This window comes from Haemaphysalis longicornis, unplaced genomic scaffold (genome assembly GCF_048455015.1).
Source record: "Haemaphysalis longicornis isolate Haplotype H1 unplaced genomic scaffold, Haemaphysalis longicornis Haplotype H1 scaffold_5, whole genome shotgun sequence".
Lineage (NCBI taxonomy): Eukaryota > Metazoa > Arthropoda > Arachnida > Ixodida > Ixodidae > Haemaphysalis > Haemaphysalis longicornis.
The window spans coordinates 76,833,001-76,904,788 of NW_027526385.1; the positions used below are offsets into that span (position 1 = coordinate 76,833,001).

The following is a 71,788-nucleotide window of genomic DNA, read 5'->3' on the forward strand; positions in this document are numbered from 1 at the left end:
TCCTCTTGCTTTTTCCGAGTTACTTTCTTCTCTATCCTGTGTATTTGCATACAGTTTGCAGTGAGTTGTGTTTTTGCTTTTGCATTTGTTTTGCATTGTTTTTGAAAATGGCTTCACATTTTTTTTCGTGCAATCTGCCCTTTAATGTGGTTATTTTCTTCCATTACGTCTACAAAAACCCACTCCCTTCTGTGACGCCCCCGGGCATAGAATGTACCGAAATAAATAAATAAATAAATAAATAAATAAATAAATAAATAAATAAATAAATAAATAAAGCACAGTAATGTTTCTTGGCGGCGGTCAGTCGTAAGATCGATAAACGTCATAAACATCTGGCGAGAAAGAGGCTGTACACAGACTCCACACAGGCAGTCCGGGAACTCCGACGCGTCGCCAAGTCGCTCGACTTGACCTGCGATGTGCATCGCATTGTGAACTCTTTTCCGTGTCCCATGCGAGTTCTGTGGAATAGACGTTCAACACCTGCCCACACTGACGCTGACGCGGCCTGCCATCCCCAGAGGGTAACTGGGCCGCTACCCCTGCTCCAGTTGTCGCAGAGTGACACCCTCATCATTCACAAGGAGTCTCTCCGGCGCTCCACGCGTGCCCTTCTTCCCCCGCGTGGGTCGGACCTTCCTGGCGGTTTAACCCGCCGCGAGGAGGTGGCGCTTCGGAGAATCCGCGTGGGCGCAGCTTTGACCCCGGCGATAAAGGCCTCATGGAGGACGCAAGTTCCCCCAGAAACATGCCCCTTCTGTAAAAGCCCTGCCACTGAAGCGACCCTGGACCACCTCCTTGGTTCATGCTCGGGCCTCCAGGCAGCACGAGTTCGTCACATGAGGGCCCTTGGGTACCACCCAGGACGACCACCTGACCTTCGCCGCTGGACGCACGGTCCCCAATACCGGCCCCTCCTCGACTTCATTGTGGAGACGGGACTGCTGGACTACATCTAGTTTATGCCAAAGGGCGTACTTGCGTAAATAAAAAAAAAAAAAAAGAAAGAGGCTGGTGACACCGACGACGACGACGACGACGATGATGATGACGATGATGATGACACGCCACTGCTCACCTTCTATCTTTGATATCTAGCTTTGTTGTTAAGCGTTTCCTATAAAATTGGTATCATTGCTATCGTTAAATATAAATATTTTAATGAATCAAACTTGTAGTTTGCCTTCACGGCTCTTTAGTGGTTGAGGCGAAATTGACTCGACAACGTGAGCCCGCCTGTGGGTGTCCTAGGCTCCTAGCTAAGTGCAACACCATAGCCCTTCACCATGAGGAACCTACAAACTATGGGCACAAGATTAACGAACACAAAAAAAATTGAGACGCACACATTCCCACGGAAGTCTAGATCTGCAATTACGTTACGTAAGAAATACAATCACGAACGCGTCACATGCGAAAAAAATCCCGGGAGATGTCCACTAACGTGAAACCTGGGGAGGAGCGAAGCATGCACTGTATAAGTGTATTCTTGGCGCCTTGCAGTTTTTGCCCACGGAGAGGAAACATTTGGGGAGTAGAGGTATACAGTTTTGCTGTAAAAATCCCGTGTCTTTGAAGCACGAAGCGCTCCAGCACGAGGCGTAAATGAGTGTCCCAGTGTTTTTTTAGTACGCGTTACGTTCTAGCGCGAGGCGTAAACGAGTTTCCCGGTGTTTTAATACCGTGACTATATGAGACGATGATTACGACGGCGACAGGAGACACCAACAGCCGCAGCCTCTAAGGGGCTTCGCTCCTAAAACAATGCCAAACTTCTACATGGAACTGCCCCCTCATTTGCCGAACAAAGAAGGGCATATACTCATCCCTCGCCACACGGGAGGCGGCCGGGGCCAGACACGCCTTACAGGACCAATTAGAACTATTGCGGAATCATCAGTATTCTCCAATTCATGTCTGTTTCAAAGCGCCCGTTTCGAGAAAGCACTGATTGGCTGAAACCAGACGACCAGGTGTGACGCTGCAAGTGAAACTACGTCACGACTGAAACGGACGCGAAATGGACATTTTCGAAGCAGACATAACTCAGAATTCCGCCCCTGGTCCGTAGAGCCAAGGCCGAAGCTATAGGATTGATAATTCCACCCCTCTATCCCTCTCCGCTCTTTCACAATAAATTTTATGTTGATGATGATGATGATGACGACGACGATGACGATAACCCTACAGACTACAGAAAACCTCGAATAGACCTGGTTCAACTCGCGCCGGTATTCAGAAAGAAGAAAGCGACGCAGCCAGAAAATTATCATGAAGATGGTAATGAGGGGACACAATTTCACCTTTGGACATGTGTCTGATGTCTGTGCTGTCTCTACTGCGACAGGCTCTGTACCCTCAACATCAGCGGCAAATGGGTCGTCCGCGGAAGCATGCCTCAGAGGAAGACGCAAAAAAACCCAAAAATTCGTGGGCGAAGATGGATGACCAGTGAAGCTTTTTTGCACACGACACAGAAGTAAGGTCAAGTGTAGGAAGCAATTTTATCCTTCTGACGTGTTAGCAGTAATCGTCCTTTAAAAAAAGCCAGTTAAACCTAGATGTAAAGAAGTTGACAAAAGTTCGCAAGTTTTCGTTACATGAAGGTTTTCGTTACATGTAGGTTTAGATGCAATGTTACACGTTTAGCTTCGTTAGACGCAACGTTTAGCTTCGTTACATGCAACGAAGATAAAATGCTAGACACTGGTGAAGGTGAACTTTCATGGATTTATTTTACAGTGAAAAACTGCGTGAGTTGCGCCTGCTGCTTTCGCTCGAGCTTAGGCACTACACGGCGTCCCAAAGAAACAAGGTTACTTACCCCCGTATAAACGAACGTACCTTAATTAAGTATCAATTTTGCTCTTTGACAGTTTTCAGTGCCTTAACGTGTTTCAAGAACCAAATGTGTGTGCCTTTTTGCGAACTTGATGCTCTTTACCGCACTCAAAGTTGTTGGGAGGGTGATAGCTGGGATGCTCCACCAGGCGACGACATTCTTCTTTCTCGCCGGAGGGCGCGCCATTTAAAATTGTGCACAATTCTGTGTCTTCAGAAAGTTGTGTCTTTTCGGAAAGAGCTCATGAGCTCGTCTTGAAAAGACACAACTTTTTGTGTTCTCACATCAGAAATCGTCACTGACGAACCGATACCACAGATAGCAGTGGAGACGCGCGACCACACGCCAGCAGGACGGCCTAGCACCGAACCGAAACCGCACTCACACGTTATTCTTTTACCTGCGAAGCTACACAAGCAAAACCAGAAGTTTATGATACGTTAACCACAGGGTGGCGCTAGGCACTCTGTTCATCATCATCATCATCATCATCAAGACGAACCCGCCGCGGTGGCTCAGTGGCTAAGGCGTTGCGCTGCTGAGCACGAGGTCGCGGGTTCGATTCCCGGCCGGGGCGGTCGCTTTTCTGATGGAGGCGAAAAACAAAAACGCCCGTGTGTTCGAGATTTCGGCGCACGTTAAAGATCCCCAGGCGGTCAAAATTAATCCGGAGCCCTCCACTACGGCGCGCCTCATCGCCTGCGTTGCGTCGGTGCGTTAAACCCTACAATCAATCAATCAATCAATCATCAAGACGAATTTAGGTTTTACGTGAGTCGCTTTCGTTGCTGCTGGCTCCATACAGTAGTGCTAGTATTTGATAAATTAGTCAATTTTTCCGGCCGATTTTTCAGTAAAAGTGCCAAAAACAACGGCTGATCAGCTTGCCGACTTCTTTGTCAAGGTTACCCGGCGCAACGTTTTGTTACATAGAGGCCGCAAAAGACATGATCTAGGATAAAAAAAAACTTCGTTAAATCCAGGAATTCGTTACAAAGAGGTTCGTTACATCCACTTTTACTGTACACGCACACGCACACGGAGACGCACTAACCCCTACACATAAACATACACATGTACATTTACATACATGTACATACATACACGCTCGCACTCATTTCGACTACACTGATCTTGAAATGAATGGTGCCAATTGACAGCTACTCCACCCAAAATTTATATCCAATAGTTAAGACGTATAATCTGGAGGAGCAAATCAAAGCTTTTAACGGCGTTCGACTTCGGTGGCGACCGCGTGCTACCACACGCCCACACACGTGCGCACGCACACATGCACAAATCCACGCCCTCGCACAGAGAGAGGGAGAGAGAGGGGCTATGTTGTGTTTTCCTTCTCGCCGTACCCGTTTTAATGCGTTTTTTTTTAGTAATGAACCAACAAGCCCACACCCGAATTCTACTTCGTTTTAACAGTGAAGCTGTTTAGCAAACCGTAATTTTTCGTGTCCGCAGTTAAAAATACCAAGAAATTGCCGAGCGCGCACAATTGAACGCGGGCGTCGCGGCGACCGCCCGGCAGTTAACGATACCTAGAAAATACATAGCGCTCGTGTGTGTGTAGCTCGCGGCGACCGCCCAGCGTCCCCTGCGCACCTTCTCAAGCGAAGCATACACCCTTAGGGCGAAAAAAATAACTCCAGTGTTCACCGTAATAAAGGCAACACTTGCTCGGGAGTCGGAACGAGAAAGACGTCATAGTGTACGGCCCTCCAAGGTGATTCACAAGAATTATCACTTACACAAAATGAAAGAAGCTCACACTTATAGCAACAATGATGGAGTAAAGGTCGTTGCGACAAAGAAGAAGAAGCAAATAGGCTGCAATCGTGGACTTAAACCACCGTGACGGTCGTGAAATTTGAGTGTAGCGTCGCTATCTTCAGGTCTTACGCGCTAGTAGGAGCTTCCTTCTTTTTGTGACTGTTTCGGTCACGTCACCGGCGCCTTTCCTCCGATGGTACAGACAAAGACTTCGACTTAATAGATTACCGGTGGTGTGCAACGGCTATTCCCAGCAGGAGGCAGAAAGCGGCAGGGACAGTAGCTTTAATTTTGCCACCTGGCTAAACAAGCACTGGGCCTTCAATTTCTCGTCCGCTGTACTTGACGGCCATCTCCGAGACAGGACACCATGCTATGTGGTCCCCGAGTGCGGGTGCCGGATCACTTCCACGTGACCATTAGTGGCTCTTGCCCCGCCACCGCACCCAAGCAGAGCGTCGAGGCTGCCCGCTGTTCAGGGGCCGTCCTTGTACTTGTAGCCACCGCCTGCATGCACGTCAGACAATTTAGTTTCCATTGATGGGGCAATGCGTGCCCTTACACTATTGAGATGGAAACGTTGGCTAAGCACAATCTTTCGCAACCTTTTCAACCTTAAATGGACCCTGCAACACTTTTTTAACACGAAAGTGTTTTATTCCGGGGTACACAAACATTTGAGTGACGTCATATCCGTCACGGAAGTGACGCCAGTACAGCGAAGCAAGCTGCCTGTAAAGGGTGCACCCCTGCACATGGGGTCTTCTTGCGGGGAAGCAAGCTGTACGTTATACTTAGGATTCGTTTTCGGGTTTAATATTTTAACACGAAAATGTTTTATGCCGGGGTAAACCAAGATTTCACTGACGTCGTATTCGTCACGGGAATGACACCAGTACACCTCTGCCAAAGCTACCCGCCAGCAGGACGTCGCCCTCCAAGCACACCCAGGAGACAGCCGCCGACCCGCAAATCATGCTCAGCTGCAGATTTCGCTGCACATTTCACTTCCGTGTTTTACCGATTTCTATGAAAGAGGAATCAACCATAATTTTTTCAACTTTTTCCTAAATCTTAAATGCTCTCAGAACGTAGTCAACAAACACATCCAGTACTTTGAATAGGGGGTCCGAAACTATACCTCAGCCAGAAAGCACTGCTCTATGACCCCCAGATGACTTGGAAACATGCTCAAAAGGTTTCCACCCTCATTCCCAGTCTTGGCGTTCGGTGAGTGCTCGAATGACGTCATTACAGCCTTGAAGCGACTATCGGCCGCCTTTCCTTCAGTGGCGCAATGAACGCACTCGATCGCTACTTTGAAACGACAGCCACAAAAGTAAAGCAGAAACGGAAGGCGTATCCGCTGCGGCGAGCAAATCACGCAATGCCGCCTCGTGCTGGCGATAAATAAAGCTTTCATAGTGCTTCTACGTGAAGGAAAGAGGGAAAGCGCATATCGGAAGTGTTGCAGGGTCCCTTGAAAAAACCATGAGGACAAAAGTTTGCTTCATCAAGAAAACGGCTGCTTTGTCTCGTTAACAATATGGCCAGTTTCATGGAACAATTCAGAAAATAATCAAGATATTCAGGAAAACGAACGATGCAGTGGCCAGTCACAAGCCACTTTTTTGCTGGGTCTTTATGACGTCACAAGACCTTTCTTGTGCTATCAGCGGCAGCCGACACCAGCTACCACCAAGAAACATGACTGTGCAAGTGTAATGGCGCTTTTAGTTCCGTTTTGTCAGAATCTTAACGCGCCATTATAGGTAACACTGATAAATCTGTTTCTACTGTTCCTTATTTCATTGCTAACGCCGTGTAGCGCGAAATTTTAAAGCTCTTTTAAAACGAAAGTGTTTTATGCCGGGTACAGCAAGACGTCACCGACGTCATATCCGTCACGGAAATGACATCCCCAGAAAAATTCACGCATCTCCACGAAGCGAATCATGACGAATGGGCGAAGCACTGGGATCGTTCTTACCGTAAATCACCCGTGGCCTTGCTCACTAGCGGATGTAAATGAGTGACAACGCGTGTGTGCAGTATATACAATTCCAATCCAATCCAATCTGATACCATTCAATCCAATCCAATCCAATTTAATCCAATCCAATCCAATGCTACTCGCGCATGCGCAACACTGTGTACACGGACGCCAAGGCACGGACAAAGCGAGGTCCTAAGGTGCTTCGCACCTAAATGTTTCACTGAAGCGGCGGCGCTAGGTTTCGAGCCCACGATCACTCCGGCCGCAATGGGAGGTGTGAGACACTTTGCCAACTGGGCTATGACTCACGCCTGCTCAGCTATACAAACGCGCCTTAAATCCTTCCCTATGACATTCTCCATTCAGATGGTGCTGCCGTCTAGGAGAGGTGAAGGGAACTTGTGTGTTGTGACGCTAATGAGGGCCGATAGTTGGCGCTACTGCTGCAAGTGTGATGGCCACGCGTAAGAAAACGTGCATTAAGGCAGAAAGGCAAACGACAAGCCACCTTAGCCACGACGGTGACTGGCGAATGTCGCGCTCATGACTGCTTTGGTGCGAACAGACACACGCCAGCGGGAAGCGGAACACGTTCACGCATTCACTGTCCAAGCTACACGAACTCTGCCTCTCGCGTTCCACAAGCTGAGCTTGTCGCAACGCAAGCGTCTGCCGTACACGCCACAGAGCAGGACCGAAGTGGTCACACCTTTGCCGAAGCGACCCTCCAGCTCGCCAAGCACACCCAAAAGAATACTGCTGACCAGCAAATCATGCTCCTTTCGCAGTAGCGGGTGGTTAATTCACCAGACGATTCACTGAAAACCCGTTCGGTTTCGTTCATATGGTTTGCGAACGCCTGGGGTTTCAATTGGATTTACGTAATGCTCCGGCGCGTGTAATCCAGTGTTTAATGTTGATACGTCTAACGGGGCCCTACCGAGGAAATGTAAATAGTGATGTGCAAGTTCATGTCAATGCACAATAAACATTCAGCTGCTCCTTTGTAGGCGCATCTCACTTTTGTGTTTTACCGATTCCTGTGAAAGAAGGATCAACAAAAACAATTTTTTTTCAGTCTTCTCGCGTTTCTTCGCTGAACCCACATCTACCGTGGTTGTAACGGAGCTGAGTGAGTTACCGAACGCTAGTCTTTTCATATTAAGCACGGTTGTATTTTGTCTTTACGACACCTTTAAGACACCCTTTTGGATGATCCAAGCCAAGTGAAACTGGAATATTGCCCAGATAAATGGTATGTTCACTTGGCAACATTTTCACAGGCTTCGGCACACCTTCTCCTCCTTACGACGGTTTTCATCCGCTTTTCTTTGTTTCTTATCGCGCACTTAGCAGCGGTTTCCTGCGCTTACGTACTGTGTACTAGGAAAGAAAATGGAGAAATAAACGCACCCACGGGGGCACCGAACCTACAGCCCTCGGGTCGCGCGTCTGCCACCTCACTTCATTTGCTTCCACTTTCCGGCGCAATAATGTTAAAGTAACGTAGTAACGTAACGTAACGTTCTAGCGGGCCTGGTTACCACCTCCAAGCGTAGGACGCAGTTTTCTTTAAATGCCTAATAAGCATTTTTATAGCTTGTATTCGCTGGCGAGGCGCCAAGCAGGCAGCCATGTCAGATACTTGTCCGTGCTAAGCACATTATTTGTGTTGAACGTTACAAACTCTACCCCACCGAGCGCAAAGTAATGCCTCAAGTCCAACGCGAGTGCGATTAATAACATCTCTGTTGGCACCACCGTTGAGAATCGGGTTGAAACGGAGCAGACGACGCACGTCGGTGTTTTTTCTTTCTTCGGCGTGCGGGCGCAGTGGCACAATCCGCGCCGTGTCCGTGGCGCATCAGCCATGTCTGTGGCCGTTTCCAGTGTTTCCAAGCGAAGAAATTGACAGCTAAACTTTTTAATGAATACCACCTATACAAACTGAAAGAGGAATCCCGTCTGTCTGTCCGTAACGCTTGATGTGTCACATAAAGCCCGAGGGTCCTCATACTTTCTTATATGATACCCGTTGCATTGCCCTCCAAAACGCCTTCGCAGCCATCATCATCATCATAATCATCATCAGCCTACTCAGGTTTCCTGCAGGACGAAGGCCTCTCCCATTGACCTCCAACCGCTCCTGTACTGCGCACCTCAGGTGCACAGTTTACCCCCGAATCTCCTAATTTCATCCCTCCAACAGATTAATGGCCTCACCCTTTTTGTAGACCCGTCTCTTGGTGTTAACTTTGTTACCGTATTTGTCCACCGGTTGTCGGTTCGCCTCACTACATGACCAGCCCATGTCCATTTCTTTTGCTTTATTTCAACTATGATATCTTCTAGTCTATTTGGTACCCTGACCCAGGTAGCTTGTTTCCTGTCCTGAAGTGTTACGCCTAATATTATTGGTTCCATGGCCCTTTGAGCCGACCTAATTTTGCTTTCTAGTTCTTTAGTAAGGCGTCAAGTTTCAGCTCCATACGCCATAACCGGCAGTATGCAGTGGCTGTAGATTGTTTAGTACCAGAGGCTGCTTCCTCGCAAGAGGCTGCTTCCCCGCAAGAAGATCCTGTGTGCAGGGGTGCACCCTTTACAGGCCGCTTGCTTCGTTGTACTGGCGTCATATCCGTGACGGATATGACTTCAGTGAAATCTTGGTGTATCCGGGAATAAAATACTTTCGTGTTAAAAGAAATGACTCATTTTATACCAAACCACAGTATTCTTGGGAGAGGCGAAAATAAACAGAACAGCAGTTTTATGCGGAAAATAAACAGAACAGCAGTTTTATGCGGAACCTAAATCAAACCTAAATGGAACCAGATGAAGGGAGTATTGGTGGGTGATTCAACTTACAGAACAGATCGGGTCCCCCGCATCCTAAGGGGTCGCAGGGGAACTCTTTGGCCCCAGACGTGGTGCCCGCTTCCGGGTAGGTGTACATTATCCAGCAGCGGCCCAGGCAGCGGCTGCACTCGGCTCCCAGCACGTTACTGGCGCAGTGCGGGCTCTGGGGAGATAAAAGGGTGGGTATGGTGGTGTGGACGTACAGGAATTAAAGGGGCCCTGCAACACTTCCGATAAACGTTTTCACTCTTTCCTTCGCATCTGGAAGCACTGCGAAAGCTATATTTATCGCCAGCACGAAGCGGCACTGCTTGATTTGCTCGTGACATCAGATGCGCCTTGCGTTTCTGCTTCGCTGTTGAGGGGATTTCTTTTTAAAGCGGATATCGAATCCGTTCATTGCTGCATGTTGTGTCACACCGCTTGCCATAAAGAATGGCGCGGTGACTGGAGCGAGACGCGACGGGCGCCGGCACGGTCCGCGGCACGAGCAGGGAGTACGAGTCTCGACCCGCTGAAGCCCAAGCACCGACTGAGCCCCCGAGCGGCTGTTTATTCACGATGACAAACGGAGACACGCGTACACGCGGGAATGGTTAGCTCCAAGCACGTGGGTCGCGTCATCAACTACATGTATAGAACACTCTCAACCCAGAGGCCACTCCATGCAGAGGCGCACCCAGTGCGCGTGAACTACGAAGGATGGCGCCACTGATGCACCACACTGCAACTGAAGGAGTGCGGGCCAGTAGCCACTACACCGCTGTAATGACGTAATTCCGTAGGTCGAAGAACGCCATTACCGGGAAAGAGAGAAACATCTTGTGAGCAGGTTTCCAAGTTTCCATAGACACTGAGCAGTAATTTCTGGCTGAGGTCCTTTGCGACCCCCAATCTGCGTACAGGATGTGTTTGTTGACTACGTTCTGCAAGTATTGAAGATTTCGAAAGATGTTGAAAAAGGTGTTGCAAGGTCTCTTTAATGAGGACCTTCGTCATCGCGGCTCATCATTGGCTCACCTCTCGCAAGCAGCTGGACGGGTCGCAGTACTTCCAGGCGCCATTCTCGAACGGGGCGAGCCGCTCCGCCAGCTTCTGAAGCCGGCCGCAGGCTCCCGCTGCAGCGTGGGACACGGGGTACGTAAAATATGCTGCACACTGAGCACCCGATATGTACAGTCTGTTGCCAAAATTTTCTAGGCCACGCCAGAAATGCAAAGGCCACGAAAAATTCAAAGCACAAGCTTATAAGCTTGAGCTTTGGATCGCGAGGTATGCCTCGCGAGCGAGACTAAAAGGTTTTATGCTAGAAAGCTGGATAAAAGATCTTTATTTCCCACTGTCATAAAATAATTTGGTGAGAGTGAAACGTTAAGCTTCTGCTTTGCGTTATTTGCGGTCCAGGCACATCTGACATGGCTTAGAAAATTTTGACAATAACAGTACATTACAGCGAGATTAATTAGTACATATCCTGATGGCACCATCACCACAAATTTCATGAGCGAAAAGCGGTAAAACCGTATTTACTGTGCCCTGCTGGGCACAAGGACGCGGGTTTGATTCCCGTCAGCGGCGGCCGATTTTCTGAGGGAGGCGAAAAGCGAAAACTCCCGTGTGTTCGAGATATCGGCAGGAGGTGGTCAAAATTAATCTGGAGCCCTCCCCTAAGGCGCGCCTCATATCGTCTGAGAAGCGTCGGCGCATTAAAATCCGCAGCCAATCCACTGGCACCGAAGACTTACAAATAGCCAACGGGTTGGCGGTTAGAGTAACGACAAAAGGTGCCGCTGCATGCACAGTGGACTTAAGATATCTTAAGTTCACATGTAAGGTAAGTGGAGATAAGCTCACAGCATGAAGGCTGTGAACTTATCTCCAGCTCTCATTTCGAACAGCAGCGAGAAAGCTGAGAACAGTGTACCAGAAAGGGCGGTGGTGTCGTCATGCGCAAGCCATGTAAAATCTCATCAAGCTCCTTTTTCTGATACCACAAGGATAGGGTCGCAACAGGTGCGACATCTATACATACTCTATAACAGCGCGCGAAAAGCACCTCTTTCGGTACGTCTACACGTCACATCATGGTACTTTCGGGATGATGCACGCACGCGTGAACTGATTGGAACGTTCCCGTTCGCCCATTGAAGACACTTTGCTAACGTGATTTGATTACGACGTATTACGCACCGATGCCACACAGGAGACTTGGCGCGCCATAGTTGAGGACTCCTGGTTAATCTGGAAAACCTGGGGATCTTTAACGTGCGCCGAAATCTCGAACACACGGGCGTTTTCGCTTTTCGCCTCAATCATAAAAGCGGCATTCGCGTCCGGGAATCGAACCCGCGTCCTAGCACAATGTCTTAGCCACTGAGCCACCACAGCAGGTACCCGGCTAACATACCCTTATAAGTCTGGCCGTTGAAGGTTTCCGGGTCGGTATCGGCCGCCGCCTTTGGAGGGGGGTCTTGGACGCTCGCTTTCTCCGCGGGCCCGCAGACGAGCTTGGTGCGGTTGTGGGCGTGCAGGTATTGGCACCGGTAGCGGACCACGCGGCGAGCAGCCTCTGCCTGCCCCTGCCCAGGCAGCAGCAGCAGGAGGGACAGGAGTGCTGCCAGCTGCAGCGGGCACTGCATGGCTACTGCCTCTGCGAATGCGCGAGGCACGGTCGTGCGATGCCCACTAAGGGGGATTGGCCAAGAAAACCACGTACGCCTCAACGTTGGGTCTCTGGGATTTGTCATTTCTGACGACCCAGAAGGAGCTCCAAAGCAAAAAAGAAACCAGCGGCAAGAACACGCAGGACAAGAGAAGGAGGGACACAACCACAACGCTGGACTACCAACTGATTTAATCGGGAAAAAGCGATACACTTATATGCAAAACCACGCGCACGCGCACACCTTGACAGCATGAACTCTAACAGATAAAGAATTTCACTTCCTAGCTGTATAAAGCTGTCTCTTCATGCTGTCAAGGTGTGCGCGTGCGCGTGGTTTTGCATATAAGTGTATCGTTTTTTCCCGATTAAATCAGTTGGTAGTCCAGCGTTGTGGTTGTGTCCCTCCTTCTCTTGTCCTGCGTGTTCTTGCCGCTGGTTTCTTTTTTGCTACATTATGAACCAACAAGCCCAGCATTTCACTCTCTTGAGCTCCAAAGCTTCGCAGTATTTTTAGAGCGAAAGCTACTACGGCTATATCTTTCAAGGTCATTCATCATGCCTGAATGACCTTCAGCTGCCAGCACTCAAGCTGCGCATTTCTTCCTTATCGCGTCGCTCGTTTGGAGCCTCCGCTACGGTACCACGTGACTAGGGGAAGGTAAAATGGCTGCTGCGCCTGCGCTTGAACGCTCAGCGCCGGTTTGGCGCTTTGCACATGCGCTTCAGCGCAAGCGAAAGGATGAATCTTGTCATCCAGTTGGTACAGCTAGATGGCAGGCTGAGAAATCTCAAGCAAAGGCAAGCTTTCTGGAAACACTATGTGCACATTCTTTGCTTCAGCTCGTAATAACTAGGTGTAGTAGGGTTAAAGGAGCCATGAAGACAAAATAAAAGTTCGTTTTATTCGAAATATTAGGTGTTTCATAGTACCCCAACCGCTTTCCCGGAAGCAAATGGTGCTTTATTCAATTAGAAATAAGGCAATTAAGCCAAATTTTAAACCTCCCGCTTGTAGCGACACCATCGTCATCGTAATCATCAGCGTCACAATCATCATCACGGTGCCCGGCCAGCGGCATCAGTTCCACGCGCTACAGATCGAACGTCGAGTCAGCAGCTGGGCGGCCGCACGTCCGCACCGCTCCCTTTCCTGGCCGGGCCAACGCGACCTGAATAAATGTAAGAGCCCACCAACCGAGTCAGCCTCCTACAAGTGGTGACCCGGACGTTCCCTACACGTTCGATCTGTAGCGCGTGGAACTGATGACGCTGGCCGGTCACCGTGATGATGATTGTGACACTGATGATACGATGACGATGGTGTCACTACACGCTAAATTGCACATTTCGTGACGTGAACAATGGCGTCATATGAGCCGGTACATGAAACAGATACTTAGTATGTCGACTCCATATAGCACTCACACGCAGGAATCAAGCAAGAATCGGAACTCGTGCCGAAACTGAGACGGCGGCCATTTTAAAAATACTAGTAACACCTAGTACACCCGCAGCCCTAGTCATAGAATCACCTGAGCCGGATAACAAAGCTCTCACCGAGGAGCTGGGGCTTGCATTTAACAACCTCACACCACTTGAACTCTCAATGCTTCTACGTGCACGAGCGGCAGGAGTTGTGGGATACACGGATGGACCGGAAAGCGACCATTCCGCGATACCCACAAAGGACGAACGCCCAGCCGTCGTCACCGCTGCCTCGTCGCGACGGACGAATAGACTAGACTGGTACGTATGTGCGGTATTTTTATTACGGCTAATAAAAGTTCAATTTCACTAGCAGTATAGCTAGCAGTATTTGACGATTTGACGATTTGACGGTGATTTGACGAAGTCGGCGACGAGCGGCGTCATGTCCCAGGAGTGCGCTAACGTAAGGGTCCCTGCCGTAATCACTTCGTCGGAAATGAAGCGAGCACACTCGTACTTCCTTTAGCTCCCTTTCTCCTCCGTTTGCAAAGTTCACAAAACGTAGCCACTTGCTTCGCCGAGGTTCGTCGTTGGGCAGCGCACGAAAGGAGATCTCCTCACCGGCTGGGATGTCGCCCTCCCTCGACGATTTGCCCGTACTACATGGACATTTCAGGACGCAGCAACGAAATGTCATTGTAAAGTACTCGAACAAACTGAAGTTTTCAGTGGTTGTAAACTGAAAACGAGCTCGTAACGACAGCAGAAAGCCAACACGAACACCATTCCGAAACTTCTGCGACGAGTGGCACTATCTCGTCGCTGCTTGTTGTTCCTTATTCCGCTTGTTTCTATTTTTATCTTTGCTGGTTGGCGATATGACGCTAACTTCCTGTCAAGGGATTAAGATATTAAGCAAGGTCGCGGCTGCGGTTCGTTGGCCCCGAAAAGCCTCGAACCCGAAAATTCATCTGCGCGACGGCGAGATGTCCAGCTCGGCCGGCGGTAGTTTCGTACGCATTGGCGTACATGTTTGCGTGTTCGTTCAGAACTTCAACCGCTTACTCCACCGTTCTCAGTGTCATAAAAGGAATGTGCAGTATGTTTCACGGGCATATGGCTCACTATGCAAACTGGTAAGCCCTGCCAAACTTGCGTTTGCTTTCGCCGGCCTCCGCCAATCGCAGAGCATTTTAGTATGACATCATAGGTTATGTTGCGGGAAATGAGCTGGTGGGTCGCATGGTCATTCCCTTTTCTCCTAATTATGTAGATTATTTGAGCGAAGTTTGCGTTAAGAGTAGTGTCAGTATGGTTCTAACGAGGCAATCTTTCGAATGAACCAAACTTGTGTTTTCTCTTCATGGCTCTTCTAAACCTGAGCCTTTTTTCCAGAATTTCTATTGCTAGAGCAGTCCTTGACCGCCCGTAACCGCTCATAACGGCCCTCGACAAGCAAATGAAAGAGATCGAGAGAAAGTGTTTATTAAAATGAAAATATTTACAAGACGGAGTCTTGCCTCTCGACAGAGGGCACAGGTCTCACCGGGGGAAAAAGAGATTTGAAAAAGAAGAAAAAAAAAACAAGCAGTGAAAGGGCAATGGGAAATTGAATATAATAACAGGCTATAAAAGGCTATGTACAGACTATATACATACACACTCAGGTTACATACAGACTATTTGCATACACACGCACTCACACATACACACCCACGCACACAAGAGGGTTAACAGCGGGGGGATAGCCGGTGGGGTCTGGCTTCGACAGTTTATGGGCGGGTGTTGAGGCCTGACTCGCCGAAGTACCAGGGGAGCAGCCTGGAGGCCTCTCGGAGCAGCATGAAGGGTACCCTGGACGCAGGATGTCCTCTGCAGTGCTTGAGCGTAGCCCCAGCCGCCAGTACCCAGACACTAGTTTGTTCCGGGCACCAGCGTACGCAGGGCAGGAGCAGAGGACATGACCCAAACTTTCGGGGCCGGGGCTGTGGGCACAGGTGGGTGTGGCCTTGCGACCCTGCCTGTGGAGGCGTGCTGCTGTGTTGTAGCAGCCGGTGCGGAGCCGGAGGAGGAGGGACCGCTCTGTTTGGGATATCCCTCTGGTGGGAAGGGGCCGCGGGGCCTCACCGGTGGCCACTCGTTTGCAGGGGTGGCGGGCGGCCACCTCTCGCCTGGTGACGTCCCTGGCAACATCATAGCGCACCAGGGACGCGGAAACTGGGGCAATTGGGGAGTGGTGGGCTGCTTTGGCTAAATCGTCTGCAGCCTCGTTCCCCGACCAACGTGGGCAGGAAGCCACTGCAGTCGGGGGTTGCAGCCTTGTCCCTGCAGGTCGCGCAGCTTGGTAACCAGGGACATCTCGAGGTGGCCACCTCGCCCCCGTGGTGCAGATGCCTCCCTCAGGCGAAGTAGCGCCGGCCGGGAGTCGCAGAAGATGGTGGCCGCTGGTGGTGGATCTTCCCGCAGCATGTCCGCGGCCAAGTGTATAGGCCTGCCAGCCCGCATTGCCTATGGGCTCCTTTGGCCAGGGAAGTGCAGGCAGCAGCACCTCGGCCCTCACTTGGAAGGACCGAGCCATCTGTGTATACCAGTAGTTGTCCCGGCGGTTCCAGGTCTATGAGGGTAGCAGCTTCTTGGCGAATCCCGACCTCTGGCAGTCTCACCCGGGACTTAACTCCTAGCAGCGTGATTGTGATGTCTAGGGGTACGGCTGCCGGTGGCGGGGGAGGGGGGGGGGGGAAGAAGGCACGCCCTCTGAGGGACTTCAGCATAGTCCTCAAATAGAGCGGCCATGCTGGCCATGCGGGATTGGCCTCTCGAGCGAAGCCTGGCCAGGAGGTTGTCACCTCCAGGTGCTCGGTGCAGGCGCTCCACATGTCACAGCGCTGTCTGCGTGGAGAGCAGCTGGATGGGCCAGCTTCCGGTTTCCGCCAGGGTGCTAGCCACTGGGGAGTCTCTTGGGCGGCCGACGCAGCGCCGAAGGGCCTTTCGATGAGCCAGCTCCAGTATCTTCCATTGGGCGTCCCTGATGTTCACCACGGGGAGTGCGTAATGAACACGCGAGACAGCGCAGGCTCTGTAGATCCGGAGCGTCCACTGGTGCGAGCACCCTCTACCCTGTGCCACGAGCTGGTGGATACCCTAGAACTCCAGCGATCCCCCCCTCCAACCCGCGCCGCCGAAAGAGATCGCTGGAGCACAATGAGGAGGGGGTTGGAGGCGAGGGGGCCGCCTTTCACCTCAAATTATTCGATACAAGGGAAGAGGATTAAAGACGAAAATAATTGTGCCTGCCTACAAATAATGAGCACCGATAATTGTTCTTTTGCGTGGATGAGCTACGCACCAATCACACGCCGCTTCGATGATATTCTAACCAAGAAGGTCAGCCATTTTGCGATTTCAGCTGGGAAAATAAAACACAACAACCGGAAAGGCATGCGGAGTACGGCGTCATCTCAAAGCTCTTTTTTTATTAACGGCGGAGCTGTTTAAGATTGAGTTCCAGCCATGCCGGGCTTCGCTCAAAAATTAGCGCGGTAGAATGGAGAGGAGGAAAGTGCCAGGCTAGGAAGTGTGAGGGGAAGTGACGAGGAAATGATTAGCCGACGAGAGAGAGAGAGAGAGAATAACTTTAATGAAAACCAGCGATGTTAACCGAGCCGTCGGGCTGGCTTGCTACGCTAGATGAGAGAAGAAAAACAAAACGAAAAAAAAGAGAGAAAAAAAAATGTGAAAACGAAATGATGTCATTTGATGCGGCCAAAATTTTCAATCACAAAACTCTGTCCAGTTCTGTGCTCCGAAGAAACTCCAAAAGAGCTTTGATTGCACGCGCAGCCTGACTGGGACCCGACCATGGACCTAAAACAGCCCTCAGCTCAAGTCCCGCACCAAGCTGCCTGCACAAAGATAATATGAGTTTCTGTCGGTGCACGGTGTACTTTGGACACACGCATTTAACATGACGGATGTCTTCTCGTGAGTCACATTTGGAGCAAAGAGGTGAAGATGCCTGCTGGATTTTGTACAGGTAATGTCCCGTGTAGGCCACAGTCAAGCGCAGACTATGCAGAATGGCTTCCCCGTGCTTGCTAAGTCCAGGTGGCATTCTGAAGGTGCACTTGGGATCAATCTCATGAAGAGGTGCGTATTGCTGCCTTGCATCAGTCCAGATAGACATCTGCGCAGTCCATGCGGTTGATGAGGCGAGTATTGCCGCATCCTTTCTCGTGAGTGGGATCGGCACAGCTTCAGTGCAGAGACTGTGGGCAGATGAGGCGGCTTTGTCAGCTGCGTCGTTGCCGGCAACTCCGCAGTGGGCAGGAAGCCATTGCAGATCTACGCTGTGTCCCCTTTGTATGGCTTGTAAGTGCAAGAGATTGATTTCCCAAGCCAGCTGTTCTTTTGGAAGCGACTTCAAGCTTTCGAGTGCTGACCTGGAGTCTGTAAATACAGCCCATTGATTGGCCGGCTGCTTTAGAATATACTGAAAAGCAGCGCGCAGCCCAGCCAGCTCGGTGGCTGTCGTCGAGGACTTGTGGCTCAATAGGGCGCAGATGGTAGTGAGCGACGAAGGAATGGAGATCCCTATCGCCGACGATGTAGCCGTCACTGAGCCATCAGTGTACACATGAGTGTGGCCTTTGTATTGGTTGTTAATATTGTCACGAAGACAAGGACGACGCAGTTGTCTTGCAGGAGAAACAAGTTTATTGGAGCGAACTTGTGCTCCCCTAACAACTAAAAAGAATACAGAGGCGGCGAAGCAGCGGTCAACAAAGTGACTTGCGTCAGCGAGCGTCGCAGAATCGAATGCCCCGGCGTCCGTACTGCAGGCTTTTATCTTTCGGCGCGCGTGGTTCTCGAAACGTCGATCCACATCGAGAACATAGTAGATCCAAGAAGATTATTCTGGGCTGTTCACGTTAGATCGGAATGCTCTCCCTATCACAACAGATAACACATGCGGCACAGAAAGAAAGAATGGAACACGCGCTTCCCTTGGCGCATAGATAACACAGACCGACGCAGCCGGGCGGTAAAAGCAAAACACAAATAAACAAACCCAATGTATGGTTCGCGGCATTACCCCCCCTCTAAGAGTGCATCGACCCGATGCTAACATAAGCGACAGTCCGAACAAATGAAAATAAAAGTTCGTCACCGTTCGTAGAAAGGTTTTAAGCGAACCACGTGGACGACTTCGGGTCGCGTGCGTCGTCGTGATGTGCCGGAATCACCACTGGGGATCACTTCGTAGGTTAATTGCCCAACACGTCTTAGAATCTGGTAGGGTCCGAAATACCGTCGCAGAAGTTTTTCACTGAGTCCGCGTCGTCGGATGGGAGTCCAGACCCACACACGATCCCCTGGTTGGTACTCGGCGTCTCGGCGTCGGAGGTTGTAGCGGCCCTCATCCACCAGCTGCTGGTCCGTTATACGAACTCGAGCGAGCTGGCGGGCCTCCTCCGCACGTTGAAGATATCCGTGGACGTCGGCGTTGAGGTCGTCGTCTTCTACGTGCGGAAGCATGGCGTCGAGCATCGTAGTCGGCCTTCTACCGTAGACAAGCTCGAACGGCGTCAGCTGCGTCGTCTCCTGGATAGCCGTGTTGTACGCAAACGTGACATACGGGAGCACTTCGTCCCAAGTCTTATGTTCAACGTCAACGTACATTGACAGCATATCTGCGATTGTCTTGTTCAGACGTTCTGTTAGTCCGTTCGTTTGGGGGTGGTACGCCGTCGTTCTTCGGTGATCCGTGTTGCTGTAGCGTAATACTCCTTGCATCAGCTCCGCAGTAAATGCCGTTCCGCGGTCTGTGATTAGGACTTCCGGGGCTCCATGTCGCAGCACAACTTGGCTTATAAAGAACTTCGCCACTTCTTGTGCAGTCCCCCTCGGAAGAGCGGCGGTCTCTGCGTAGCGCGTCATGTAGTCTGTCGCTACGACAATCCACTTGTTCTGTGATCGTGACGTAGGGAACGGGCCTAAAAGGTCCATTCCAATCTGTTGAAATGGTCTCGATGGGACGGCGATCGGTTGCAGAAGTCCGGCGCGTCTTGTCGGCGGCGTTTTTCGTCGCTGGCAGTCACGGCAGCTCCGGACGTAGTGGGTGACGTCAGAGGTAAGGCCGGGCCAGTAGTACCTCGCCTTGATTTTTCCAATAGTGCGGGCTGTGCCCAGATGTCCGGAAGACGCGTCGTCGTGGCACGCTTCCAAAATTTCGTCACGAATGTCCGCGGGGATGACGAGAATGTAATTCGCTCTTGTTCCGGGGCTGAAATTCTTCTTCCAAGAACGGAGTTTCTCAGGCTGAATGCTGGTAAGCTGCGTTTGAAGGTCCTAGGAACGGCAACGTTGCATCCCTCGAGGTACTCGATTATGACGCGTAAGTCGGGGTCGGCACGCTGCTGGGCGGCTAGGTTCTCCGTCACGATCCCGAAGAACGCGCTGTCTTCATCAGAGTCTTGTGGTGGTGGGTCGACGGGGGCGCGGGACAGGCAGTCGGCGTCGGAGTGTTTCCTGCCGGATTTATAAACGACTGTAACGTCGAACTCCTGCAGGCGCAAGCTCCACCGCCCAAGACGGCCAGAGGGGTCCTTCAAATTGGCGAGCCAACACAGCGCATGGTGGTCTGTTACAACCTTGAATGGCCTTCCATACACGTATGGGCGAAATTTTGAAATCGCCCATATATTAGCCAGGCACTCTTTCTCAGAGGCAGAATAGTTTTTCTCCTCCTTCGACAGACCTCGGCTAGCATAGGCGATTACCCTTTCGCAGCCGCTTTGCTTTTGGACAAGGACGGCACCCAAGCCTATATCACTGGCGTCCGTGTGCATTTCCGTTTCGGCATTTTCGTCGAAATGAGCGAGCACGGGCGGGCTTTGCAGGCGTTTTTGCAGCTCGCCGAATGCTTTTTTTTGGTCGTTTTCCCAGCTGAAAGGGGTGCTATCTTTCGTCAAGCGCGTGAGTGGCTCTGCAATTCGTGCGAAGTTTGCGACGAAGCGCCGGTAGTATGCGCACAGCCCGAGAAATCTTCGCACGCCCTTCTTGTCTTTCGGCCTTGGGAAGTTCGCAATGGCTGAAGTTTTTGCCGGGTCAGGTAGGACTCCCGCGGCGTTGACGACGTGGCCCAAGAACTTGAGTTCCCCGTATGCGAAACGGCACTTTTCAGGCTTCAGCGTCAACCCCGACGTACGAATGGCCTCGAGTACAGACTCCAACCTTGCAAGGTGTTCGTCGAAAGTCCGGGCGAATACCACTACGTCGTCGAGGTATACGAGGCAGGTGTGCCACTTAAGGCCAGCTAGCACAGTGTCCATGACTCTTTGAAACGTCGCTGGTGCTGTGCACAGCCCAAACGGCATCACCTTGAACTCGTATAGGCCGTCTGGGGTTATAAATGCAGTCTTCTCTCGGTCTCTCTCGTCCACTTCAATTTGCCAGTAGCCGGTCTTCAGGTCCATCGATGAGAAGTACTTCGCGTGGCAGAGGTGGTCGAGGGCGTCGTCGATTCGGGGGAGGGGGTACACGTCCTTTTTCGTGATTTTGTTCAGTCGCCGGTAGTCAACGCAAAACCTTAATGTGCCGTCTTTTTTTCTTTACGAGTACGACGGGCGCAGCCCAGGGGCTTTTCGATGGCTGTATAATGTCGTCGCTGAGCATGTCGTCGACTTGAGTCCGGATGGCTTCCCGTTCATGTGAAGAGACGCGGTACGGTGACTGTCGGGTAGGTCGGGCTCCGTCTTCGATTATTATTCGGTGCTTCGCTAGAGGGGTCTGACGTAGTTTTGCGCTCGACGAAAAGCATTCGCTATAGCGACGCAGCAAAGCCAATAATTTTTTCCGTTGTTCTTGCGGTAGCGCCGGATTCACGTCGAATGGCTGCGGGAGCTTGAAGGTTTCTACGGGTGTGCGGTCAAATTCGGCGACCGCGATCACATCACTTGCTTCTTGCGTTTCTTCGAGGAACGCAATTGCAGCTCCCTTGTTTAAATGCTGGTACTCTTCGGTGAAATTAGTGACCAAAACGTGAGATTGGCGTTGCTTAAAGTGCGCAATGCCTCTTGCGACGGAGACACCGCGGTCGAGAAGTAACCTTCGATCACTCTCTACGATAGCGTCGATGTCAGAAGCAGCATCCTCACAGTAGACGGCGATCATCAAGCTTGCGCGGGGTGGCAGGGTGATGTGATCGTCGGCGATCCTGACAGCAGCACGGTGATCGGGGTTCGGCTGCGGCGTCGTGGAGTGATCGGAGGAAAATGTTATCGACTTGGTCTGCAGGTCAATTATTGCGCCGTTGTCCGTCAAAAAGTCCATTCCGAGAATCACGTCGCGGGAGCAGTTAGGCAGAACGACGAACGCCACAGGGTACGTTGTGCCGTCTATGGTGACGCGCGATGTGCACGTTCCACTTGGCGTCACGAGGTGGCCTCCTGCTGTGCGTATGTGCGGACCGTCCCATCTGGTCATAACTTTCTTCAGTTTAGACGCAAATGGTCCGCTCATTACCGAATAGTCAGCTCCCGTGTCTACGAGGGCGACTACGTCAAAACCGTCGATGGACACCTTGACGTCAGATGCAGTCTTCCTCGAGTTCCGGGTTCGTCGGGGCGTCGTATCTCTGCTTGTACGTGTTGATGGTCGGGCACTGTGCATCGTCGTTGTCGTCGTCTTCTCAACGGACGTCTCGGTCAGGTCGGGTACGCGTCGCGCCGTGTAGCTGTCGTCGTGTTCGGGAGTCTCGTCAGGGTTAGGTCGGGTCGTCGGGATGAGGGCATGTCGTGAATCACTGTCTTCAGCGCGTCCTTGCGTCGTTGGAGGGTTTCTAGTTTTTCGCCGTAGAGCAACTTCACCTCCAGAAGTTGCCGCTTTTAGTTTCCCCCGCGTGGGCTGGGGGACCTTCCACGTGCGTAATCAGCATTGCTACGGCGGTTAGGCGACTGGTATGGGTAGGGCGATGGCGATCGGTATGAGCGGGCTGGTCCTCGGTTGGTGTGGGACAGGTATTCGTCGATCTCAGTAGGGCGCTGGCCGGGTCGGGGGCGTGGGGCATCGACGGAGAAACCACGCAGTCCGAGTCTCCTGTACGGGCAGCGACGATAGATGTGATCGGCCTCCCCGCAATGGTAGCAAAGCGGACGATGATCTGGCGTTCGCCAAACGTCAGTCTTCCTCGGCGTCTGGGTTTGGGCTGTGTACGGCGGTACGGTCGACGGCGGCGAGAGTGGGGACGGCGGCGAGAGTGGACGGCGGTACGGTGGAGCTTCTTGTAGACGGGTTGGAGCAGGGCGGGGTCGACGAACAGCCGCGGAATAGGTCATCGCCTGTGCCTCGCGGGGCGCCTCGGATGGCATAGAAGTGGCCAAAGCGTGTTGAACCTCTTCGCGGATGACGTCAGTCAGGGAAGCCTCTTGAGGTTGCGGCGTCGTCGGAAAAAGCTTCCGAAGCCCCTCCCTGACCACTGCTCGGATGGTCTCACGCAGTGTGTCGGAGCTTGTAGCCCCGGCACCGATCGTCTCGGAAACCATCACGTTGACCGGGCGATCGTACTGCCTCGTTCGAACTTCCAGCGTCTTCTCCATCGCGGCCGCCTCAGACGCGAATTCGGCCACCGTCTTGGGAGGATTGCGGACAAGGCAAGCAAAAAGCTCCTGCTTTACCCCTCGCATGAGAAACCTTAGTTTCTTTTCTTCTGTCATCTCCGGATCCGCACGTCGAAACAACCTCTTCATCTCCTCAACAAAGATCGCTACCCCTTCGTTGGGGTGCTGCGTTCGAGTTTCGAGTAAAAGCGCTGCGCGTTCTTTTCTGACCACGGTAGTGAAGGTCTTAGTGAACTCGCTTTTGAACTGAGCCCAGTTATCAAGGAGCTCTCGTGGTTCTCGAACCAAGTGCGAGCCGAATCGTCCAAGTAAAAGAAAACGTGCCGGAACGTTTCTGCGTCGTCCCACCTGTTGAATTTCCGGACGCGCTCCAGTTTCTCCAACCATTCTTCTGGGTCTTCTGCGGGGGCTCCTCGGAACGATGGCGGTTCCCGGGGCTGCTGCAGGACGATTGGCGACGTTGTTTCTTGCACCATGGTGTTGGTTGCAGCGTTCCTTTTCTTGGGCCCTTCTGGCATCAAACCGAACTCGGGTGCTCTTGCAGGCGGGGGCTGGCTCTTGTTGGACTGGCTTGGCGGCTTTTCGAGGTTGTAGTGGGCATGAAGGGTGCGTACCCACCAGATGTCACGAAGACAAGGACGACGCAGTTGTCTTGCAGGAGAAACAAGTTTATTGGAGCGAACTTGTGCTCCCCTAACAACTAAAAAGAATACAGAGGCGGCGAAGCAGCGTTCAACAAAGTGACTTGCGTCAGCGAGCGTCGCAGAATCGAATGCCCCGGCGTCCGTACTGCAGGCTTTTATCTTTCGGCGCGCGTGGTTCTCGAAACGTCGATCCACATCGAGAACATAGTAGATCCAAGAAGATTATTCTGGGCTGTTCACGTTAGATCGGAATGCTCTCCCTATCACAACAGATAACACATGCGGCACAGAAAGAAAGAATGGAACACAAATAAACAAACCCAATGTATGGTTCGCGGCAATATGCTCCAAGGCAAAGAACTTTAGAGCCGGGGCTGGTATATCCGCCTTCCGCTTAAATCCAGGTACCGTGGTGACAATTTTCATAGGAGGGAATAGCCACGGAGGGTGAGGAGAAGAGGCTGAAGGCTGACACTGGGAGGGTATAGCGTGCTGCACTTCAGAGGCCCAGGCGGCAGCAAGAGGATGCCCATGTTGCCTTGCCACAACGCGCAGGCGCGTGCGAAGTTGCTCCATTGCCTGCAAAGCAGTGGGCGGAAGCCGTCTGCTCTCTGTCATGGTTCCCATTGTGGAGGTGGTCTTCGGGACACCAAGACATATCCTCAGTATTCGAGCATGCAACCCCTCTAGTATTTTATAATTCCCTTTGGAAAGAGAAGTCAGAGCTGGGAGGCTATAGCGAAGTAAGCCTTCGCAGAGGGCGTCTTATAGCCGTAAAAGAGAGCTGACGCTACATCCATCAGTGCTGTTGGAAAGCATGCCGAAGATGTGCGCGAATGACGTTAACTGCTCTTTTAGGCTTCGGATGTGAGCCGTCCATGTCAGATGGCGGTCGAAGGTATACCCAAAAACCTGTGATGGGTGACATACGGTATCGGTACGCCTGCGGCCGTTAACTGGTAGTTTGAGACGTTCCGCTTTGTTAAGGCCATGGCAGCGCACTTTACCGGTGATATTGCGAGGCCACGTGTCGCGACAAAGTTCTCAATTGAACTTACTGCACGCTGAAGTCTCGATTGGAGCACACGCCTGTTGCGGCCCGAGCACCAGATACAGATATCATCAGCGTACATAGAGATTTCAACGGATTTCGTCAGGCATCTCTCAAGGCCAATCATTGAAATATTGAAAAGAGTCGGGCTCAATACCCCACCCTGAGGGACACCACGGGTCACGTTATGGAGGGATGTCTCACCATCCGCTACAGACATGTAGGTGGTCCTATCAGAGAGGTAATCAGACATCCAGTCGTACATTCGTCCCGCGATGCCTACAGACCTCATTGCTGTCCGGACAGCTTCATGGAGAGCACAGTCGTATGCCGATTTAATGTCAATGAAGACTGCAATGGTAATTTGCCGTGCGAGCTTTGCGTGCTTCACATGTGTTGCAAGGGCAATTACGTTGTAAATGCTGCTCCGGCCCTTGCGGAAGCCCGACATCTGCGACGGATAAATGCTTCTGTCATTCAGATCCCACTCTAGGCGAAGCAGCACCATCTTCTCCATGAGCTTCCCAATGCAGCTTAGAAGCGCAATAGGCCGATACGAATCAATATCCGTGGGGTCTTTCGCAGGTTTCAGAACTGGCACGATACGAGCTCGCTTCCACCCAGGCTCAAGACGGCCGGTCTCCCAGGAGCGGTTGAATATTGACAAAAGCCACCGCTTCGCATTGCCGCCTAGATGACATAAAACCGCATAGTTTATCCCGTCTGGGCCCGGAGAAGAGGCTTTGTTGACTGAGCACAGAGCAGCTTCAAGTTCTGCCATAGAGAATGGTTCGTCCGTGTAGGGTGTGTTTGGTGATGGGTTCGCAGCCCTGGAAATAGTCGTTGGTGAAGATCCCGGTGCGGCAGTAATTTTAGTGCAGAAGGCTTCAGCAACATCTAAGTCGCTTACCTTCATTCGCAGAGAAATTGAGTTAAAAGGGTGCAACTGAGTTCGCGGTGCACGAAGACCACGCACTAAACTCCATATCCTTGTCAGCGGCTTCCGAGGGTCTAGCTTCGAACAAAAAGGACGCCCATTCACGTTTGGCAAGCTTCTTGAGATATCTCTGATTGAGCTTTTGCGTGCGTCTAGCTGCTCGTATATCTTCTACCGCGGAAGTCTTCCGTGCGCGCCTTTCTGCCCTTCTACGAATTGCCCTGAGATTTTTATACTCGACGTCAGCCACTGTATACTCCTTTGGCAGGCTCGCGGTTTTGCTGCACAACCTCCGCGTATTTGCGATGCTGTTGATAGCGTCGTCGTATGACGAGAAATCACCAGCGCTTGTCTCGACGTCTGTGGAGAAGTTACCCCAGTTGACAAAATGAACAGCACATTTACGACGACCAGAAGGCAATCCGTCGACAATAATATAAGTTGGTACATGGTCGCTTCCATGAGACTCTATGTCTGCATACCAGCTTGTGGTCGTTGACAATGCTGAGGAAACCATTGTGACGTCGATAGCACTTGACGTCCGTCCACGATAAAACGTTGGTTGCCCAGTGTTAATAACACACAAAATGAAGCGGTCTGCAATGTCCAACAGGCGATGTCCTTTGACCGTGGTTTTCTTACTTCTCCATGACGGATGGTGAGCATTGAAGTCCCCCGTGAGGATGTGTGGAGGTGGTGTACGACGAATTATGTCCTCCAGGCGCTGAGGGTTCAGCGATACGTGGGGCGGAATATACGCAGTGATGACAGTAAAGGAAACGCCTGCGTGTCGCACGGTAATAACTGCTAATTTGTTCAACGCGTTAGGCGGCAGATTGTGTTGCATGAATGTGAGGTCGTTTCTCACGCATAGCAGGACTCTCGTCTTTGCCAAACCAGTTGATGAGCGCAGGACTGCGTACCCGGATAGCCGTATATCTGTAGAAAGGCGGGACTCCGAAATGGCAACAATAGGGAACTGGTGTTTTTGCACAAATCTGCGGAAGTCTGGAAGCCGCTGACCAAGTCCACATGCGTTCCATTGAAAAATTGTTGCTTTTTGCCGAATTTGCTGCACAGAGGGGGACCGTGTAGTGATGGGTGCCGCTACCGTCATTGTGCTAGGAGAGGTGAAACGAAGTCGAGGAGCGTCACGACAGCTTTGGCAACTGGGGATGCAAGAGAGCCGAGAAAGAGGCGCACAGCTTCCACGATGGAGTAGATTGCAGAACAGAGGCCTGCCGAGTTACAAGTTCGGTCTGCGACTCGCGTTGTCCTTTGAGGGAAGCATGGGAAGGAGCTCTAGAAGACCGCGCAGCAGGGATTGGAGGGACAACTGGTGTTGACGCCGGCGCCCTCGTAGTCATGGACATTGGTGCTGCTCTCGGAGCTGGTGAAAGGGCCTCTACTGACACCAGAGGGGTGTAGCTGTAGGAGCAGGTGCCACCGCGGTAGCTGCAGTTTCAGCTTTTGACGGTGCGCAGGTGTGGGGAGTGTGCGTAGCGGCGCAGATGTTCGGGTGGGTAGGCGCGCGTCGGGGATTGGCTGTGCCTAGTGATGACGTAAGCTCCGATGTTTCCTGTCCTCGCATCTCAATTGCGAAGGTGGCAGAATTTTTGTGTAAACGTTTTTGCTTTGTATCCTAATTCTAATTTGTTTTGCTGTTGTTTTTACTTTTTCTAATTTTGCGCTTTCCCTTTCCTTTTTAGAGGATCAGGCCACCATCCTCCAATTCCCGTGAAATTACATCCTGCGCACAGCACTGAAACAGAACTATTGTTTCCTAAACAGAACAGAATTGACACTTCCTGACCTCGCGCCATTTACTGTCTTGCTTTAAACGCTAGCAAAATTCTGACGTTCCTTCCTCCGATTGCGAAGTACGACCTACGCGGCTTTGAGGTAGTCTTTGGGGCCAGTTTCACCGGGTGGGTACGAGCCCGGGCAGTTTACACGTATTTCGAAGCCGTAACTTCTTTATGTCAAAGTGTTCTGAATCATTTCTGCAATTATTTTCCCTAAGTAACGGTGGTTCGGCTTGCTTTAGGTTGCTTCAGGTGCAGTGGGAAGCTTATCGCAGTAATTAATAGATGTTAGATGTTTCAGCGTCTTTGCGATATACTGTTGAAAAATGGCCGTCGAAAGGATTGGTCGACTCGGCCCGGAAGAAAGCGAGCCTCGCAATGGAGGCAAAAATGATAATGGAGCGATGACGTGCTTGGAATGATACTTTAGCGGTCCTCGACCGCATTAATCGTCAAAAAATCATGTACCCTTCTGTCTAACGACGACGATGGTTGAACACAAAGCTTTCTCGGAAGGAATTCCTTGGTTGTCGTCTGACTTTCACTCGCAGATGGTTTCGACGTTGACTTGTCGAGCTTTCACTTTGAATCCCCGAACTTTGGACTTTTGATCGTAGCGGCCTAGGCTTTGACCTTTCACCATTTGATTCCGCACAAAGAAAGTTTTGCGTTCAACCTTCGGCGTCGTTAGACGGAGGAGTGCATGATTTTTCTGCGTAATTTCGCACGGTCATGCACCCCTCTTCAAATCCAAACTGGTTTGTTTGTGTCGGAGTGGCGCAACCGGATAGATGTCAGCTTCATATCACGAGGGAGCCATATTCGATTCCGATCACTGGAAGCGTTTACTTTCTTTGACTTCCCCGGCGATCATCATCATCGCCAGATAAAGTTTGCTTTCCTGAAGTTCGATTTCAATGCGACGTAGGCCGTCAATGAGACGTAAAAAGTTTCGCCTTAAAACTTGCATGGCCATGACTAATCCGGCTGAGCAAAGGTATACAGTCGAACACAAGTATATCAAACACGGATATATAGAATTATTGTCTATATCGAACATCCTGGACATCCCCTTCGAAATCCCATGCGAACGTATAGTGCTGTTGTGCGCGTGTATCGAACTCCGACCATTGACACATTCGATATACCGAACGCCTCCCCGGAAGTTCCCCTGAAGGTGCGCTTCGAAGGACAGCATGCGCTCGGTTTCTGACATTTTTTCTGCTCGCTTGAACAGTCACCAGTGGTGGTTAGCGCAGGGGGGCCTATGTGGTTTGGTGCATCTTTGTTTGGTCGGCGGCACACGCTTCGGAGAATTTGGGAGAATTTGGGTTTGCCCAGTCTCAAATCACAACAGGAATACCGCAAAAACCTAGCAAGAATTCCTGTCGCAATAAAAAAACTTTATTGCGACAACAGAAGTCCTGTTACGACAAAGCCATCTGTTGTTACGACACAAATTTCTGTCGTAACGACAAGGTCAATTTTTCATTCCTGTAGTCACAACAGAACTGCCACTTATGCTACTACTCGCAATGGTAAATAATATTCAAAACATGTGCAACTTCTGATGGCGCATTCGGATCATGACAAAATGTGAATTCGGCACGACGGAACATCAGAATGAGGACAGGAATACGACGCATGACAGAACATCGGAATCCCGACACGACAAGAATACGACAAAACGACGGTACGACACGTGAAAATACGACAAAACTACATTTGTATTGTCGTCTTTATCGACTGGGTAGCGGCGAAAGCGGACATTTTTTGACGGGTACAGGCCGGTGAAACGATGTCGGCCGTATTTCTCGCAGCATTTTTGGCGCGATACCGCGCAACAACCCTAACGTAAAGGCGAAGGCAGCGCGGCCGTTCCGGAGTATGCCGTGTGCAAAGCGGCTTTTTTAAAGACGATAGTTTTCCTTGGGCTACTTAAGCCCAGAAATTTTGGTATGTTTGTCTGTCTGTCCGTCTGTCTGTCTGTAACTCGATTCAGCCACCCGGCCAAAGTAAAATGCTTACTGCGCAATAGTCTTATGTACTCACAGCCAAATGTAAATGTCTAAGCCCGGTTTATATGTTCATACCTGTCAACTTTGTTGAACAAGAACAAGACATTACGCAAATATAAGACAGGAAATTAGTACACAAGGGATATTTACAGTGTTCCTTTATGAAAAAATTCCTGGATGCTTGGTTTTTCCATAGCAAATGATATTCTACATCTACTGCAGAACAACGCGTACCGCCTGCTGTTGCCCGCGCCACCTCCTGGCCGCATATAAAAAATAACGCGGCAACACCAAAGAAAGGTTCCACTAGCTAGGTTTCACGTTCTTCTTGGAACGCACGTGGAGCACGGCAACGCGGTTCTATTTCAAATATTACTCCGCCATTTTCCGCCGAACTATATCTGTGGCGAAGGAGGAGTTCCATAAAAGTCGCTTTTCCGCGCTTTTAGAAAAGAAAAACCGGCCTGCGTTGTTTGAATTCCTGCGCAACCGTAAAAGTACTGGTAATCCAAGTACAGTTGTTTCAGTTGTAGAGAAGCCGGAGGAAATTTTAGATTACCTCGAACAGATCTCTAGGGAATTACAAAAAAGGTTTACTGCAACCCTTCCTTCTATTATACTTGAAATAGACCCAGGTTCAGACTTTTCCGCGGTAATAATGGAAGAGGTGGCCGATGTCATCATGCGTCTCCCGGACTCCTCTCCAGGGCCCGATGGTATCTCTACCGCCTGCATAAAGCTCCTCTTTCAGGAATCACCTGAAGATCTGTTAAATATCGTAAATACTTCCTTAGAAAAATCATGGATCCCCGAAGATTCCAAAATTGCGGAAATTGTTACTCTGCTAAAAAGCCCGTCTAGGAACTATCCCGGACAAAATTCGTCCAATCGCTCTGACTAGCAACTTGGTCAAGTTGGTGGAGAGAATTTTACATGGCCGTTTACTCCGCTTCCTCTCTAAAGAAAACATCCTTAGTCCTCATCAAATCGGCTTCCGCCCGGGCTGCTCTATTTGGTCAGCTTACGTTGACTTGGAGAGCAGAATACAATTTTCCCGCAGATGTAAGTAGGTTTGCGCGCTGGTCACACTGGACGTGGCCAAAGCATATGACAGCGTGGAGTATAACATCCTGATTGCCAAACTCAAGGATTGTGGTCTTCCCAAATACATCATTTCCTGGATACAACAATTTTTAATCAGTCGTCAATTTTTTTGTTCCCAAAATGGTTTTAATTCATCGACTCGACAGCAAACAAGGGGTGTTCCGCAAGGATCCGTTCTTTCTCCTGTCCTTTTTAATATATTGCTGAGTTATATTCCAATCAATCGGACAGTTTGCTCTTATGTATATGCTGATGACATAGCCTTCTTTTCTGCTGCGCGGAATATTCACGATCTATATGAACAATTACAGCATTTCTGGGTTCTATCGAGAGGTGGATTACAGGTTTGAATTTGTCCATTAACGTCGCTAAATGCGCGGTCCTGGTGTTCCCTTTATCCACTCATGTTAACCTTTATTTGAGTTATCGGGAGAAGAACATTCCTCAGGTGACTGCTCTGAAGTACTTGGGTATTATCTGTTACAGTACGCTTGATTGGCGCCCGCACATAAACCACATTTCGACAAAATGGAAAAGAGCTCTAGCATTGTTGCGTAGAGTTAGCAACAGAAAAATTGGCATGCGGAGGGAAACCCTACTCTTTATATATGGTGGTTATGTACGGCCCATTTTAGAATTTGGGTGTGTCCTCTTTTCGGGTGCAGCAGCGTACAAACTCCGTCCTCGTATTTTTTTGGAGCGACGAGCACTGAGATTGTGCCTCGGCCTACCGCGATATGTCGCAAACAACATTCTGTATTTAGAAGCCCGCTCGCCGTGTCTAGAGTTTCGATTTAAACTTTTAACAGTGCAGACTATGATGGGAATCTTCGAGTCTCCTCTGAGCAAACCTTTGTCATTGATGGTGGCTCAGCCAGCATTGTTTTTTAACTATCCATGGCCTCGATACAATCGTCCTCAATGTGTGTATGCCCAAAGCTTGCTTTCACCGCTCAACACCAGTCTTCCGGAAATTCTTCCGATGTTACCTGAAGTCGTACCTGCTCCTATATCCCTCAATAACGTATTCCCCCATAACGCCAAACTGATATCCACACGGATAATAATGGGTTTGCTGGATGAGCATCTGGGAACTTGCGCTCACATGTGGTACCGTAAACACCCGCGTATAATACGAGGTTTTTTCCAAATTTTACTATGTAAAATTTGTGCCTCGTATTATATGTAGATCCCAAAGTTTTCAGCCGAAAATTTGCACTTTTGGTTTCGGTTTCAGCGGAGGGTGCGGCATCTTGCGGTGCTGTTAGCTGGCTGCTGTTTCTCTCAGGCGGTGCCATTTTGATTGTTTTGACCACGCCAAGGATTGGCACGTTCACCGCAAGTATATCACGATGTTGGGTGCACGAAGGCAGTATTCGGCTGCAATTAAAAGAAAAGTTATTTTATGAGCCGAGACCATCAGGAATTGCGCCGCAGGACGGCAGTTCGGTGACACCGAAGGCAGCATTCGCGGGTGGAAAAAGCAACTGGTGCTTGACTGGATAAAATCTGTGTGGGGTCGGCGGCCTGGAGCACTGTTGGGGGTTCCCGTCAGTGGTAGTGTTGGACGCCTTTCGCTGCCACCTGGCTCATTCCGTGAAGAAGTTGCGCGCACCCCGCACCGAACTCATTATCATTCCAGGAGGCATGACATCCCAGCTGCAACCGCTAGACGTTTGCATCAACAAGCCTTTCAAAGACTGCATCAGGTCCTGCTACCAACAGTGGATGAAGTCAGGCAGGAGACGCGTAAGTGACAGCTACCGGATGGCTGACGCGGGCTTCTCCAGCGGTGCTTTGTGGCTGGATCGCGGATGCGTGGGCCAGCATCCTAGAGGAGCTCGTCAGTCGCTCTTTTAAAAAAATGCGGCATCTCGAACACCCTTGATGGCACTGAGGACCACTTTCTGTGGGAAGGCATTTCCAACAAGGCGACTTCAGGAGACAGCGGCAGCGAACCTCACGATGACTGAACGGACGTCGGGAGACAGTGCCAGCGAAAACTGACAATGACTGAACGGTAACTGCAGTACAAATAAATGTTTTCTGTGCTCTTTACCTCGCATTATATGCGGATAAAATTTTTTTTCTGATTTTGATGTCCCCGAATTACACTTCGTATTCTACGCGGGTCCGTATTATACGCAGGTTTTTACGGTAGTTGCAACGGATGCATCGCAACGTGCGGAGAGGGCGGGCGTGGGAATTTTCAGCCCACAACTTAATTGGTCATTTTCTTATCTTTTACCTGATTTTACTCCTATATTCGAAGCTGAGTTTTTTGCAATAGTTATGGCCTTAAAAAAAATTACCTCCTCAATATTTAGATGTTGCTATTATTTCTTATTCCCTGTCGGTTTGTACCGTGCTAACATCTCCAAAAAATTCATCACTTATCCGTACCTTCAGCCGCCTTGTGCATCCCCATTTACGCGACATCCGGCTCATCTGGGTCCCAGGGCACAGGGGCCTATGGCTCTATGAAACGGCTGACTCTTTGGCCGGTTCAGCTTTAAATGGCCCTACGGAGGACCCCAGCCCTACCGCATTTCTCCTGGCGCGAGCAAGGTTCCGCAGATATCTACGGCTAGGGATGACACAGGAAGGTACTATCACAGGCTTGGATGACTATGCCCATCTTGCTCACACTTGGAATGCGATATTTTGCGAGTCCCGCCAGTGTGAGGTCACTTTAACGAGCATCAGATGCAGAATACCGCAGCTTAATTTTTATTTGCATCGCGCTGGTCTCACTTCCTCCGGTCTTTGTGCTGCTTGCGGTGAAATTGAAACAATTGAACACTTTTTTCTGTACTGCCGCGGTTTTTATTTCATTCGGAAACGATATCTAGCCGCACCAATTCAACGTATTGGCCTTCCTCTGTCGATGCCGGTGCTTCTTTCGTTCGGGGCCACATCCCTGGGGTTTTGTCATAGAGGGATTATGGCGGCCATTCACGCGTACATATCAGAGGCCAGACGCATGTCCTGCTAACCCGGTCAAAATTTTAGATGCGACGCTCAGAGCATCTCTTGTCGGCGGCCCTGTCCTTCCTGCGTGCGTCCGTTGTTGTCCGCGGCGTGCATCCGTTGTCCGCAGCCACTCTCCCGCTCTCCTCTCCGGTAGCGAACACTCTCTCGCGAGGGGCATTGGATTGGATTCGATTGGATTCGATTGGATTCTATTGACTTGGCTTGGATTGGATTGGATTGGATTGGATTTGGATTGGATTTGGATTGGATTAAAGTGGATTGTGTTGGATTGCGTTGCGTCATAGCCGCGGCAGACGCACTGGCGCCGGCGCGTGCCCAGGTGAGAGCGTGTGCGGCCCAGCGCGCTCTCACTCCGCCGGTGGGCGGCGCTGCGCGCGGTGCTGCGCATGTGCAGTACTCTCTCTCTCCGCGGTTTCCTCTCCTTCGGGCGCGCTGCGGATATATAGTGCCTAGAATATAACCGGTGTGCCGCTCTCCGGCGGCCTTTCCGTCGACGGTTGCTCTCCGCTTGCGCCTGAACCCCCTCAGCGTCGCATCACACCAGGGTTCCCGCTAGGGGAGGTGGGCGTAATTTTAAGTGCGAATGCACTTCTTAAGCGAGCCTGAAGCGTCCGCCGCCGTCCGCATCCCGCCGCCGTCCGCATAGCAACAGCTGCGGGTGCGCGCGCTCCTCGTCTTCCTTTGCAACGGGGGGAGATGGGCGCGCGCTGCCTGGCCGCTGACATGGCACATACCCACGTGAGGGATTGGCCAGGAATCTCCTCGTCTTCCTTGGCAACGGGGGGAGATGGGCGCGCGCTGCCTGGCCGCTGACATGGCACATACCCACGTGGGGGATTGGCCAGGAATCGGGCGTGAGAAGGGCTAATGCACCCGCTTAAAGGAGTACTGACACGAAATTTCAAAGCTGAGATCAGCTCTAGCAATCAAGTACAACGACAACACAAATAGGTGTCTGTGCATGGCACATACCCACGTGGGGGATTGGCCAGGAATCGGGCGTGAGACGGGCTAATGCACCCGCTTAAAGGAGTACTGACACGAAATTTCAAAGCTGAGATCCGCTCTAGCAATCAAGTACAACGACAACACAAATAGGTGTCTGTGAATAAATGCATCTTTCTTTCTTTGTAGTTGTGTGTGTGTGTGTGATCTCTATTTCGCGAACATTACCGAACCGCGCAAATTCAACTCGTGCATTCGCACTTTCACATTCTTCCTCTCGGGGAAATGCGGGTAAATTTTTTTAGCTTTTTCTCCCAAAAAATGGCATCATTCACTCATTCTTCTTTAGATATATTATATAATTTCGTAACCGTTTCCCCAATTCCTACAGGCTGATTATATAGGGCCATGAGGTGGGCGTTTTAGCTCCAAAGAGCCACCGCGTTTCTTGGCCAATCCCCCACGTGGGTATGCGCCACTAGAAGAGGACCAACAACAACAACTACAAACTTTGAAGTCGGCCGCCTCGATTCACGGGCGTCGCCGCCGTACTGCAGCGCTGGGAGGAACCCCGCCTGTAGTAGTGGAACGCGGTAAATTCAAATCGCCTTGAGCAAACCTTTAGTGTGTTTACCTTGAAATGAGCGCGGCTGAACAGGAACAGCATGAGATGTGAGCGAGAAAGCGAAGGGGGGCATTTCCTTGGCAAATGTTTACAAAGACTATCGTCTTTTGACGACATTTGCAACGAAAGGAGCAGATACGCGGCCAATTTTTTTGCGCGGCTCCAGATGAGACGCGTTCTGATGCCGAAGACGACGGCGCTGACTGCCTTGAGAGTGAATTTAGAGAGCTGTGAGCTGTTTCATGCACCATTCCGAATTATACAACGGAACAAGAGTTCGTAAGTGCTGACGACAACGTGCAGGCTGTGTTGGACATCACCGATGCCGAAGAAGCGAACCATACCAGCGGCTCTGACAACGTTCCCAACCGCCAACTGCAGCCGAGCTTGCGTCAATCTCCCGATATACCACTGTTGTGGCACAGTGTACAACGCCTTTTTTTCTCATTTGGACGGCGTTTGTGAGCTTGAAGACAAATAGGTGAACTTTATGACGTAGAAAAGTAAGGAAGGGATTCTCACAGACTTTTTTTATGCTAAATAAAGTTCCGCTGCATTTTCTGTGCTTTGAGGAGCAAACCAGTAAGCCACCGCTTGTGAAGACTTTGAAAAGCTCTCAGCGATGTGCGGAGTTTTCAGATAAGCTTCAGATATACTTTTTATATTTCGAATTATTTATATATCGAACTATGCCGCAATCCCCTTGAATTTCTATATATTTGTGTTCTACTGTATTGGCAGACTTGACGCTTTCCTTAGATAATTAGGTGGTATGCACCAACGAATCGTTATCGAGCGAAGAATGGCCACGCAGTCGAATCAGTCGCAACGGAATACGCGGAAATGCCGCGACAGTCGACGCTGTCGATTCCCATGGCTTAGCGTGATCACTCGAGATATTTATAACACCACAGAAAAGCCTTTAACGTTTTAAAAGCTCTTGTCTACGCATTATCGCTTCGCAATGCTGTTTCTCGCACAGACTACGGGACCTTGACAGTTTCGAGTTTCAGCGACGTGCTTAACGTTGTGAAATCGAAACCGAAACCTACGCTGAAATCCACGCGTGGAAAACATGCGCCATATGTAATATATAATTTTATATTTAGTTCGAGCCCCGCATTCAGATGCTTTGAGTGATTGTTTGTCTAGTTGGCAACCAGCGCATTTTTGTTTTGCAATGCTTGGAGCTGGAGCATGTTTACAGTGCACTGACACCCGCATTAATATCGACATCACTTAAAAAGTCTGACCTCGTGGCCCTTCGTGGCAGAGCGATCTAGAACATTCTAGCTCGCTCTGTACTCGCGTGGCAGGTGAACGACATGGCAGGCGTTCTACCGCTCGAAGATGAGTCCCTGTGGATCGACGATGGAGCTTCAGGAGACGACGGGTCGAAGATGTCCACGCAGGAAATTATCGAAAGGACGATGATGCTGGATGAACAGATCAAGTTCATGCAAAGCGAGATCATGCACGTCAGGCACGACATCCAAGCGAAGAAGGACCAGATTAAGGAGAACGACGACAAGATAAAGGTCAACAAATCACTCCCGCACCTGGTGTCGAGTGTCGTCGAGCTGCTCGACGTTGACCCCGAGGAACTTGGCGAAGAAGATGGTGCCAACGTGGACCTCGATTCCCAGCGGAAGGGAAAAAGCGCTGTCATCAAGACATCAACGCGCCAGACATACTTTCTGCCCCTCATCGGAGTCGTTGATGCCGAAAAGCTACGCCCCGGCGACCTGGTCGCCGTCAACAAGGACTCGTACATCGTCCTGGAGACCTTGCCTAAGATCTACGATGCTCGCGTCAGTGCCATGGAGGTAGATGAGCGCCCAACCGAGGAGTACAGTGACATCGGTGGTCTGGACAAGCAGATCCAGGAGCTGATCGAGGCCGTGGTGCTGCCCTTGACGCACAAGGAAAAGTTCACCAACATCGGAATAAGTCCCCCTAAGGGAGTCCTGCTCTACGGGCCGCCCGGTACCGGCAAGACCCTCCTGGCGCGGGCCTGCGCCGCCCAGACCAAGGCCACGTTCCTGAAACTCGCGGGCCCCCAGCTGGTGCAGATGTTCATCGGGGAGGGAGCGAAGCTTGTGCGAGACGCCTTCTCGCTAGCCAAGGAGAAGGCGCCGGCCATCATTTTCATCGACGAGCTGGATGCCATCGGGACCAAGCGTTTCGACTCCGAGAGGGCTGGCGACAGGGAGGTGCAACGCACCATGCTGGAGCTTCTGAGCCAGCTCGACGGCTTCAGCTCGAGCGCGGACATTAAGGTGATCGCGGCCACCAACCGCGTGGACGTCCTCGACCCGGCCCTGCTGAGGTCCGGCCGTCTGGACAGAAAGATAGAGTTCCCAGCTCCCGATGAAGAAGCCCGGGCCCGCATCATGCAAATTCACTCCCGCAAGATGAACTACAACAAGGATGTGAACTTCGAGGAGCTGGCGCGTTGCACCGACGGCTTCAATGGGGCGCAGTGCAAGGCGGTCTGCGTGGAGGCCGGGATGATCGCCCTGAGACGTGAGGGTAGCATCATTACCCATGAAGACTACATCGAGGCCGTCATGGAGGTACAGGCCAGGAAGAAAGCGAGCTTGAGCTACTATGTGTGACAGCACTTCTTTTGTAACTTTTCTTTCTAAAGTTTTAAACCTTTCCCTTTAAAACCTTTCAGAAGTTTTTTTTTTCTTCTCAGTAAAGGTCCTTGTCCGGTGCAGGGTTTTCGTCTTGTAGTTCTTTAAGCTCTGACTAGTCTTGTCGTTTTGAGTACCTCACTCGCTACTTTCCTGACATGCTGCTTGTTTACCCCTAACAGACGTACTACCAGGTTAACACTTAGGCCATGCGCAAGAGATCTCTAGGTCGCAAAGTTTTGAGTGTAATTTGGGCTGCTTGTTTGTATCATATACGTTTCCACTTCCCGTACGTAATGTTCATTCATTCATTCAGCTTTATTCACTTTTGTTTTACATAGTTTTTTTCTCTGGTCTGCCTAAGCACCGAATGCTTGTTGGCTTTCCAGGCAGTTGGTGTAAACATACACAAAAGAGAATAAGCACACTCTCAAATTTGAACATGACAAATACTTCTCAGTCAAAAATCACATAGCAGAATTATGCATTGAAACACAATATAAACAGCAAAAACGTACTTGTGGACAGCACAAATGTATTCCACTCTTCACCAATATGAGTTTCCTGAGACACAATATTGGCGAATTTTCTTAAACATTTTCCTCCGTGTTTTTAAATTATACAAATCGTTTCGGAGAGCATTGAAAAATTCTGGCACGTAATGTTTCCGCATTTTTTTCCCATAGTTTGTGAACACTCGCGGCTTCACGAACCTTTCTGTTTTTCTTAGCGTTCTACTTTTCCTAACCGGCACTTTGAACTGGTTGCAGAAGTAATATCGAGTTAGTACCTCATACCGAAAAAGCTGGTGCACCTGAAGTATACCTAAATAAGAATACTTGTCCTCTATTTTTGCATCTTGTAACTTTGTTCCATAGGCAATACTGTTTGCTAGTCTGTTAATTACTCGGTTTATACATTGTTGTTTATGATCTGAGCAGGAACCATACAGGGTAATTCCATAATTCAAAATTCCTTCCGCCAGTGATTTATATATGGTTTGTCTTAATTTCAATGGGGCCTTCCCTCTTAAGTTGTGAATCATAGCTGCTACACCCCTTAATTTTTTGCATACAAACAGCACATGTTTATTCCACGTGAAGTGTTGGTCAAAGAAAAGGCCTAAATATTTTACTTCGGGTTCTAATTCAAGGGGCCTACATTTAGAAGAGCTGCACTGTGACGTATGCAAATATACAGGCCTATCGAGACAAACAGCTTTGTGTGGGTTCCTGAAGCATACCAATTTTGTTTTCTGTAGATTTACAAAAATTGAATTTTGTTTGAACCAATCCATGACTTTGTGAATGTCATTTTGAAAAGTGTCTGTTCCGCAAGAGGAGTCGGTGATTTTCAGAGCCAGAGCAGTGTCATCTGCATACTGGAACACGTTCGAACTCAGTGGAAGTAAGCTAAGATCGGTAACGTATATATTGAAGAGTATGGGCCCTAGCGTGCTGCCCTGAGGCACTCCACATTGTATTTCCTTAAGTTCGCTGTATTCCCCATGGAATTTTACGCATTGAAATCGTTGTGAGAAATAACTCGTAAAGAACTTAAGAAATTGCCCACGAAACCCCAAAGAGCTAAGTTTTTGTAACATCAATTTATGGTTTACTGTATCGAATGCTTTCGATAGGTCTAAAAACACTAAAATGGCTAAAATGCACCATAATGGCCTGGACAGCAGGCTTTTGCAAAGATGATGATGATGATGATATTCTTTTATTAGGAAGGGGGGAGGACCGAAGGTCGCTGGGGGGGGGGGGGGGAAGAGGGGGAATAGGGAGGGAGGTAGACGCCCACTAAATCACGCTCGCCAGGCCACTGGCAACGCCAAACTGGGCTATGGTCACCAGGTGTTGAGGATGTTCAAGGGTGTCCGTATGCAATGATTCTATATCTGAATTTTGAAAAACACTATGGTTCATTTTATGAATATCAAAAGCGGAGCAGTGCAGAACAAGATGTTCCATGTTTGCTTCACACACAGTGTGGCAAAAGGTACATGTGCGGGGGGAAGCGGTGCCAATGCCCTTCTTCCGGTCAGCAAGTGTCTGCCATTTGTGGATGATATGAGATGTAGTGGCCGCGTTGGTAAGTACTTTGTTGATGAATATGTTGATAGACCGGAGGTAGCGGCGTACTCGCGCCATTTCGAAGTGGCCTCCTGGCGGCGAGTCCGCATAGGGTGGTCGCGGAGGTCCGGAGATCCGAGCAGGAGAGGCTGGACATGAGGTAGAACTCCAGATTGTGAGGTGGTAAGACCATGTGCCACCTCGTTACCACCCGCGCGATTCCCGACGTGTCCCGGCGTCCAGGTGACCCTAGCGTCAACGTCGTTCTTCTGCTTTTGCTGGAGTATCTGGCGGATACGTTGATGAGTAAGACACGTTGTGAAGTGAGGTGCCTGAGAGCTACGTTGCACAACATCCTTGTAAACTGTGGGGACCGTCTCTGCCGGAACCTTTAGTTTAAAAGGTTCGGTCGGACCTAGCGGACGCGGTCGGACGCGGTCGGACCTAGCCCGATTTGTGCGGCGACCATCTTAGCCGCCGGCGTGGCTGCTTGCGGGTCGGTCACTATTGGTTAATGGTGAACAGTCAGTGTTCCACACCTGGTTCACCCAACGGTCACTGGCGCGTTGCGTGGTGCATGGGTCTTTCGCTCACTTGTAATGTTTTCGACGTCAAGTTCATCTTGGGGGCGAACTCAGCAAAGAGGCAGTCGCCATTTTGCAGTAGTACGCGGGGTTGGCTTGAGACATGCATGTTTTCCTTGCTTCGCGGTTGTTGTGGGCATGCGGGAGACAATAAAACAGAGACAGTTTATCCTATACAAAGAGATAGCAAAACGATGGTAGGAATGGGGCGACGGCATGGGAAGGGAACCGAAAAAGTTCCCATTGATTTCACTTAATAAGATTTCACACTACCGATTGGCAGAGTTTAGGTGGAAGGAAAAGAGAGAGAGAGAGAGAGAGAGAGAGAGAGAGAGAGAGAGAGAGAGAGAGAGAGTAACGTTTATATGAAAATATGAAGAAGAGAATGCGGAAAGAGTTACGAGTGAAGTCCTATTTCCAGGACTCCAATAGCAAAGACTCCCAGCTTCACTCTCTCTGTAGCAGCTCACGCTGTGTCGAAAGGTCCGAGCCGGAAAGTGCTAAATCCCAGGACCCTCTAGAGGTTTGGTCAGCGTTCTGTTGCCAAATTATAGGGCAGTTCCAGGTTGTGTGGAATAAGTCTGCTCTTAATTTGCATTTATGGCATTCTTTGTCATATCTCTCTGGGAACATGAGGGACGTCCCTCATGTTGGTTTGTAGTTTTCTTATGTTTCTTGGTTCTTGGGCATCTAACATTTGAAGTGGTGCGGGCAGTCTTTCTCGCTTGCCTTTGTGTGAAAAGCCTCTCAATAAGCGACATGAAGGGATGGAGGGTGTAAGCGTTGTCCGTTTCCCTGCGGCTGTTGATTTGCCTCGCTAGGGAGTCGGAGCTCTCTCGTTTCCTTAAAGGCCTTCCTGTGCTAGGCTCCATAATATTCTATGTTGGCCTTTTGGTTCGGCCCGTAGGATCTACGTGGCTTCTGTAGGAATAAGGCCGCATATTAGATTTCTAACGGCTCTTGTAAAGTCCGCGATAATTATGAGGTTTTTGTTGTTATATTCTCTCCATCTTACAGCGAGTAGTATGGTTGTGGTTTCAGTTTCTGGAGGTGTTCGTTTTCTGCTCATGAGAAAGTCCAGAAGTTTGCTCCGTGCATCCGCAACTACGGCTGATGATATTCCGTTTGCAAAGCGCAGAAACGTCTGATCCCTGGCCAATCCCGTTGTTGGTGCGGGTCGAAGCCATTGAAGGTACTATCACCATTCTCACCTAGCTGTCTCGGAGAAGTTGGTACGGACACGTGCAGAATGCGAACAAGGTGTGATTCAGCGCGAAGTGCTTCGCTGTTACCCTGTACGCCCGTGATACAAGTTTTATGCATTGCGCGAAGGTTCTTTGCGTGGCGGTGAAGCCAGCTTTTTTCCGATCTTCGACATGTATCGACAATTGGGAGCCGGACTGCCGCGTCGCTGCACGGGAGGAAGGGGCGGCTCTGAAATGGTGTGCACCCACTGCCAACGAAATAAAAAGATGAAACTAACGTGATTATTCGATTGCATCCCTAGCTAGACGTCACGAGGTTCCCCAGGCGGGAAAGAAAAAGCGGTTCACAGCAAGCAAAATTAGGTTCCCCGACACGAATTCGGTGTTCAACAATAAACACCTGTGTCCGGTGGATAAAGTTTTGCTGGGCATAGATATTGGAAATTGGGAACTGGAAATTCGTTAGGGTGAAGTGGCGAGAAAGCAAGAAGCAAACGAGTGGGTGTGGGGAGTGCGTGGCGCGGCGCAGATGTTCGGTTGGGTGGCACGCGTCGGGGATTTTGCTGCTCCTAGTGACGAGGTAAGCTCCGCTGTTTCCTCAGTCTTCGCATGTCAATTGCGAAGGTTGGTTTAAATTCCTTGTGTTTTCTTTTTATTTTGGTTTGTTTTGGTGTTGTGTTACTTCCCTAATTTGGTGCTTTCCTTTCCTTTTTGACAACGCCAGACAACCTCCTTCCACACCCCCCCCCCCCCTTTACTGCTCAAGCTCCCTCGAAATCAAACCCTGTGTACAGCCCTGAAATAAAACTATTGCTTCCTTCATGTAACAGCACTGAAACTTCCTGCCAGCACATAACGCCATTCCGTGGTTTTCTTTGAACACTAGCAACCATATGACGTTTTTTTTCGGGCCAACTGCGAAGCACAACCTCCGTGGCTTTGAGGTTGTTTCTGGTCGAGCTATAACGGATGGTTAAAGCACAGGTAGTTTCAATATTTTTCGAAGTCATGATTTTGTTTATGTCAAACTGATCTGAATCATTTGTACAATTCTTTAAATAGCAGTGGCTCGGGATGTTTTAGGTTCCTTTAGGTGCAGTGGGCAGCCTATCTCCTTATCTAATACATTTTTTTTAGGGTCTTTAGTGATATACTGTTGTAAAATGGCCTTCTTAAAAAGCATTGTGTTGTATCTCACGCCCACCGAGTCACCACACGTCGCAGCGAGATGCAGACGCCACCTCGTACCCACGGAAAAGAGAGTTATTATTGTTACACGCTATTCATAACCGGGCTGCGGTTACTGATGATGACAATGAAAATTGGCCACCTTAGCACTTTGCGCCACGAGGTGGCATGAACATAACTAAATTACACAACACAACATCCCCTCCTCCCAAAAAGGGGCAGCACACAGTCACTGCAATGTCTCATAAGTCATATGGGGCAAGCCACGCAGGCTTGCGTCAGTCTCTGGTGGATCGCCGTGCTGGACTTCTTGAACAGCGAGGGACTTCTTAAGCTTCTCGCCACGACAGACCCTCTCGAAATGGCCTACCTTGCCACAATTGTTGCAGGTCTTGTTCCTTGCTTTGCAAATACTAGAATGGCTAAGTGTTTCGCAGAGCCGCAGCGAAAGCAAGTCCTACTGTTTTGTCCCGACGAGGCACGTTCGGCTGGCCCTGGCGCCAAACGCTTATCTACTTTTTGCACGTACCCTGCAGGGCTAGCAGATGACAACTGCTTGGAATATTTTGAAGCTTCTTCGATACTTCCAGCAATTGTGAGGGCCCCGACCAACGTCAATGAAGAGTCTTCCAAAAGTAGCCGCTCCCGAAGTACCGAAGTACGGGGTTGCTCGGTTTTTCAACGAGTTGGTCGCGTATGAGCTCATCGGCCCTGTCATTAAAGGCACATGCAAGTGAAAGTTCTCGTAGCGCAGAAACGAACATGTCTGCATTCTCACCGGGCAACTGAACGCGTTGACCAAAACGCCGGCGTTCAATGATGACAGCGTTAGCACTTGCTGCGTGGTAGGCCTCGAGCGCCTGTAGAGCAGTCTTGAATTCGTCGTCGTCCTGAGCCGTAGGTTGCTTCTCTGGTAGCGTGTAGTAGATTCGTTGTCCCTCGACCCCCAGCCAATGTAGAAGGAGTGCCTTGCGGCGTGCTGGCAAGTACGCGTCGCTTGCCGACGCTGCGATGTAGTTCTCGAACAGCCGACGCCATTGCATCCATGGTGTGGCGGGGTTTCCCGGGGCCGAATTCTCTAAAACGACGGGGTGTCGTTTTGAAACGGCGGGGTAGCGCCATGCAAATGCATGTGTTCTGGGGTTGGGGCCGTCGCTTTGGGGTTCTCTGCAGGTAGAGTGAGCCGCAGAAAAGCGCTGTGGGAAGGGCGCGAAGCGACACCCATTGCCCCCCCCCCCCCCCCCCCCGTCGTTTCACTTGTCGCTTCGCACCCTTGCCACAGCGCTTTTCTGCGGCTCACTCAGAGAACCCCAAAGCGACGGCCCCAACCCCAGAACACATGCATTTGCATGGCGCTACCCCACCGTTTCAAAACGACACCCCGTCGTTTTAGAGAATTCGGCCCCTGGTGTCGGTAGAAACGGTGGCGGCGGCGTCAGTGCCAGTGAAGAAGATCGCAGTATGCCGTACTTGAGTCGTGACGTGGCGTTCCGCCCGCAGCCGAAAAGGGTTACCTCGTCGTCATTATGTTGTATCCGACGCCCACCGAGTCACCATACGTGGTAGAGATGCAGACGACACCTCGTATCCGCGGGAAAAAACGCCTTTATTGTTGTTACGGGCTATTTATAACCGGTCTGCGCTTACTGATGATGACAATGGAAATTCGCCACCTTAACACTGAGCGCCACCTGGTGGCATGAACATAACTAAACTACACAACACAACACATTGGTCGACTCGGTCTTCAAGAAAGCAAGCTTAGCAATGGATACAAAAATGACCATGGAGGGATGACCGGACGACGTGCCTCAGGTACCCAGCTTTATATACGCTGGCAAAGGCTGGAAGTACTATACAGCTCTTTTAGTTCAACTTTAATGGTCCTCGGCCGCAATTATTGCCCAAACCTTGCATGGCCGTAGTCGTATACACTTCAAAGAAATAATGGGGACGGCCCGGCTGAGCAGAAGTATGCGCCACATTTGGGACTCACTTCGATGATTAGGGTACGAGATTGCGGCAGCCCCTATCAGCGATGTGCTCAATTCTCTGCTACTGCGCGGAGGAAATAGAAACCGAAACTAATGCTGTAAACAAAGCATTGACTACATGCTATACACGTAAAAGTAAAATTATATATTTATTGCGCCCTCCTACTTCAGAAATGTTTGCCTTTTTTGTTTCTTTGACATTCGGAATATTTTTCTAGCGCAAGGTTTAGAGCTGCAACGTGATTGTAGTGTTCTGACACCCACACTAGCATCGATATCACTGCGAAAAGCCAGACCTCGTGGCAGCACGATCAAGAACATTCTAGCTCGCTCTCTTCTAGCGTGGCAGGTGAGCAAAATGGCTGGCCCTCTAAGACTCGAAGATGAGTCTCTGTGGATCGAAGATGAATCTTCTGGAGATGACGTGACGAAGATGTCCGCGAAGGACATTATTCAAAGGACGAATATGCTGAACGAAGAGGTCAAGTACATGAGAAACGAGATCATGCACGTCCAGCGCGAGATCGAATCGAAGGAGGAGCTGATCAAGCAGTACAACGATAAGATTAAGGTCTACAAAGCGCGCCCGCACCTCGTGGCGACCGTCGTCGAGCTGCTCGACTTGGACCCCGAGGAGCTCGGCGAAGAGGACGGCGCCAACGTGGACCTCGATTCCCAGCGGAAGGGAAAAAGCGCCGTCATCAAGACATCAACGCGCCAGACATACTTTCTGCCCCTCATCGGAGTCGTTGGCGCCGAACAGCTACGTCCCGGCGACCTGGTTGCCGTCAACAAGGACTCGTACATCATCCTGGAGATCTTGCCGAAGATCTACGATGCTCGCGTCAGTGCCATGGAGGTAGACGAGCGACCAACCGAGGAGTACAGCGACATCGGTGGTCTGGACAAGCAGATCCAGGAGCTGATCGAGGCCGTGGTGCTGCCCTTGACGCACAAGGAGAAGTTCACCAACATCGGAATAAGTCCCCCTAAGGGAGTCCTGCTCTACGGGCCGCCCGGAACAGGCAAGACGCTCCTGGCGCGGGCCTGCGCCGCCCAGACCAAGGCCACGTTCCTGAAACTGGCGGGCCCCCAGCTGGTGCAGATGTTCATAGGGGAGGGAGCGAAGCTTGTGCGAGACGCCTTCTCGCTGGCCAAGGAGAAGGCGCCGGCCATCATTTTCATCGACGAGCTGGACGCCATCGGGACCAAGCGTTTCGACTCCGAGAGGGCCGGCGACAGGGAGGTGCAACGCACCATGCTGGAGCTTCTGAGCCAGCTCGACGGCTTCAGCTCGAGCACGGACATCAAGGTGATCGCGGCCACCAACCGCGTGGACGCCCTCGACCCGGCCCTGCTGAGGTCCGGCCGTCTGGACAGGAAGATTGAGTTCCCGGCCCCCGATGAAGAAGCCCGGGCCCGCATCATGCAGATTCACTCCCGCAAGATGAACTACAACAAGGATGTGAACTTCGAGGAGTTGGCGCGCTGCACCGACGGCTTCAATGAGGCGCAGTGCAAGGCGGTCTGCGTGGAGGCCGGGATGATCGCCCTGAGGCGTGAGAGCGGCATCATTGGCCACGAAGACTACATCGAGGCCGTCATGGAGGTGCAGGCCAGGAAGAAAGCCAACCAGAACTACTACGTCTGAAACAATGTCTTTTGTAACCCCTCCTTTAAACTTTTGTTTTTCAACCTTTCAATTTTTTTCCTCGCAATAAAGGTCCTTGTCCGCTAAAGTGTTTTCGTCTTGCGATTCCTTCGTTAACCTCTGGCTTGTGTTGCTGTGTTGCTTGCCGAACGCGCTACTGCCTTGACGTTCTGCTTATTTAGACTTCGCAGACATACTGCTAGTTTAAGACTTATCATCATATTAAACATACGCAAGATGAGGGTGCTTGTTTCTTTTATAGAACCTTCTAGTGCTCCCACGTAGTGTTTACGCCGAAATGACCCGTGTAGGAGGTATCTATCAAAGACAAGTTGTGACGTGAGGTGCCTGAGAGCCATGATATATGACATCATTGTAAATTGTGTGGACCTTCTCGGCCGTAACGTTTTGTTTTCACACGTGATCGGGCATAACCTGGTTTGTGAGGGTGGCCCTCTTGTCTAGAGGCGTGGACCACTGCGGATGAGTTTTGACTGGTCATTGGTGACCCATTACCTACCCAGTGCATCTCGCAGGCGTAGTGATTTCCTCTAGTTAACCACAATAACAATTAAAGTGGTTCGCCCGCATTTCACGCGGTAGTCACCGGGGAATTACGTGGCGCGTACGTATGCCGCTTGCCAACCAGTGAATGTTTCGAAGTCAAGTGCTTCTCGGGCCAAATACTGGGAGGAGGTGGCCCTTTATTTTCAAATGGCCAGGGAAACGCATGTTTTCCTTGGTTCCCTAGTGCAGTGAGCACGCGAGAGACCGTAGAAAGCGAAAAAACGACTACAAGTGACGCGTCGGCAAGCGGGTTAAAAAAGTCCGAACAAGTTGCCATTTACATAACTGTACGATCAACTTCACTGAGTTTTGGTGGGAGGAAATGCAGAGCGAAGAAACGTCTCACCTCTGCCCTGTCCCCGTTGTGGGAACGATTCAAAGCAATTGAAGGTATTAATTCTTGTCTAACCTCTATAAAATTTTTACGGAACTGAACTAATCACCGACATCATCTCTTTCGCAGTAGTCGTTAAAGACACGTGCAGAGTGCGTGAAAAAGGTTGTGATGTTGCTTTCCATTCGTCAAGGAACATCATTATAAATGCTCATCGCGACCTGTATGTTGCTTAGTCCTTCTATGCCGAAATATCGCCTCCTTTTTTTTTCACAGCCAAGCGCATCGCCTAAACAGCATCGCTGTTTTAATAAGAAAATTTGGAGACAAATAATGGATTCGGACAGCGGAGCAAGACAGAAGCTTTGGGGGGTCGATTGGAGAGGCCTTCTTCCCGAAGTGAACCAAAATAGGCTGTTGATGGTGATAATGATGAAACAATGGCCCGTCATATGCAAAATTATGAAGGCCAAGACACCTGCAATGTTCCTCGTGGCAGCTTTAATGATAGCAGGAGCTGCACAAGCTAATTTATGAGACGAACCAAGAATAAGCTAGGTGGGGCCGCCAACTTCGCTGTATGCCCAGTTTACGCGCCACTAGTGCGAAGCTGCCCCAGTTTCTTTCGTTCCTCTACCGAGTCAATGGCCTTCCCCTACTTCCAGACCCGTCTTTCGGTATCCACTCTGCTACCCTGGTGGTCCCCCGGTTATGATTTGGTTTGACAACATGACCACCACAAGTACATTTTTATGGGCGAAGCTCCTCTTGCTCGGGCCCTGTCCCGTCCTCGTTGCTGCTGTATACGGCACGGCACATTAATGATGATTGTGGCAGGATCCCCCAAGGGATCGGCCAACCAAAGATTGGCCGAAGAGGACAAAACGTTCAACGCGTTCGTTGCTACCCAACGAGGAGAAGAGGAAGAAGAAGAGGTCGTCGTTCGTCGCCTGCTAGCTCAAGACACGTACCGGGGGTACACGACACAAGACGCTCTGCAGAAGGCGACGGCCAAGGTGGCTAAAATGTCACACACCGAATTCGCCAACTTACCCATGGAGATTCTCATCGTCCAAAACAACCCCTACATAACCACCACAAACATCGACGTCGTCGACGGGCTTGTCAACGGAGCGGTGGAAAGCTTGACGTGTCGATTCTTTGTACGATGTGTGGGCGAATGTTTCACGGTTTCACAGATAAGCACCGATAAGCCTCGCCCCTCTCATCATCATTCACTTCGTGGAGATGGCGGAATTTTTTTTCTAAATTTAAAATATGATATCTTCCCCTCGAGTTTTTCATTCGCTACTAATTTATGAATTCCACCTGAGAGTCTTCAAGTTGTCGAAAACGACTGTGCTCAGGTCCCGTGAAGCCTTGCACAAAAATGACTCTGCTGTGTTCACGTAAATCATGTACTCATGTCTCCGGGACGCGCCCAGTGCGCATATGGCGCTGCTGGGTTCCCCTCGCTGTCAGCAAGTAAAATTACCTTGCGCTTGGCGAACTCTTCATAGCGGTATCGCTTCGGAGCCACGATGACTGTAACAAGGAGCCAATTACAGTAGCAGAAATATCTGCAACAGCTTGCTAACGGATGCCTATTGGGGAATGAGCAGAAGGGTGCACCAAAATCTAATCGCACCATGGAAGAAAGAAAAGCTTATAAAAGCCCCAGTGGTCACAGGTGCATTTCGAGAAGTGTGGAGGAAGTAACATGAGAGATATTGAATGCGGTGACAAGAATAATGATTATAATTGCGAAGAGAACACATATGAGTTTAACTATTTACAGTCTGACCAAAACTTGTGTCTTTTAGGTAGGCCAATAAAGCGTTTGTAGCACGAGAGGCACGTTTGTAAGACTTCCAGTGACCTAATACGTCCCTCAGTTTTGGTCGTATACGGAGAGCGGCCGGCCGAGAGACACTGCGAGAGACGCCCTTCGCGTACGAAATCGCGCACAGTCACAAATTAGGTGTTGCAGATCTTCACGCACATGAAAATGTGGGCACAGTGGCGGAGTGGACTGGTTGATTTTGTAACAGTAGCATCGCGTGCGGGCGACATTCAACCGCAAACGGTGGAGTACTGCTTCATCATACTTGGATATTCCAGATGGCATGCTAAAATCACAATGTGGGTCGATAGACGATTTTTCACGCTATTTAGGGGTCATGCTCTTTGGGCTGGCCCACCGAGGCCCTTCATCACTTCGCGGCACAGCCGGTAGCCAATGGTCGGCAGGAGGAGACGAATACAAAACAGACGAAAGTGGAGCGAGCGATGGCGGAGAAGGTATGTGCGCGCAAAACACGAGCAAAAAAAGGGGGGCGACCTCCAAAAATGGCTTTTCCGGCTTTAATTGAGGTGACGTCAGGGAATGCGTCATGGCATGGAGTTAACAATACCGCAAGTTGGACTAGTTCGTGCATGATCGAAAACTTCAAAGCGCACAAAAAACGGGGGCAAAGAGGAGCGACGCACACAAGCATTTACTCGCAACTACCGGTTTATTGAAAAAACACAAAGTTTATACATAAACACAAACCATAGATTAGACTAACATGGTGCCGATTAGATCCTTCCCGTTCCCCAGGTGGTCAAAATTAATCCGGAGCCCTCCACTACGGCGCGCCTCATCGCCTGCGTTGCGTCGGCGCGTTAAACCCTACAAGCAATCAAGATCCTTCCCGTGAAGAGTGATGGATGATTTGCTTACACACTTGTTGTTATGTCCCTTGATAAAGTAGGCCTCGACCAATTCCCTGACAATCTGATCATTATGCCTGTAGAGAACCACTGTCTCACCAAACAAAGAGTGACACCCACACTTTTTACAATGAGCAGGAAGATTGGCGCCTGCTGAATTTGTCATAGTTGACTCATGCTCTTTCAGACGAACGTTTAGACAGCGTCCAGTCTGGCCCACATAGACAGACTTGCATGATAACTGTATACGACGACTATCGCACAACGAACAAAAGGCTGCGCATGGGTGACGCCACACTCGTTCCTCTTTTTCCTAGGACGATCCTTGCTATTAACAATGCGGCAGAGACTGCCCACTTTTGTTTTTGCAGAGGACAACACCCTTACGCCGTATCGGGACCCCATGTTCTTCAAACCGTGCGCCATTTTATGGACGTACGGGACTACAGCACATTTTCTGTCACGCCGATCCTTCTCCTCCTCTGAAAATTTGCACTTGATCTGGCGACAAGAAAGCTTAGGAGAGGCCCCGCTGGCCACCGGCGCACAAGGAGAAACAAGTGTGGAAGAAGTAGAGTAATTTTTAGATGCGAAGCATCTCATGCTCGGGGCTGTGTCCCTCCCTCCCTCGTTGTCGTTGTCCGCCGTCCGCACTCTACTGCGCATGCGCGTCTCTTCAGCCCCGTCAGCGTTTGGGCTGACGTCAGCGCAGTCCACTATAAAAAGAAACAGTCAGGCGGCGCCCGGTTTCGGTCCCACGACTCTCTGACCGCAACGGGAGGTACGTGGCGCTCTTCCCACTGCGCTACACACCGAGACGGGAGCATGTGCTACGAACGCGCCTTATGTCATTCACTCATTCAAACTACGTCAAGAAGCTACTGATACAACGAAGGCATGCGAAGCTGAACGTCAACGGAGACGAGGAACTGAGAACTAATGGGAACTTCAGTCGCCCATCGCTGGCACCCATGTACTGGCAACGGCACCGAAGGCCGGACCACCGAGGCGCTACGGCAGTGTGCGGCCCAGCCGGTAGCCAATGGTCGACAGGCAGAGACGAAGCAGACGACAGTGGAGCGAGCGAAGGCAAATAAGGAGGTGACGTGTGGGCGCAAAATACAAGCAAAAAACGGCGACCTACTGAAATGGTCGCGTTTCCGGGTTCTGTAGAAGTGACGTCACGGCCTCTGCTAAACTTCTTTCCTCCATGCGTCACGGCCTCTCCAAAGCGTTCCTTTCCTTTCCTCTATGAATCACATTATATTAACGGACAGTTTTGTACTGGATTGAGCTAGAGTTTGGCAGGAATTCGTGTCCATGGCAATGCTGCTTGCCGCTTTGAAGCCGATTTTGTTTTGAGCCCGACTGTAACGCGCACGCAAATTTGAAAGCTACTTAAGTGCAACAAGGCGCGCGTTATAATGGTGTAAATAAGTACTTCCCGTAGCTGCTTTAGGAGCAGTAAACCGTCCATCACCGAATCCACTTCACATGGACAAACCGTTCTCCAATCGATGGCAGCCTGTTGCATGACGGAGGCTTCAGTCTAGCACATTCGCACACGCCGCTTTGTTCCACCGCAATTTTCAAGGCTCAAGTACTCAGGAGCATGTCAATGATGGGGAAATCCAGCCTTCTTTTTTACGCGCGTGGTGCTTTCCCTCGAAAACCCTCCACATTAACGAACGCGATAGCCATCACTAGCACTGAGCAATGGGAGGCCCTTTTTGAGCGGTAACAAAGCACCACCGCAAGAGCACGTCATCAAGCTGGCGGGGGATGTCCTAGGTCCCACGGACGCCTGGCTTCCGTCTGGCGGAAAAGGGTTACATGCAACTTGACAATAAACTTTACCTGACCTGACCTGACGGGAGTTCACGAGGTTGTTATGGCCTCAGTTCAAGAAGCCTCCAGCTGTCCAGGCCCAGAAGGTACCAGCTAGGCGTTTTTATGCCTCTAGGCGCCAATGCAAAGCTCTCCTGGTGTTTACGGCTCTTGGGAGGCTGGCCGTCTCGAACCAGACCGGCCTGTATCGCGTCAATTTTGAGACCTGCAAACTGCTCACGCATATTAATGACTAAGAATCATTCACTCACTACTCGGCTCACTTACCGGAATAAAGAGACGCGGGGGAGGCTTAGATCCTTCAAAGAATGGGAAGGCGGTAGACTAGATGGGCCTTCTGTTGATTATCTGTTGAGCTTCCTCTTGAACTTGAGGCCACGCCCGTCACCTCTCGATCATCCTCCTGGACAGCACACTCCGAAGCTCGAATTCACTCGCTCGCCATCGCCAGGATACCTCGTCGATGCCTTCAAGTTCAAGGCGGCTCGTATGTTGCACGTGCAGCAGCGGTCTATACTCGGTGACAACTTAAGAACGGCACCGGAAGTTGCCGCTGTGCCTTATCACCGTAGCCGGATGTTTCTCCGCGCGCGGCGCAAGTAGGGCGTTACGGGGAATATTTTGAACATGGCGTGAGCCGTTCCCGTGATTTTTTGGACTTAATATGCTTATAAACGACTCCAGTGGCGACAAATCAACTGCGTGAGACAAGGCAGACGATATCACGCATTCATAGCAAACCCCTTTCAAAACGCGCGCGCACTGACCTCACGGGTCCGGCGCTTTGGCGGAGTGATACACTACATGAGGTGGTGCCGTTCTTGAGTTGTAACCGAGTATACCCTGTTTTGGCGCTGCTGTTTTTCTTTCCCGGTTCTCCAGGTCCACGCTGGTCCGCACGGGGGCGCTCATTCTGCGACATGCCGTGGCATCCCGGAATACACTGTGAAATGATTGTCTGTCTATAACTAACACTCGAATACACTGTCTATAACTAACACCCTCACACCCTATCATAAAAACAATAAAACAGCCTTTTGGGTGTTTTGTCGTTTACAGCAGCCTTGCACCTTAGCAAATAATCAACCCATGATGCAGTGAAAGCTGCGCGATATGAACAGCCGAGCGCAGAAAGGCAGCTAAGGATGCAGCGGTCCACCATCCACCACTGTAAGCATAAGTTGAAAACCCTCCTCTAAAAACGTACACAGTACCCATTTTATTCTACCTTTCTTGAAATCAGGCCAACGTCTACAGCCGTTTCATGCAGTTTGGGGATTCTTGACACGCCGTGGATCACAACTGCCGGCACTTGCGCTGTTCAGGTGACACAACAGTGCTCATTTTTTACGCCATTTTAACCAACATCATATTCGTGGCAATCAGGGATATTACCATTTTCCAGGAGGAAGGAGGGTTGGAGCACCAATTTCTTCCAGCTTGTGTCACAAGTTAGTCACCGCACCAAACAGCAAGCGTTGGAAGTCATGGCACCAAAAGAGTGGGCAGCTTTCGGAACACTAGGTCTTTGGCAGCTTCGAGCCTCGAGCCAAAAATTCAGAGTGCACAGCCAACAAGGGAAACAAATTTAGGCAATTACTTCATAGTGATACGACCAACAGTAACATCTGTTGACATACTGCTGTGGGATGATGATGTTTCTCCGGGGGCAAAATCTGATTCAGCACACCCTAAACTTGACGCTTTAAAATGAGTAGAAGAATCTGGGGCACGGAAATGTGCCACGTCGTAATATGTGGACATTGTTCTGGGGCACATGACCGTTCGGACCTCCCAGAAAGACATTGCCACTCTTTCGTTGTCTGTGTGAACATGTCGTGTGTGTAAGCATGGGTTTGAAGCAGCAGCAGCATGTATTTTTGGATTTTTGTTTCCATTTGTAGTGAAATAACCAGGCACAATGAATATTTATTCAGCCACATATGCCCTAAAACAGGCCGCACATACACAAAAATTGTGGTTGATCCCTCTTTCATAAAACTCGGTGAAACGCGAAAGTGAAAGGTGCCTTCACAGGAGCAGTTGACTGTCAAAGAAACCTCCCTCATGTGCAAAGGGTTCGCGAGCCTGACCCCGCCTGACGAAGTGGCGCCGACACGCAAGAAACAAAAAAAAATAACAGGTTTATTCCGGGACATCAAAACCAAAAATGACATGCACAGAAACAGCAGCTTGAGAGAGATAGAGAGCGAGCGAGCGAGCGAGAGAGAGAGAGAGAGAGAGAGAGAGAGAGAGAGAGAGAGAGAGAGAGAGAGAGAGAGAGAGAGAGAGTAAACGTGTTTATTGCGAAAAGAACTGGGGAGAAGTCCGCAGTTCAGACCCCTTGAGCTTTCCCAGCCTCAACAGCCCTCAACACTAGCAGGCGCTGGTCATTGAGGTCGGAGCTGGTCAGAGCTCTCTCCCAAAGCCCGCAAGAAGAAAAGGAGGGATTTCGCGAATGTAGTGGGGCGTGCGTGCAGCCCCCTACCATATGAAAGAGCGTCCCGGGGTCTTCGCAGGAGCGAAATAGAGGGGTGGGGTGCAATATATGGCATTTAGTGGGATGGGGAAAAGTATTCGTCTGGAGCGCACGGAGCTGCCGTTCCTCCTCTTTCGTTAGGTGTTTATGCGGTGCTGGGTAGGTGATACGTTCCAACTTATAGTGCTGTGTTATCTCGTGATACGTGATCAGCGGGTTTTGGCCTCTCCTGCTCGCTTCCCGGGGCCCGGCGGGATAACTCTCGGGCCAAAAGGTGGGCGGTTTCGTTGCCCGGGACGGCAGAGTGGGCGGGTGCGCATATGATCCTGATGGATCTGTCTGGTGGACACTGGCAGATGATTTGGTGGGTTGCCCGGTGAATTAGCCTGCACGATAAGTTACGGCACGCTTGCTGCGAAACTGTGATGATTACGGCTTTAGTTTGCGTTATGGCGAGAGCGATGGCCGCTTCTTCCGCTTGTAAGGAGTCGTATCCGGGTAGGACTAGGCTGGTGACGTGCTTATTCTGCTGGACAACCACACCTGTCATTGCTCTTATGCCGGGATAGGAAGACGCGTCCGCGTATGCTGTGCACGGTTGGTTCCCTCCCGTAGTATGTGTGGTGGCCTTGGCTCTTGCTTCCCTGCGCCCAGTGTGATGCACAGGGTGCATGCGTCTAGGGAGCGTTGAGACGTACAGCTGTTTTCTGATATTGGGGTCGGGAATTCTCATTTGAGATGTCTGACGCTGCAGAGGGGATGTGATCCCCAGAGGAGAGAGAAGAGTCCTCCCTGTGCTTGTAACTCCCAGCCTCAATCTATGGCTCGAAAGATGGGCTTCTATGAGTTCGTCGGCTGTATTGGGCAGGCCGAGCTTCAATAGCTTGTCGGTGGCCGTGCTGACGAGAAGTCCGAGGGCCTGTTTGTAAGCCTTCCGAATGATGACATCCAGCCGTTACATTTCTGACTTGGAGAGAAGAGCGTAGGAGTAAAGATGGTTGTGGTTCGTTTCCCCGAAGTCCGGTGTCGATCAGGAAACCAATCGCCCGGGCTCCGGTTGATTTGGCAGGAGGCTGGCAGGGCGATGGTGTTGAAGTTCTTGGAGACGGCGGTCGAATTGACGAACTCGAGGCGTTGAGGTTGATTAAGTGAAACTAAAGTTTATACAGGGTGTCCCAGCTATCATGCACCAAGATTTAAAAAAAGACCAATGGCCTAACTCGAAGAAAACGTAGTGGATAATGTTTGCAGTACTGTGAAGAAGCGGACAGTAATTTTTTCGTTAACGAGACTTAACTAATTAATTGTAATTAATTATTTAACTCGAGAAGTACTGTAGTAATCACTGAAGTGTCAATGAGGCATTTGTAGGTACTCACGAGGGGCATCTAACTGCGGTATTTTCAGCGACGAACTAATTGCGTACTCGTTTATTCTGACTGATAAAGAAAACCCGCGAAATATGAAAAATACCAAGTGACGGCGCTTCCGCGCGCATTGTAAAGCAGCGTCCCCAAATGAGCTGATTGAAAGCAACTGCTTCGCCTGTCACCCGCCCGAAGAGACAGCGCATCCCCTCGATAATGGCATGCATGGAAGGAGCAGCAGCAGCAAGATTTGCGGGGCGCGTGGGCAGATAAGGCACAAACTCGGTCGCGATTTCTTCTTTCTTTCTTTTGTTTATTTCATTCTGGCTAACTCAGAAGCAGCCTGTTTGAGGGCATTGCTTTACGATGCGCGCTAATGCGCGCGGAGGCGCCGTCACGTGGTATTTTTCATATTTCGCGGGTTTTCTTTATCAGTCAGAATAAATGTGTACGCAATTAGTTCGTCGCTGAAAATACCGCAGTTAGATGCCCCTCGTGGGTACCTACAAGTGCTTCATTGACACTTTAGTGATTAGGACAGTACTTCTCGAGTTAGATAATTAATTACAAATAATTAATTAAGTCTCATTAACGAAAAAAATACTGTCCGCTTCTCCACAGTACTCCCAACATTATGCACTAGGTTTTATTCAAGTTACGCCATTACTCTTTTTTTAAACCTTGGTGCATGATAGCTGGGACACCCTGTATACAGCTATTTACAGTAGGATAACTGAAAAGGAAAAAACTTCAAACTTCAGCTAGACGCTAGCTCCGAGTGCACACAAATCACTCGGGCTCCTCAACTTCGTCTAACTCTCCTATTCTCGGAGTGTACACAAACCGCTCGAGAAACAACGGCCGAGACCCTGTCTCGCCGCAGGATCCGTCTAGTTGCCCGGTACGGCGCTGCACCCTAAACTTCCGACTCGATCCTAACCTTTAGCCTAGGGGGCTCACAAATCCCAACCTAGCTTCAACTAGAGCCACTAAATTAGCGTAGCTTATTTAGTGGCTCTAGCTTCAACGGTCGAGACTCCTTGTCCCGCCGGGAACTGCCCAGCTCGGCGCTCAGACAAGAACGATTTCTAACGGCCAAGTTCAGCCTTATAACACCTCGAGCTCACTCTCTCTCGGGAACGCCCCTGTAGCATTCGCACACGCAGAAGGGAGTGCCCAAATTCACGTATACAGCTGTCACTCAGTGCGCTACGGAATATTAAATGAGTCGCCGCCATCTTTGGGCCAACGGCACGCACGCGGGCGAGCAAGCGCGCGTGACCCCGCGGGGTGAGGGCGAAAGGCGGCGACAGTGCACTATGCCGAAGAAGCGCGTTAACAATGGAGGCTCGCGCGGCGCACGCCCCGACGTCGGCAATTACACCTCCCCGGTGCTTCTCTGAACCCGGCGACGCCGTCTGCGTTTTCGATGGGGGATTATCCCCGTGGTATTCGGTCGGCCAGACAGTCCGTCTCCCGTGCGCGCCGTGACGAATTGGCGTCGACTGCTCTGCAGTGTTGGCAGTGCTACGTCGTCAGACAGAGTGGCGGGTTCTCACGCGCCGCCCGGGCGCCTGGCCGCTGATCTCATAAGTGGCCCTTACAGTAGGGTATGTCGCATGTAATTCTTGAGATTATGAATGCTTGGACGAGGCGGAGGGTGTCCGCCTCGCGCATTCCCCGTGTTTTAGTGGTTACACACCTGACCATATGTGTGACTTGGTCCGAGGTATGTTTCAACCTATTTATTAGGATGGAGTTAGTTCGATCGGCTTGAAAGGTCATACCAAGGATCTTGATATGCGAGGAGGGAACGATGGTGTGGCCCTCCATGAGGATGGTGACAGTGGGTGGCCTCTGCAGGAGTTTCTTTCTTGTACAAACAAGGAGGATCTCCGATTTTTGTGGAGCACATTGGAGGCCGCAAAATTGGCGTAATGATTCACCGTGTTGGCTGCAGTTGGAGAGAAGAGCGTAGGAGTAAAGATGGTTGTGGTTCGTTTGCACCAACGTTACTAGCGGGTGTAGGCGCTCCTCTATCTCGCCTAGGGATCCTGTCTTCGACCAGATAGTAATGTCATCTGCATACAAGCCGTGATATATGCCCGGAATTGAATCACAACGGTCATCTCCTCCTCCGGCCGTGGTCCCCCGTACACGAAGGCGCTGGCATCGAGACGCCAACTGTCGGCGCCCATTACAGTCATAATGCGCCACTTCGCTTCGCCTCTCCTAGACGGCAGCACCATCTGAATGAGTCATAGGAAAGGACATAAGGCGCGTTTGTACAGCTGCTCGCGGCTTTACTCATAACGCAGTCTCCCGTTGCACACACGTCACACGTACCTATCGTTGCGACGAGAGTGCAAGGGCTCGAATCCGGTTGCCGCAGCGTCAATTGCACTTTTTCTGTCAACGACACTTCCGTGACGGATATGACATGAGTGAGATCTTGGTGTACCCGGGCATAAAACACTTTCGTGTAAAAATGCAAAAGTACACCCTTTCAAATGGTGTTTTTCACTAAGTACAACCTTTCAAGGCTTTGTTTTTCTTTGTTTTTTTGCAGTGCGTAGAACCGAAAAAACATACCGGTTCGGTTACGGTTCGGGTTCGGGTGAAATAATTTCGTTCCAGTTGAGTTCCTGTTCGATTAAATTACGCACTGAACCAATTCGCGAACCGGTTTACAAGGCTCAACCTGTTGGCGAACCGGTTCGTAAATACTAATTACACCTAAGGGTGGGAAAAATGTAACTTTTTAGTTCAAAGGGACCATGACCAAAAAAATACCAGTTCGGTTTATTCAAACGATGGCTTTGTACCAATAATGGTGATGCCAACTTTATGGCAACTTTAAACAATTAGGCTAAATCAGTGGTTCTCAAATGGGGTCTGTGGACCCCAGGGGGTGTTTCAGAGGTCCACAAAGCAAAGCACTGTTCAAAACACACCCCCCCCCCCCCCCCAAACTTTTTTCTCCTTTTTGCCAAACCTTTCCGACAACGCAAAATGGTGGCTTCGCTGCATGAAATGTAGGTTCTAACCTACATGTCATGATTGTAGTTATACCTAACCTAAGTTAATATACCTAAGTTATGCCTAAGTTATAGCTTAGGTTATACCCATGTAGTTATACCTAAGTTAAATCTAACCTAACCTAAAGGTTAGGTTAGGTATAACTTTGTCGATGCCTGCGAATCGATGGTTTTTACGCGCCGCGACGCGCGCCTGGAATCAACCTAGGGTTTGCTGTTGCTTTCACCAACGTTACTAGAATTATTCTAGTAACGTTGGCTTGCACAGCGCCAACGCATTCCGTTGACGGGTCGCCTGGTCCGTGTTTTTCGAGCGCACTCCAAGCCTGCTGGACGGCCCAAAGTTGAACGTCCTTGTTGTTACTGCGCATATGTTAAATTTTTTCGCGTAGCAAAAGTTTTACGTTGGCTTTTTTTGCACAACACCCCACATATGCGGTAAAGCCAGACACAAATTTACCTTTTTGGGGCGAAGCCCCTTAGGACCTCGCTTTTGTCCGTGTCTTGTCCCTCGGCGTCCGTGTACAGTGTTGAGCATGCGCGAGGAGCATTGGAGTAGATTGGATTGGATTAAATTGAATTGTATCGTATTGGATTGGATTGGAATTGTATATACTGTACACACGCGTTGTCACTCATTTACATGCGCGAGTGGGCAATGTCAGGGGTGATTTACGGTAAGAACGATCCCCAGTGCTTCGCCCACTCGTCATGATTCACTTCGTGGAGATGCGTGATTTTTTTTGCACAACACACCATGTACACGGAAAAGCCAGGCACACAAAAGGCAGCATGCATGTAGGTGTTTCGGTGGCTTTAAAGGAGTACTGACACGAAATTTTCGTGTTACGTTTTTTTCGCTGCTATGCGTGCCTACCAGCCCACTAATCATAGAATGATAGATTAGACGGTCGAGTGCAGCGTAAACATTCATTTACGGCGTCGTTTATTCGTGCCAGTTTCGGTTTCGACTGAATAACGCCGAGCGGCCGCCATGACAGGATGTATCACATGACGTCACCATTCTTGCCGCATCGCTACAGTGGCTAGAATAGGGAAGTGTGACGAAGGCGCCGCGGCTCGCGTGCGCTTCTTGGATGCAACCGCGCGGTGGCGCTGACGCTCGTTTTCACGTCGCCCGACGTGCCGGTCAACGCCGCGTCAGTTGCAGTCCGATAAGCTCCGTGGTTAGCGACGCATTTTTTTGCCTCAGATTATTTCACAATTATTAATATACGCTTCCTAATACAGAACACGTTATTTGTATCGAAGTATATGCCGTCTTGAAATGCTCTCGCGCAAGCGGCCAGCCGGGAAACTTCTGAGTTTCGCTTCATTATAGTCGCTTTTCGCGCACAAATGTGAAGGCGCAGGCACAGCCCCCAAACAAAAAGCGGTCCGTGAAAGGGAAGTTGCAATTAGATTATTGAATTCTTTGGCATGGATAGTCACCTTGGGTCACTGAATATTTACATTTCTGCACAATTTATTGGACACTTTTCTATGCCGATTATAATTTAATGAAACCGGGTGTAGTTATCGAAATGTTACCGCAACGGATGAATGTTTTATCAATCACTTTACTTTCCATACTGTCGGTTGTGGCTGCATTCAGCTAAGAAAACACATATTAGTTTCGAGCTCGTTTTTTTTTTTTTTTTTTGAGACAGTAATTAACTAAAACACGATATATTTGACAAGCATAAAAGGTTTGATTGAATAAATTCATCACTTTACTTTCCATACTGTCGGTTGTGGCTGCATTCAGCGAAGAAAACACATATTAGTTTCGAGCTCGTTTCGTTTTTTTTTTTTTTTTGAGACAGTAATTAACTAAAACACGATATATTTGACAAGCATAAAAGGTTTGATTGAATAAATTCATATTAGCAAAGCATAATTGACAAGACCAAAAGAAACCCCTTTAAATTCAATTTGTTTTATAAATAGGTTTGCCTGAAGAATGAAGAAATTCATATTACGATACGTAATTGAAGAAATGATAAAACCAACGCTGACGCTTAATTGACACCTGCTAATTGTTATGTAAGTAATAATGATAACAATAAATCTTTCGTTTCGCATACTTCTCTATTTATAATTACCAGAAACAATAAGCAAAAAGGCAGTTTGACAAATCCTCACCGCTGACAGTTTTTCAGAGAAAGCATTAAGATTTTATATTCACCTAATTACTCTTCAATTTCTCATCCTAATTTAACCGAACTCTTTCATTTATGCCCTGCGGTGAAATAAATGTTCTTAAAATGTGCTTGCCTGACTTGGAATGATGACATTTCGGTAACCTAGAGAGTTGGCGGCAATATGCGCGGGGGCGTCGTTTAATTCGTCCAGTGACAACTCTTCCATATTCGCGGCATATTTTTGTGGAGGCGCAACTTTATTTGTTTTTCCAACCTTCCATTTGGTTTTCTCTTCTTGGGCACTGGCTTTGAGAGGCAATGTGGCACGTTTGGGAAGATCGTTGGGCTCGCATCCGGCTGGAGAAACGGCATGCACAACATTCAAGGTGAGATGGTGCACCAGCGCGCAGCATTTTACCTTGGGTGTAGCGTTCAAATTGACGCGCGACGCTAACTGCGGATCGAAATGCTCGAGCGGCTTGTTGGCTCGAGGTGTGTTGCCCTGCCACTTGAGCCCCGTTTACTCGCCTTCCGACACCCCGAAAAGCAACTTCTGGAACCATGCATTTATTACCCGTCGTGCAACCAAGCACAAAACAGTGACTCTAAAGGCAGCGGCTTATCCCAGACAAAATTTCAGCACCACATCTAGCATAACTCTGACGAAGCGCGATAAAAATTTAGAACGAAAAGATCGCAAAACGCGCTTGCGGCCATGTATCGCGCGCTCAGCTCGACGTGTAAACGACCGCTAGCGCCATCTCGCGGATGCATGAAAAGCGGCGACGGCGGTGGCCATAGGAGCCCACCGGCGGTAATCACACTTCCCTCTTCTAGCCACTGTAGCATCGCTGCCTCTCTGGAAGCGCACGCGCGCGCCCAGACCGGCCGAGGTCTTTGCCGTCCCCACAGGCCCGGGCAGCATGACGTCAGTCCCAAAGCCATGACGTGTACACACGCCTAAGCAGCGCGCGCCAACCACAGCCAGCGCGTCGGCTTTGTCACGGGAGCCCCGACGTCGGCAGTTTGGGGGTCATGTCGGCCCGCTCTGGGCTTTCTCGTGCGGGCGAAGATTAAAATGGATTTTAAATATGTTTCGCTGAACTGTTGCTTTTGAAACTTGCTGGGAGATCTCTCCTGATAAAAAGGAAGCGTTTTACATAGTTATCACAGCTTTGAAATTTCGTGTCAGTACTCCTTTAAGCTACAAGAGCAAATTGTTTCGTAACACCACACACATCGGCCTAAAATTCAGACACAAAATGCGAACATTGACCAGTACCTTGGATACTTTAGCACATGTGCAAATTATTTGACATTATGACACGGGTTAACCATCGTAATGCCCCCCATCACTTTTGCAAGCCCGAAAGGGGCCCCCACACACTCATAGGTGAGATCTACTGGGTTAAATCATCAGGAAAATAAATGGCGTTGTTGCCGTTCACGGATACTTTCTTGTCAATCCCTTATGACGTCACAGGGACATGCGATTGCCAGCCACCGAGCCAAACCATAAAAAAGCAGGTCTCTGAAATTTTGTGGTACCGCCAATCTTGTTTTACCGTTTACTGTACCTCTTTCTGGTGAGCCTGCGGAAACCCACCTGGCGGCAGCTGGAAACAGACCACCGCAAGGGGGTCCGCGCTTGCCTCGGCCTGCCCCAGAGCTCGCCGTGCGAGAAGACGCTGGCCCAGGCGGGGGCGTGGACCCTCGAGATGACGGCTGACCTGCGGGCACTTGGCCAGATTGAACGGCTGCGGCGCGCCGAGGGGTGCGGCCCGCTGCTGCAGCGGCTGAGGGGCCACCACCGCTCGCGCATGGGGCACATGCTGGCGCTCTACGAGGAGGTAGTGGCCCCCGTGGGTGTGGGACCTAGTGACGCGGCTCCTGCTCTGGCATCTGACGTGAGGCTGGACATCCCAGGTCTGCGCAGCAAGCGGCGGACGCCCCAAAGCGGACAACTGCAGCTGGCTCTGGGCGTCGTCTGGGGCGACCTAGACAGCCCCGCCCTAGTTTACACGGATGGTTCGGTGCAGCAGCAGCAGGGGTCGGCCGCAGCGGCCGCCGTGCTGAGAGAGGCCACCAGGCAGGCGCGGCTGCCCTATGCCTCATATTCGGCCACAGCTGAGCTGGTGGGTGTCGGACTGGGCCTGGACCTGCCGCTGGAGATGGAGCCCCCGCCTAATTCAGGACAGTTGGAGTGCGCGATGCTCGGCCGCGGGCCGCACATGCAAGTTGGGGCCATGACAATTGATCGCTGGAGAGGCATGGTCTTGTCGCCACCCCCGTGACCAATAATCCAAGATATTCTGCCCCCTTCGGACGAAAAAAAGTTTTGTTTGTCTGTCCATTAAGTGTGCTAATACACAAAACACCATAGCCCTGCCTATAACTCAACACAGGTTAAAAAAAATTCATTCTTAAAATTTTTGTTTTTCTGCAATGTATGAAAATGAAATATTACGCAAGCTAAAAATCTGCTATTTGGTTATTTTAGCGTTCATGTTGTGTCGATGCCCAATGCTTGTATAGTCGCAGCGAGGTCTGTAGAGTCATGGACAAATGAAATGCGAGCACGCAAATATGAACGAGAACACGCAAAATTGAAAAAATACTGTTCGTTGAGATCCAGTAATGGCGTTGTTGCTAAATTTGGAAAGCCACAATTCCCAACTGTTTTTGCATCTAAGCCACGCGTCATTTTAACTTGCACGTAAAGAAATTGCGCCCTTGGTGTGCTCTGGTTCATATTTACGTGTTAGCGTTCCATTTGGCCATGACTGTATTTGGAAGCATCGGCTGCATGCAGCTGAGTATGTAATATTCTGCGCGCGACCAGCAGCAACATAAGATTTCAGTGTTTGTGCCCATTTCCTTCGAGTTGCGTTGATAGTGTTATGATGTATCCAAGGGGTAAAAGTCCGTTGACGATGGTGAAGCTGGTGGTACGTAGAGAAGAAAAAAATTACACCATCTTCCCGTGGGGAACCCTGGTGAGGATGCGAAGCATCATGGGGATTCCGTGTGGTTCCATTGTTTTACCATTATGTTGAGTGATCTGGTGTTTAGTAGCGCCAGAGGGAATTCCGCATCCGGGTCCACACCGGTGGCAAAGGCACGCAAGTACTGTTGTGTTACGGTGAGTAGGCGGTGGTTCTCGAGGCGATGAAACTCGTCCATCATGTTCTTGTCGATGTTGTCGTCTCTGTGGTAGAATTGGTAGTCTCCGTCAGCGTTGGTGAGGTAAAGGCTGTTGAAGTTGGTGGTGGTGGTGGTGGCCCATAAAGTGGCGCATACCCACTCAGGGGGAGTGGCCAAGAAGAGTTTTTTTTATTATTGTTATTATTAAAAAACCAGATAGGCAAAAAGGTGCAGTCGAAGAAAGAATTTAGTATATAGGTTGCAGACAGAAATAGAACAAGAAAGAGGAGCGAGAGAGCCTGATCAGAATCATTTTAACAAGGCAGACGAGCCGTCTCTGAAATGAAGGAATGAATGGCTTGACAGACATCCCCATGGCAGTGGCCTAGCTGCGTTCCTCCAAAAGACAAAAGCGCTGGCAAGGTTAGTGGTATTCCAAGACGCCGCAGGGGAGCCTCCAGCAGCTTTCTCCGGTGATGCGAGAATCGGCGGCAAAAAAGGAAGAAATGATCATCCGATTCAATTTCATGGCAGAAGTGGCACAAGGGTGAGGTTGCTAGATCTGCCCGGTATAGATACCTGTTAAGTGGGGGAACACCACAGCGAAACGAAGTCAGCGAAACTTCGCACGAGCGAGTTTGGCAGAGGCTTCTTTCCCACCGAAACCTAAGGTGTTCGAGTTCCGGGGAGGTGTGCAGCCCGTGATCGGGCACGTCCTGGGCCAACAGGTATTGTCGATAACGGGCTAGCAACACGCAAGCAAACGGGGGAAGCACCTCCATAATAGGTAACGACAATGCCATTTTCGCTAACGTATCCGCGGCTTCATTAAAGGAGCCATGAAGACAAAATACAAGTTGGGTTTATTAGAAAGACTGCTTAGTCCCGATAACAATGATACCAATATCATCGCAATCTTCGAACAAATAACGGAGATATGGAAGAAAACGTGTGAAGCAGTCGCGACACCCTAGCCAATTTCCCGCAACTTTTCTATGGCGTCACGGAACCTTGTTTGTGCGATTGGCGGCCGCCTAACTGACCTGTCGCGACGGCACATGACTGGAAGTCTGTTATGGGGCCTCTAGCTCCATTTGACCGCATCACTTGAATGCTAGCGTGCAGTTAACGCACTGAAAATTATGTTTTATTGTCGGCCCATGTGACGTCATTCTTGCTCGTAACAGGTCACCGTGGCGCGAAATTTGAAGGTTTGTAAATACTTCTTGCTTTTTTTCGTTAAAAAAACATCTTTTGGGGCTGTAATGGAGCTGAGTGAAATACTGAATCCTAGTTATTTCAAATTACACGAAGTTGTATTTTCTCTTCATGGCTCCTTTAAGGGCTAATCCACAGTGGCCAGGCAGCCAGACAAGCCTAATTGCCCGCACATACGTGGGAACGAAGGAGTAAAAAGTTTTGAGCATGGGACTGACGGTTTCTGAAGAAAGGACCATGCACACGGAGAGGGAATCCGTGAGTATCATCACTGAAGATTGCGCCGAATCCAGTTTCAGAACAGCAAGAAGAATAGCCAGAAATCCTGCATAACATATGGGAATATAGTCTGGTAGACGCAATGAAAAGGACCAATTCAATGCTGGAGAGAAGATACCCACCCCAACTTTCTCATTTTTTTCAGAGGCGTCGGTTGCAATAACCACGTGCGATGGGTAGACTGGTGAGATAGGAGAATGTTTTTAATTAAGTTGGTTGGAAGCAACTTAGCATGTTTTGGGAAAATGTTATCAAAAGAAACCTCCACTACTGTGGGTTGAGACTGCAAGACGGGAACTGATAGGAGCGTGGAGTTTAATGGATGAAGTAAAGAATTGGCAAAAATGACCTGCGGGCGCCGGATACGAGACCAATTAGAGCCGAAAAACGCAAATGCGTGTTGGACAAACACAGCCTGTGATCTGGCCAGCGGTGACTCTAGGAACTTTGCAAATGCATTGATGGTGAGATATTTAAACCTGGAATTCAGCGTTGGGACTCCGGCCTCCAAACAAAATACACGAACCGGGACGTAACCGGGTAGGCCTAAGCAGCAACGCAAAGCTTGTCGTTCCAGCTTCACCAAAGTCATGAGCTTATAGGTCGCAGCGCCAGAGAATACAACAGACCCAAATTCAAAAATTGGTCGAACATACATGCTCTAAATCATCAAGAGCGTATCTACCCTCAGACCTGTTATTTTGTGGCTAAGACCCCTCAGTAGAGCTACAGCACGGGAGCCTTTCGCAGCTATATGTTCAATGTGTAGGCGCCAATAGACCTTTCCGGAAAGTTGCGCGCGCCCCCAAACGGCGGCCGCAAAGCAGCCTGGGAACTGTGAGCGCCGCAGCAGCCGCCGCCGCTGCCCCCCGGGCCGCCCTTCATGTAGCTCTACCGTGCTGAACCGTGCCGTGCGCGACAGCGCCTGTGCAGGCAGCATTTGTTGACGGTGCAGCTTCCGCGTTTAACATTGTGCGATGCATGCAGAACATCTGCTATCCTGGATAGCTGTTTTGATAACTGGCTTCTTTTTCACACTTCAGCATTCTTACCATAGCCCGCATTTCTTCAACAAACTGTTACATTTTGGGGAGTTGCAGTGTGCATCCCATCGATTCATGCTACACTATGTCTGTATTTGTTCCAAGTACTGTTGCCTAAAAGGAGGAAAGTCTTATTGTGCAATCCTGAGCTCTTTTGCGTTTTTCGGCTGTGTAAATAGGAAAATAGAAATGTTTATTTCAGTCGAAAAACCGACGAGGCAGCTAGTATGGTATCATTACAATAAAACACACGTACACTTTTATTCCGTTAGCAAAACTAACCAATGCCGACTAAAAGGTAAAACTGTTCAGAGGGCTCTAATACAAAACACGCATAGTTGACATTTTGCTTATTTATCGATTGAGACGTGGTTGATGTGTGAAGTTGTTCGGGTACGTAGCAACAAATTTTCCATATCTGGTTTGGCTTGTCAGCCATCGCATTTGGGAAAACATACCGCAGTATTCTCACGTTCTTCACTTCTCGAATAACTCGCTCAACGTGTTTCCTCAGTTTGGCGATCTGCCGTGTGCGTGTTTCCTCCGCTACTGTCAGTTGACGCCGACCATTTAACATGGGGGGTCTGTTTAATTTAACGCCAAACGGACCTCATCTTCGATCAAGAATCCTGGCTCAGCTATGACGAGCTGTCTAATTGTTTTCACAAAGGAAGCACACCACACCTTAACAGTGGGAAATAATAATTGCACAATGAGCGACCGAAAAGAAATAGTCGAAATGCTGAACCCACAACAGCAGAAACCCCGTTCCTGCAGGCAGTCGCTGCAGGCAGTCGCTGTCTGCAGCGACTGCAGCGACTGCCTGCAGCAACGGTCTGCAGGCAGTCGCTGTCGTTGGAGAAACCGCATCGTTGCCTGCTGGAGCGAAAGTATTACCTTTTCGCCCTGTTACGCCCTTTGTGCTAAATTTTATTACAAAACGGGCGTTGATTACTCTGAGCTGACAGGAGTATCTCGACAGTGCGGCATATCACTAGTTCGTCTTGGATGCCGAGCTGGAAGCGGGACGGGCGCTTAGGAGGGCGACGTTTCGTTCACTTCGTGGCAGCTAGGAAACAAAATATATAAAAAGAGTAATTTACGTTCTAATGCTGGGATTACCTGTCTTTACCGGAAGACACCTCTCGGAGAAGACCCGGTGTCGAAAAATGGTCGCATACGGTTCATGTAACATTTGCGTCTGCTCGCGTTGACATGGGTTCCACATATCCTGTGATGCTCGGACGGCTCCCACAAAGAGCATCGGCCATCACGACCCTGGCGATTTATCCGGCGAACCCATTCCTTTTTAAGTTTCTTGTCCTTCGGAAACTTGTGCAATGAAACATACCCGTCTCGTAGCGTATTGTTGTCCCAACCGAGCACACAGCACGTTTGTCCGCCTCCTGCAGCTTCCTTGGCGCCATATCGTCAGTATCGCGTAAACTACAAACGCTAAGGCAGGTCGTAAACGAGTGTAGCTTTACACAGGCGGAAATGCATCACGAATAACGTGGGCACACGATATGGGCTTCTTCGTTTTCCCACTCCACTCCCCGCGGTCTGCCGGAAGCAAGAGCTGGTTATTAGTATTTTTCTAGGGGCGCTAAAGTGTCACATTTGTTTTCAATTTCCTCGTGTTGAGAAATTTCTGTTTTCCCACGGGCAGCCAGAAGCGCGAAGACGCTTTTCAACTAACTGGCAGCAGCTGGTTCCACTCTGCACGCTAAACAGACGACAAAAAGTTATCATGTGGTGCAGGCAGTTTCAGAGGGATGCGGAGTTTATTTCTTATTTTGGGCTCTACGGTTTTAAGATGTTTTAACTGATGCGCAACATAACTTTGCAAGCACAGCATTTCACTCTACTTAAACTTTGTCCTTTGACGGGCTCGCTTCGCGCACGCGGCACGCGGCGCGACCACGCCGTCGCCGCTCGCCCCGCACGCACGCAGTTCCCATGACGCCTTGCGCGGGCCCGCCAGGGGAAGGAGCGGCGCTGCAGTTTCTGGAAAGGTCTATTCAATTTTCTGTCATTTATGACCCCAAGATATTTTAGCGAATCCACCTGACGAATGGTTTGTTGGTGATACGATAACGAAATCGATATTTGGTCCGTAAGAGGGAACACGAGAATGGCACACTTGTCAATGTTTAAAGAAAATTTCAAAGTATCCAACCATGCTTCCAGGGCATTCAAAAATGATTGAAGGGAATGAAATAAGGAATGGATGTCTTGCGATGAAGAGAAAAAGGATGTCATCTGCATAGACATATGTATGCACATCTCGGTGAATGGGTATGGAGCTCAAAAGCACATTGAACAGCACCGGGGAGATAACAGACCCCTGGGGTACCCCACGTGTCTGCTTATACCGGGAAGAGGCATAACCATTTTGGTAACAGAAAAACTATCTGTTTTCCAAAAAAGCCGCTACCCACGCAGTAATGTACCCCGGAAACGAATAGCGAGCTAGGAGGTCTAGAAGGATGCCATATTCCACACTGTCGTAAGCTTTTGAAATGTCCAGCGTGACCAATGCTGCGATCTGCTTATTTCGTCGGGCCCAGTGGATGCGACTTTCCAAGTCTACATGCGCCCACCAGATAGAGCATCCTTCCCTAAAACCAATTTGTCTGCAGTTGAGTATGTTCCGTGTACGCAAAAACTTGTTAATACGGAGAAGCAATACGCGCTCAATTACTTTTACAAGGGTGGATGTTAGTGCTATTGGCCTAATATTATCGATTGTATATCCAAGCTCCGGTTTCTTTAGAAAAAGCAAAATCTTGGCCAAGCGCCATTCAGGAAGTATCCACGCGTTTTTAAGAGAAATATTAACCACATTCAACAGGTCTGCGGGAGCTTCATTGTACACCAGTTTAATCATCGCTGCGGTGATACCGTCTGGACCAGGCGCAGACGCTGGAAGACGGGAAATTACGCTATCTAGCTCGCCTATAGCGACCTCTTCAAAGTCAGCCGTGCCGAAATTTTGACAGCCTGTCGACGGAATCCTTGTCGCTGAGAGCAACGTACAACCCGCCGCGGCAGCTCAGTGGCTAAGGCGTTGCGCTGCTGAGCACGAGGTCGTGGGTTCGATTCCCGCCCGCGGCGGCCGCTTTTCTGATGGAGGCGAAAAGCAAAAACGCCCGTGTGTGCGAGATTTCGGCGCACGTTAAGGATCCCCAGGTGGTCAAAATTAATCCGGAGCCCTCCACTACGGCGCGCCTCATCGCCTGCGTTGCGTCGGCGCGTTAAACCCTACAATCAATCCAATCAAGAGCAACGTACACGCCCTCCTCATCGCAGCTTTGTCTTCTCCTTCTACTTCAGCAGTTCCCCTACGGGAAAATGACGAAAGTGGTTGAGCGCGCAGCTATCTCGTGATGGATTCTTTAGTAGGCCAATCCCTAAGGGCATCCTGACACAATCATCATCAGAGGCACTGCGGACGGGACACGGACGCGGGACATCACCCCGAGCAAGAGATGCTTCGCATCTAAAATAATAGAATGACAGTGACAGCGTATTATCAATAACGCCGTTGGCCAAACCGCTTAGTCGTGAACCGGTAACCATGATTTATTTTTGCTGCGAAAGCTACAGTACGCTACCTCAGGCAGTCTGCGCGGGGTGACCAGTTTTGACCTTGAGAGCTAGAGGTCAAACCAAACCCCTTCCGCAAGCGCTTGGATTGGAGCAGCGACCGATGGCGGGGAGAGATACGCGAAAAGGGAACGGAGAAGCGTATGGGACCCGTGTTGCCATCTGGCGGAGGAAAGCGAGGAAGCCGCAGCAGGAGCGATAACTGCGCGCGACGCAGGAAGGCGACGTGCGCGCATAACCGTGTGCGATGGAGTAGGACGAACATCCAGGTGTGGTCGCTCGTACAGCGGCGACGATTAAACAACGCTGTGAGGCGAAAAAGAGGGAACATGCTACTGTGGCGTCCAGCTTCGCTACCCTCAAGTCTTACGCGCTAGTGTGAGCTTCCTTCATTTTAAATGCAGAGCATTTCAGTAACTCACGATGTCACCCGCGTTGACGTCCGTAGTCCGCATCGCTCCCCCTACACTATATAAAAATAATACTTACCGCCGCCAGGTTGCGATCCCACGACTCTGCGGGCGGAACGCAAGGTACATGGTGCTCTACCGACTGCGCCACAAAGCCGACACAGAATGGAAGGTTACGCACGCGCCTTATATCCTTGAATCATTCAACCGTCGGCCACAGGTGCGCCCTCTCCCCCGCGTCCTCCTCGCCTTCTCTCCGCTCGCAACGCCCTCTCTCGCCGCGTTCGGTTCGGGCGCACAACAGGTGGGGACGTGCGCAACACCCTCTCTCGCCGCGTTGGGTTCGCGCTGAGCAACAGTCGGTTCGCGCGCAAGAACAGGTGAGGGCGCTCGCATCGCGCTCTCTCGCCGCGGTCTGTTCGCGCTTAAACCACATATGTCGTTCGCGCGCGCTCCGGTCGCTAACATCTGTGGCGTGATCGTGACGTCAACATCACGCGTTCGTGTGGTGGCGCGATTTCGGCGCTATAACACTCTCTCGCGAGGGGCATTGGATTGGATTCGATTGGATTGGCTTGGATTGGCTTGGCTTGGCTTGGATTGAATTGGTTTGGATTTTGATTGGATTGAATTAAAGTGGATTGTGTTGGATTGTGTTGCGTCATAGCCGCTCCACTTTGCGTCATAGCCACGGCACGGGGTTCACGGCACGTTTCACGTTTCACCATCGACTTCATCGACAATGTCTACGCTGGAAGACAACAATTACAACAACAACAACCAATACGTAATCCATACGACTTGCAGGTGCGCCCCCGCGGAAATGCTCTGCATTTGATCGTGCCCCTCGCGAGGGGGATGTTTTTGTGATGCGCGAAATTTGCCTCCACAATTTTGTAGAGATGGGCAGATATGCGAAACGTCGAAAATTTCGCGAATTGT

General features: G+C 50.2%; 1 protein-coding gene and 2 pseudogenes across 1 annotated transcript; 2 read left to right on the forward strand and 1 right to left on the reverse strand.

Annotated features, from left to right (window-relative positions):
* Window positions 1–5,102: 5,102 nt before the first annotated feature.
* On the reverse strand, window positions 5,103–12,227 carry LOC144139776 (uncharacterized). Its single transcript, XM_077672036.1, has 4 exons — window positions 11,887–12,227; window positions 10,500–10,597; window positions 9,489–9,642; window positions 5,103–5,134 (listed from the first exon to the last, which is right to left on the reverse strand). Exons 1-4 carry the CDS (start codon window positions 12,224–12,226, stop codon window positions 5,103–5,105), a joined length of 624 nt encoding a protein of 207 aa, XP_077528162.1. The 5' UTR covers window position 12,227.
* A 24,342-nt stretch (window positions 12,228–36,569) lies between these two features.
* LOC144139294 (26S proteasome regulatory subunit 6A-B pseudogene) lies at window positions 36,570–37,930 on the forward strand (annotated as a pseudogene).
* Window positions 37,931–45,295: 7,365 nt separating this feature from the next.
* LOC144139295 (26S proteasome regulatory subunit 6A-B pseudogene) lies at window positions 45,296–46,669 on the forward strand (annotated as a pseudogene).
* The last annotated feature ends 25,119 nt before the right edge of the window (window positions 46,670–71,788 follow it).

Coding starts and splice junctions, on each gene's coding strand:
- LOC144139776 (XM_077672036.1), bottom strand. CDS start 12,226: ATGACAAATCCCAGAGACCCAACGTTGAGGCGTACGTGGTTTTCTTGG. Junction 10,598..11,886: donor CAACGGCCAGACTTATAAGG/GTATGTTAGCCG, acceptor CCCACGCTGCAG/CGGGAGCCTGCGGCCGGCTT. Junction 5,135..9,488: donor CGGGGGACCCGATCTGTTCT/GTAAGTTGAATC, acceptor ACGTGCATGCAG/GCGGTGGCTACAAGTACAAG.